The sequence below is a fragment of the Pinus tabuliformis genome, chromosome 4_1 (genome assembly GCF_031772625.1).
Source record: "Pinus tabuliformis cultivar Carrire ecotype Pingquan chromosome 4_1, CPIR1, whole genome shotgun sequence".
NCBI lineage: Eukaryota > Viridiplantae > Streptophyta > Pinopsida > Pinales > Pinaceae > Pinus > Pinus tabuliformis.
In genome coordinates, this window is record NC_142303.1 from 862,235,859 (window position 1) to 862,307,947 (window position 72,089).

The 72,089-nt window shown below is 39.4% G+C and overlaps 1 protein-coding gene across 1 annotated transcript; it reads left to right on the forward strand.

The window, feature by feature from the left end:
* The first annotated feature begins 32,037 nt into the window (after positions 1 to 32,037).
* On the forward strand, positions 32,038 to 35,466 carry LOC149178928 (uncharacterized). Its single transcript, XM_089422289.1, has 2 exons — positions 32,038 to 33,063; positions 33,163 to 35,466. Exons 1-2 carry the CDS (start codon positions 32,038 to 32,040, stop codon positions 35,464 to 35,466), a joined length of 3,330 nt encoding a protein of 1,109 aa, XP_089278415.1.
* The last annotated feature ends 36,623 nt before the right edge of the window (positions 35,467 to 72,089 follow it).

Consider the following 72,089-nt stretch of genomic DNA (forward strand, 5'->3'; position numbering starts at 1 on the left):
GCTCATCCTGTAAGGTTCCTTTGATACCCGAGTTTCCCTTGACACCAACTCAATAGAAAATTCTACTTCCCTATGAGGAGGAAAATATGAAATCTTTGCAGGAAATACATCCTAAAACTTTTGTAGAATTGGGTACGTTCTCAAAACATCTACATTCTCAACTACCTTACCTTTTTCACTAGAAATTCTCACTGCAAATAACACACACCCTTTCCTGCAACTACTCTTGGCATGCATATATGCCACCATTCTAACTAATGTTGCTTTCTTCTTACCTCACAAGACTCTTTGTTCCCCATTTTCATCCAATCCCTCAATGGATTTGTCATAACAATCCACCTTGGTTCTATGAAGGTACAACCAATCCATGTCCAACAACATATTGTATGATTCCAATGGTAATACATTCAAATGTGTTGAGGTAGTCATACCATTCAAATCAAATGCACAAGCTCTTACGCAATGATGAACTCACTTCTTTATACCTGTAACCAACTGCACTACCCAAGAATCTACATGCACTTCTTTATTCAAACCATGCTTATCAACTAGTTCAGTAGTAGCATAACTATAACTAGATCCAGGGTCAATCAAAATAGAAACAACTTGATCACAAAGCTTACTGTCGATATTAATGATAGATTCCTGATGGTATGCCTATCTATTGTCCAGCACTACAGAGATAGGAGGAATTCTTTGTCCAACATACCCAATAGTCCATGCCTCCTATGCATTATAGGTCTATGGTCTACCACCCTGATGTTGTGGACAATCTCTCCTACAATTCTCTCCACAAGTCCAACAGCCTATGGGTTCCTTATTCTACTCCTCAGATAAAAGTCTTGTCCTCTGTTCGATGCATTGAACTTCTTAGATGGAGTTTCATTCTCGTTATTACCTATACCTTGAGGTCTTTCTCACTTCTTATCCCATTTTTGTTTGTTCTTTGCATTACCTTTCCAATCTAGTTAGTTTCAAATCTATGCTTTGATTGGTCGTAACAATGCTTTAGCTTCTGGATGGCCTCCTCCAATGAGCTAGGCTCATCAAAATCAATCATGTCTTTGAATGCTATCAGAAACCCACTGATGAATCTATGAATCTTGGCCTTATCATCCTTAAGGAAAGGCACATACCTCAGTAGCTCTAAGAATCTAGTAGTGTACTCCTCATCAGTCATGGATCCCATCTTCAACTCGTAGAATTCTTTTACCCTATCATCATAATACTTCTATGATAGGTACTTATTCCTGAATAGTCTCTCGAATTCACTCCAAGTCAAATCCTTCTCGTAAATATCTCTGATGTTATTTACATCTTCCCACCAGATATCTACTTTACCTTTAAGAGTGAATGTAGTTATTCTAGCCTTCATGTTTTGTGAGTAAACGTGTAATCTGAAGAACTTATTAATTCCAAGAAACCATACTTATGAATCTCGTGACTTCTTCATCTCTCCATCAAATTTATGTGGATTTTCTTTCTTAAACCTGTTCGGAAAATATCCCTTGTCACTCCTCCTATAAGGATCATAAAAATGTTGATCATAATTCTTGTCAGAATCAGAACTAGAATAGTAACTGTGTCCATCGCCTCTCCTATCCAGAGTGTCCAAGAACCTGCCATCTCTGATCGTGTTATCTCTATCTGACCTGTACCCACCAGGAGACCTATTTCCATATGCCCCATTAGTTCTATCCTCCTGCTCATGGCTGATCCGAAGTGGTCCCTGTCACTACAATTCTAAGAAAATATCAAGTATCACTGCATTTCCCTGTGCTTATTTCTCATGTGCCTATATGATTCTATCATTGTTTGCCTTACAAATCCTTATGTATGACTTTAATATTCTCACTATGTCTGCCAAATCAGAAGAGTTCCCAAGACCACGCTGCTCATATGATCCATAGGCAGAGTCTCGAGAACTCTAGTCTACCATCTTGCTAGTCATATTTGATATTCTTCATGCAAGGTATATCATGTCAGCTAAACCAAATCATAATAAACCAATGTACCTTATCATAATTTGGGGAGGATACCTCATCTGCAGGATCAAAAAATTAGTGTAATACATGTATAACATAATAATGACAACATATAGAAATATAACACATAAGTGTATAAGCATATAACCATTATTCTAGCTAGAGTCTAGTTATCAATGCATGACCATATCAACTACACATACCATGACCTCATGCATGACAACAACCACCACATCACTGTACACTTGACCACATGTGAATACTAACATGCATAAACAATGCATAATCAACCATACACTCATGACGACACACTCCAAAACAACACCATCAAATTCCCATGGAGACCTCACTGCAACCATAACCCATACCATACAAATGTAACAAGCACATGGTCTTACAACACAAGAAACACATATGCAACCAACATGAATGCATGACGAACACACAACCCATCTAGTTCGAGGGGTGAACCATGCTCTCATACCACTTTGTAACACCCTCCTCCCACATCTACCAAGAAAAAGGGCCAACCAGAGTAAACATGTGACAAGAAGTTACTATGATATGATTTGACTCCCTATGTGTCAGCTAAGGAAGTGGAATCGACGAAAACACACCACATAGGACTTCAACATTAGCAAAAGAACTCTCAGGAGCCATCCCAACCACCCATGTAACCAACCCCTGAGACCAACTAAAGTTCTAGTGGATCAAACCCCTGGACATTCCCTTGATATGAACAAGGTTGCATCTAGGAGGCTCCAGATGCTCTCGCAAAAAGGGCAGGGAGCATTTGGGGACTTTTTTCCCCAGTATCGTTCCCAGGACTCTTGGATTTGTGCCACTTTTTCAGGCCCACAACCCAGGTCAGTTCCCAACACTCAATGACACCTTCGGAAATGAAATTTCACAACGAAACAAAGATATATTTTCAAAAACATCAACAAGGACTAGATTTAACCCCTACTAGCCATGACAAGAATTTCGTCAAGCATGTCACAAAAATGAAAGCTATATGTCTTAACAACATAATTGAGCATAGGGGTCTCATACTTATCTGAGAATCGCTATGAAGCATCGATGCCTCAACCCATTAGCTGTCATTTCATCTATTAGGCAATAGACAAATTGTTCATTCCTTTACAAGTAAAAACTTGATGAGAGCCATACATAGCCACTGTCATAATACATGTTCATATACAAGCATAATAACAACAAAAATACGAAGGAAGCACTAGCCATATAATTCACATATAAACCAATATAATACTTATGAAATAACAAGGAGAAATAACCTCATATTAATGATGCAAATGCCAACCAGGTTTGGGACTTCCACGAACCAACCGACCATAAAATAGGTTGAAAAAAATCTTTCTTTCAGCCAGTAACCCCCATGACATATTCCAAGAATGAATGTAGGATCACATAAAACACATCAATCAAAACCATCCAGGGATTCCATAGGCCAAACCACCTCTACCCTCAACCAGTGATTTCACCTCATGGTTGGACATCACTAACCATCACCAGATTGGTCTCTACCCAAACTTTATAGGGCTCTAGAGCATTTGTTCTAACCAAGGCTGCAGGACTAGTAACTCAACCCACAACTGTTGTTGGGCTCGAGAGAGTTTGTCCAACCAAGGCTCCAGGACTAGTAACTCAACCCAAGTTATTACAGTGCTCCAAAGCATTTGTCCAACCAAGGCTCCAGGAACTAGTAACTCAACCCAAGCTAAAGGAAACATGAAAACTAGCTATAAAAATAAAGAAATGAACCAACAACACCATCGTTATCTAGGAAATGGAAAGGTATAAAAATCCACTGTCAATCCAGGAAATGGAAAGGAAGACAAATCTACTACCAATCTAGGAAATCCTCCATGCCAATAACAAATCATAACCAAGAAAGCACATGCATATTCCATGCATGCTAAAACTTGTGAGGAAAACATACATGCAACTCAATACCTGCAAGAAAAACCCATTGTAGCTGATGATCCCGATGTCCTGTTGCACTTTCCTACTCTTCCTTTACTGTCTTAATCCAAAACTCCAATTATGCCAGACTCCTCCAATAGTGCACTCGGAAAACTTTAAGTATCCAAGAGTATGAGAGAGAGAGAATAAGAAAGAGCTCCAAAATTGAACTAACAAAAGATTGTGAATTGATCCTTAGAAGCCTTTTTATTAATAAGGCCTTTCTTTCTTCGTTTTCCATTATTTTCCTTTATTTTACTCCTCACATGCAACCTATGACATTTCACCTCTATTTTCTCCTAATTTCCATTATTTTCATAAATAAATGTCCTAAAGTTCCACTTTTCCTTTCCAAAGCCTTTGCCAATTTCCTTAACCATTAATTAATCACCAGTGATCTCCGTCACTATGCATTTTGCATACATTAAAACTTGGAATACGTGTCCCATGACCTTGGTAATTATTTTTCCTTTATTAACTTTGACATGGATTTTTGAACAAGGTTGTTACAAATCTACTCCAACAACTAGTTTTTCACACTCTCTTGATTTTTACGTTGCTGGGCCAAATTGTGATTAGGTACAAGGTAGTCACATTACACAGGTATAGGACCAGGAAGCTAGTGATGCTTTCAGTATTTCCTCTCTTTTTTAGAAACCTCCATCTCAAAACAATGCACCTCCATTCTTGGATGATTCTCATCTTGGTAGAAAATAGAATCCAATCAATTCTTCCAATCAATCAGTAGCCTTGGGCAACAACCATTCCAATGATGATGAATTTATTGATGCATGAAATCACGAATGGACAGGTGCATCAACTATTCTTTCGGTTTCTCATGAATTTTTACTTTCGATCCAAAATCTGATTCATCCAAAGAAGATGCGCTTATCGAAACTTCCTCTTCATCTCATTATCCCTTGTGATCTACCATTTGCAATGCATCTAATTACATTGGAGGTACTCCATTATATTCAAGTCCATCATTTTATGAATTAACCTTTCAATTGGTAGAATTTGGTGAGACTATCCATGATGAAAATGAAAAAAATCAAATCTTTCAGTACTCTTCCCAACCCTCATCATCTCTTCACTTGCATGAAGACAAGTCTTCAAATCAGCTTGCTCATGAAATTTCCTCGATTGATGTATCTTTGAATTTGCGATGAGAACAATTTTTCGACTTGAGTAATCTAGTTGTGCAAGTTGAAAAATCTAGTCAAATCAGTGACAAAAATGGCTGCCATCCAGTGATTGGATTTATTGAAACCAGTGGTAGAGGTTACCTCAAACCATGCATGATTTGGTTCAATCATTAAGATGTGGTTTTACAATCTTGGAAATTTCTGGGACCTTCCAGGGAGTCGAGGCACTTCAACTTCCCTTGATGGTTATGTTCTCGCAACTCTGGTAAGCCCCCTGAACTAAGCCAGATATGGTTTCTCCCACACAATCCTTCTCTCTGCATGGTTTCACTCGATGTAAATTTCTTTTCGAACAATGTTTAGTATTTCGGGTATGATCTTTCAATTTTTGAATATTTTACTTCTAACTGGATTCTGGAATCTTTTTCAACTTATTCATCTTCATGCAAATCTATTGCATCAAACTCGGGTCTGGAATGTGTATCGCTCATAGAGTCAAGGAATTGTGAAGCTGATCATTTCAAAGAATATCTTTGGCTGAAGAAATCATGCCTATCAGATTCATCTCTTATTAGTCAGCTCCCCATTTTTCTTGCGAATTTTATATTACAAATCTTCATCCTCTTGAGTAATAATGAATGTATGATTCATCATGTGAATCAAGTTCTTCTTCTTTCATGATGTCATAACTAGTCTCATGTATTTGTTGTGATGGCATTCCTTTTAAATTCTTTTCATGATTACGATCCTTGCACAATTTGTCACCAGTTATAGGAAAACAGTTTGTCACATTTGGCTTGCGAGGAACTCAGTTCAATTGTTCAGAGCATTCACAAAACTGTTCAAATTTATTTATATTCGTTTATTACAAACTAGGAATATGATGCTTTAATCATCTCATCTGATAATTATTTTCTCTTTGATGACTATCATTCACGTTATCATTTTCCCACAAGTATATCCAATGATAGTTGTTTTACATTCATCGATCCTCATCTTTTAACATCTCACTGTACAGATTTTTGTCGAGCGGTTGAGGCACTTCAGTATCTACTCATGGTTATCTCAATTCCTCACTATCTCAACATGACTGTTGAATATGATTAGATCTATTTTCCCTCATAATATTCTCATTACAATCTCGTGCCTCTAATTGAAAAACAATCTTTTCAAATATTTCACGGTTTTCAAGAAGATCATCCTGAATTTTATGATCGAATTGCTAAATGGTTAGAGCAACCTTACTTGGAAAGCTCCATTGCAATAAATAGGTTTTGGCCTTTTCTCGTGCTTGCTAACCAGGATGACATAGAATAAGTTTCATTTGCAAGAAGTATTTGAGGTTTGTATTATTATACTTTCCGTCAAAGAGGAAAGAGTGTGATTTGGATGAAAGTTGCGGTTGAGACACATCTTTTTTCCGATAGGAAATACCTTCTAATTTTTGTGAAAATTATTCAAGCTCTCATCCTTTCTCTTGCACATTGCTTTGTATCTTTTTTATTTTTCCATATCTTTGTGGATGCATTTTGGGAACAACTACAATAGATTCACTGGAAATTTCATTATACATGACCCTAACCTTGTAGCTGTTAGGTTAGGAGTAGAGTTAGTTGCATCCTAGTTTTCCCTATCTTGTATTCATCTCATGTTTTTCTCTTCAATATCTATTGTATTTTTATTTTTTTCTTGCATTATGCTTTGGTTTATTTTCTTTTTCTTAGCTTTTGGTTTTTTCCCCTTGTTGTGTGTTGTCTTTCCTTTTTTTTATTTATTTTTTATCTGCTTGTATTTCTCTTTCCTATTTTCATCATGTGAATCAGTATTGTGCCTGGACATGTTGTGACTTCTTAGTATGTGTGTGGCTGAACTATAAAGAGTCTTGTGACACTTAAATATTTGTCTAACCTTATTTGCATCTTCCTTGTGTTGGTTATATCTCTTGGCCAATCAATTTCTAACAAAAAAATATGATCGGTACGTAAGGAGAGTTTTTGTCCAACCATGAACCCATGTCTATTCCAGAAACCTCATGCCTACACTTGGTCTTTATGTTTTGGTGTATTCATGCATATCCAACTAGTATAAGAAGAGAAGGGGAAAAATCTAAATGAGAAAACCTAAATCAGAGGTCTCTATATGATTTTGTGAATGAACAACCTCTTCTACTCTCAATAAGCTGGGATCCCTCTTCTGCCCCAATATAAATAAGTGTTGATGCACAGTTCTCTTTAAAATAAATAAGTAAAGGCAAAAGAAGAGAAAGGCTTCTTGCATAGAGAGGTGAAGCAAGCAACTCATCCGGGGAACTATCTAGGTTCGCTGGCAACAAAGCAATGTTTGTGTTCATGCATGACACTGCTAGGGAACTATCCAAGCCTACTAGCAATAGAGAAACACCAGAGATAAAAAATTATACTCTCAAAATGTTAAGCTCGTGAGCTACTCTACCCTTCCCAACTAGAAACATTGTGATAAATTTGAATCTTATGCTATGTTCAACGAAGAAGGTATAAGGGGGGCAGTGTCTATTCATGGGGTAAGTGGGAATACCAAAGTAATATGCATGATGAATCAATACTCCTTGAAGTACCGTGAACCTCCATAGAAGAAGTTAATTGAGATAGAGAATTTGGAGTTTAACCAGTGTGTCACCAAATGTTGTAGTTGCTGAAGCACCCTCAAAAATTTTGGCTTACACTGAATTTCAGATCCTTCCTTGGTCTTGTACATTGTTTTCGCAACATTTGAATTTATTTCATGAGATTTCCTCTAGTGTTTTGTTCCCTTTTCCATGTTGGGTAAATTGTTATCTTTTGGCATGTTTGGTTGTCGCGCAACCTGTACAAGCCTATTCTGATGGTTTTAAAGGTTTTTCTTTGTGTATATGAGTTGTTCTAACTATGTAAACATTTGTCACACTTATTCACAAATTTTTGAGCACTGCCACACAAGTGTCATCACAGTCGTCCCAAAGTCTATCTTAAGTGTTGTGCTTATCGTACCTTATCATAAAGTTTTCCCATGAAGGGAAATGATTTGTTCATGTGTTTAGATGATCTATATTGTTGTGTTGGAAAAGTATTCTAAGTGTGAGATCACATTCAAGGTTCATCAGGGTTCATCACGTATCTCACCGATCCCACACTTAGCCACATTTAGAAAGACATACCGACTGAGCAACCTATCCTCATCAAGCCTCTCCTGGGTTGCACACTGTGTATTCTCAGTCCTGTAGTTGTGACCTTGTTGCTTGGAACTGTGTAATGTGCAATTGATGTCTCGTAGGTTCTTTTCACTGCGCACACTCTGTGACCAAGCCTTAACCTTGACCTCGATAATTTCACAGTCATGTCCCCTAGCCCAGCTTAAACTGCACACTTCACATCCTCAAACCTCAAGCTCATTTCCTGAGCCCTTGAAATGTGCAGCTACACAATGGTAAACCATCGTTGACTCCCAAAACTGTGCAATTTGATCTCCTATTGTCCATTCCCTTATCTTGCTCCACTGCCTCTAGAAATTGCATAAGCTTGTCCTTCATACCTAACTAAGATGTGCACTCAGCAGACTCAGAGCTCAAGATTTTCCCTTGGATGCTTGAACTACACACTGCATAGTCACTGAGTCCCGCTTTCTAGCCTGTCACTTGTTCTGGGCTCAATTAGTGGATCAGAATGCATCATATTAGACTAGGGGGTTTTGATATTGATGTCATCTCATCATGAGTGAATTGCAGGAACATGCACCCTACCATGTCATGGAAAGATGATGGAGAAGGATAAGAATGAGGGAAGCATTCTTAAAGACTCTCTTGTAGCTGAACTTATAGGTTGATCGATTAAGGGAAAGCGAAGGGACACTAGTTTGTGACCACTATCCAACACTGTAGATCATTGAAGATCTTGCATCACCAAGCCATGTAGAGGTGAAGAGAAAGAATCTTCAAATAAGAAATCCATCACATAGCAGCAATAGTGACTTGACATTTCCATATCATCAGGTAGTCCATATTAGTAGTGTCATGTCTTGTCATGAGTGGTCATATGCCACATCACTATTGTGGATCATGTATATTCTATTCAAAATGTGTTGTAAATTCGAAGTCCAAAGGACACACAAGGAATGTAAAGAGTCATGTAAGTCAAATAGTCATGATAGTTGTCAAAGAGTCACCCTTCATTATATATACTCCCTCATTGTATGAGCAAAGGAATTGTCACCTTCGCTCCTCTGACAATGCATTAGAGAGACATATCAGTTATTTTGAGGAGCAAGGAGTATCTCCAATGCTCCACTTTTGGAGCTAGTGATGTTCATTGTATACATGTGTCTTGGAACTTTTACTTAATAACAGAAGACTTCAAGGCCAACATATTCTTCATGCATGGATTATGGATATTTTTAAGACTATAATGTGAATTTTTGTAATTCATGTTTGCTTTCATATATGCTAAAGTAGTCAAACTATTTTTATTATTTTGTTACTTATCTTATTGATAATGTGTTGTGATTTCTATTATCATTATTGCATGCTCATGGACTATTCTGCTGCATATTATATGTATCTTCTTCGTTATATTGGGTTCAATGACCATCGCATCTCTGTGGACTATTCTGCTTGATGTTGCTTGGACCCTTCTTGTTCATGCGTGTCTCTACTAGGGTGGTACTACTACCTCTTTCTTAGAGTCTCACTTCTCCTCCCCTCCGCAGTGAAAGAACTTTGACACACATATGATCAAACACTCACTAGGAACACCCCCCTTGCTTTTCGAAGGTGCATTTTCGCTCCTCTCTCTTGCTGACAGTTAGAGCCAAGGAATATCTTGAAGATATATGGAAACCACATTGATATACTAGATGGGGATCCTACTCCGAATGGTGTGAGTTATAATTGGGAATTCACATCGGGGAGACCCCTTGGTTGACAGATTTCTACCATTGTTAACACCTTCAAATATTAGATTTTTCTAGGTTGTTTTGTATGTTATTCATTTTATTTTATATGTTTGAAATTTTACTCTTGAGTGTGAAGAGAAATGAAAAAAAAATAATTATTGTGTATCCAATCATACATCTTTTAAAAAAAAAAAAATCCACACTAAAATTTATTGTAGTCTTTGAGTTTACAAAGTGTCAACCGTTGGTTTTAACCTCTGCATGAAAATTCACTAGAATATGTCTCTCATGTGTCTATAACAACTCAATTTAGATACAATTACAATTGAGTTTTATTTAGGCTATTGAATGAAAGCATTAAAAATAAAATTAAACTAGGGATAATTAATATCCTGAACTTTTGCAAAGATGTATGTATACATTCTTATGGGTTTTACAGTATAAAGAAGATCTTATTAGGTTTTATGTTCTAACAATAGATCTTCAATAAATTGTCTTAACTACCAAGCCTATATATATCAAACCAACTTCGATCCATCTTAACTTCAGATATATTAATCATCGAGAGGGATCAAATCTCTTGAGGTGCAAACCATTCCTCATGTTTGGAACTCAAAAAAGAGGTTTACACCATGATAGATCAAATATCTCGAGTTGCAAACCTTTCCTCAAGTTTTGAACTAGACAAAGAGGTTTGGACCATGAGATATTGGATCCTTCTCAATGCTTGATAAATACAGATTTAAGATGGATCTAGGCTGGTATTTAAAAATTTATGTGAAACAGAGGAGTCTACAATGTGTAATTAAAATCATAAATTATATTTTGGGTACCTAGTTAATTGTGCAAAGAGGTGATCTCCAACCCATAAACATTTTATAATGTTCGTAACTAAGTTTAAATAAAAATAACTATAAAGTAGAATAATAAAATAAAATTATAAGTTACTATTATTATTTTTATTAATTTTTGTTGGGTAGTTAATGTAAATTAATTTTTTTTTTTCCATTTAAGTTTAGTTACAAGAATGAAATGAGTAACTCTTCAAAAGAAGAACGACAACATCTTACTCTTTGAACTCTACAGCTAGGGTTTCAATATTCTTGCGCGCTTCATATCATGGTAGAGGTGGGAGGGGGCTTCGAGGTTCCCTCCTTTTGGTACACTGTAGCAGGCAAGAACAAGGAGCTTGAAATCTCATTATTTACTAGGCTTGCTACCTACAATGCCTTCCACTCTTCCAGAACTGCTAAATCTATGAGAGAGGAAAAGAAAACAAATGGGAAATATGTAGAATACAAGTCAACAAATGGAAGCATCACAAAAGAAGCTTCGACCACACAAGAAAGAAGAGAAGAAGAGCCCGAAAATACCCATTTGAACAAGCCCCAAAGAACCAAGTCAACAACCAATAACAACTGCAACCCTAAAGCAAAAAAAATATTGGTCCTTGAAATCTAGGACCCATATGTGGCAATCTACATAGATTACATGCAGTCATATGCAAATTCATGGGAATCTAGCCCACTGAAAAATCTTTGAACTGGTGGATTCAAATAAAATGGAAACCAAAAGGAGATATCAGGCTACAAATGGGATCAAAAGGATTCTTCATGGTCATTTTTGAACTCCTTGAAGATAGATACCGAATTTTTGAAGGAGGCCCATACTTCTCCAACTTGTCTAGGCTCTACATGAGATACTAGAAGGAAACTTTCACCCCAGAAAAGGAAGATTTCACTAGACCCCCGTTCTAGGTTAGTCTCTACTCAATGCCAACTTACTATTGGTCACCATCAATACTCAAAGGAATTGGGGATGAGCTAGGGGAGTACATAAAAATGTCAAAGGGAACAGAAAATTGATGCTAGATCTCTTATGCAAGAACTTGTGTCTACATGGATGTCTCAGGTGCCATATCGGAGGCAATAGAGCTAGTTTTCAGAGATGAGGTTTGGCTCCAAAATATTGACTATGTGAATATACCATTTAGATGCAAAAATTGCCATGAACACAAACACCTATTCAAAGAATGCCCCCAGAACAAGGCTCAACAAATCAATGCTCAAGCTCAAAAGAAATCAAATGAGCAAGGTTTCATGAAAGTAGAACCAATAAATAGGCACAACAAGAAGGCACAAGGAAAACAAGGTGAACACCAAGTAACGAGGAAAAACAAATATGAATCCTTATGGGAAGACCAAGAAGACCTAACCTGAGATGGAAAGAATGAAGAAGAAACTATGGGGGAATCCAAAACTCAGCAAATCAGACGCAATTGGAGAATCATTCAGAGCATTTTCAAATAGAGGAAGGCTATATACCAGAAGACACTGATATGGAACCAGCAATGATAGAAACTTCCCCTGAAGAAAATGCAATAGAGGAAGCCCTTGAACAAGTTGATCTCATCTACATAGCGGAAAAATGGAAAAAAATGGTTTGGAAGCTATACCTATAGAGAATATATAGAGAATAGAAGGAGCATACCTTCTACAAGAAGAACCAAAATAGGGCGCACTCCAAAAATTAGCAGATGACCGAGGGAAAAAAGGAATACTAGAAAACATGATAGTAGATTAGTACAACCCCAAAGGACCTAAAATAAAAAGAGGAAGGAAAACCACAAGTCAGATCCTACGGAACTCGGAGAAAGACTTATCAATGAGGGAAAGGTGAAATATCTAACTCTTACTCCACATCCTTACCAATGAATTGTGTTTCATGGAATACAAGAGGCCTAAATGGTCCAGGAAAAAAAGAGTCTTAAAAAATACACTCATTATAGAAAAACTTGACATTGTTCTCATTCAAGAGACTAATATTGTTGTGTAGAACCTCAACATCCTTCTGAATTTTTTTTTCAAAAATTATAGCTACATAGCTAATCCCGCAATGGGCACTGCTAGCAGGCTTTTGATACAATGGAAAATCTCATTTTATGAGCTATCTTCATCTATATCAACGAGGCACTCCATCACCATTTTTCTAAATATCATTGGTTCCAATGTTAGGATATGTGTTACAAATACTTATGCTCCTCATAGGACAACTGAGAGAATCCAAATGCTTCAAGTTGTCAGGAAAATCCTAGAGACCATACCGCTGCCATTCAAAATTATTGTAGGAGATTTTAACATGGTCCTAAATTTTGAGGAAAAAAAGGGGGATTCGCAAGTTGGATAAATACTCAAAAGTATTCCAAGCAACAATTGACAAGCTAAGTCTTATAGATATCCCCACGACCAACAACACCTTCTCCTGGAACAACAGAAGGGGTGGAGTGAGACAAATTTCGTCTAGACTTGATCGTTTCTTACTCTCAGAAGCCATTTACATGACCTCCTGGGAAATAGAGGCTCACATCCTCTCCCAAATGGGTTCATACCACTCGCCAATATCTTTGAAAGTTCAAATTTCCTCTAGCCCCAAAAACCGTCCCTTTCGATTTGAATTGTTCTGGCTTGAGCACCCATACTTTATTGAAAATATGAACGATTGGTGGAAAGTCCTAATGCCCTAATCAAGCACCAAAATGTATCAATTCCATAAAAAACTAAAGCTCATCAAAATCAAAATTAAATTCTGGAATAAAGAGGTCGTTGGCAACATCTTTAAATCCAAAAAAGATCTGGAACAGAGCATGGAAAAGCTCCAACAAAGAATCATCAACAATGGAATCAATGAAAAAATGAAGCAAGAAGAAATAAGCCTCCACAAGAATTGGGAAGAAAGAGTCATACATGAGGAAAAATTATGGCAACAAAAGTCTCAAATCAATTCGCTCAAGTTTGGAGAATGTAATTCCTCGTTCCATCATTCCATGATTCAACATAGGCAACACAACAGAATCCTAGGCCTTAAATCCAAAGAAGGGAGTATGGTTCATAACCATGAGGATATAGCGAATGAAGTAAATGAGTACTTCAAAAATCTATTACAAGATCCTAGGGTTGATAGATCTAGAGAAATAAGGGAAATCACTAACAACATCCCTGCAATCCTCAATCAGGACCATAACAGAATGCTTCTGAGGAAAGTTACGATGCAAGAAGTAGAGGAGGTTGTAATGTCCATGCCCAATGGGAAAGCCCTTGGACCTAATGGTTTCACAATTGACTTCTATAAAGCCTATTGGCCCTTCTTAAAAGAGGATGTTCATGCTCTGGTGGAAGACTCCAGAGTCAACAAATCTATTCTGAAAGCCCTCAATGCTACTTTCCTCACTCTCATTCCAAAAGAAGAAGGTGTTGAAACTTTTGATAGGTTCCATCCTATAGAACTCTATAATGTAATCTACAATATCATCTCAAAGGTCCTTGCCAACAGGATCAAGTCTATCCTTCCCCTCCTTATATCCTCAAACCAGTCGGGATATGTGGAGGGTAGACAAATAATGGACATCATAATCCTCTCCCATGAACTGATTCACTCACTTAAAATTAAAAAGAAACCTGGCATGATGATGTAGCTCGACATGTCAAAGGCATTTGAAAAAATAAGTTGGGACTACATGAATGAAGTACTAAAGTCTTTTGGTTTCAATCAGGATTGCATTAAATAGATTATAGCCATGGTCTCAGGGGCCTTCTCCATTCTTCTTAATGACTCCCCATCCAAGACTTTATGCCCCTCTAGAGGCATAAGACAGGGATACCCCCTGTCGCCCTTCCTCTTTGTTATCATGGCTGAAGGTTTCAAGAGATCCCTAAACAAAGCCAATCTTAACAACTCCCTTGTTGGCCTCAATCTTCATGAAAATTCCCCCCCAACCCATCAAAAATTTGTAGATGATACCCTCCTAATGGGCATACCTAATGTTAAGGAAGCTACCTATTTTAAAGATATTCTTAATAGGTTTTCGGAGGCCTCGAGAACCTCCATCAACCTCGAGAAATCCAAACAATTCTTCCTCAATATTCCTATCGCCATTCAAATAAGTATCACCCGAACATTGGGCTTTCAAAGATGTTCTCTCCCCTCAAGATATCTTGGAGTCCCTCTAACTGATAAACCATTCAAAATATCCAACTGGGAGGACCTTCTCAACAAACTTGGAAAAATACTTGCCAATTAGACTTTTCGCTCCCTTAACTTGGTAGGGAGGCTGGTCCTAGTCAAATCAGTGCTACAAGCCATGCCTTTGTATATGTTCTCTACTCTAGCTACCCCCAAATCAATCACCAATACCATTAGATCCATATAAAGAATTTTTTTATGGAGAGGCACATACACTAAAAAAGATTGGGCTCCAGTAGCCTGGGAAAAGGTGTGCAAACCAGAAAAGGTTGGAGGGCTAAGTTTGAGGGACACATATACTCTTGAAAAAACCCTAGGGGCCAAAAACTGGTGGCATTGCATAGAGAACCCACATACGCCTTGGGGCTTCATCTAGAGAGAAAAATATGTGCCAAATCACTCAAATGGCGATGTCATCAGGCTCACCCATGACATCAAAGGATCGACGATTTGGAATCAAGCTTGGGAGAATAAGGCTGTCATACAAAAGAAAATTTTTTGGGAGATAAGAGATGGAGAAAAAGTGTTTTTTGGGAAGATACCTGGTAGAAACTACCTGACCTAAATAGGGAATAGTTCACCCAAATTCACAATGCAATGAAATAAAAAGGAAAGCACAGGGTGACCCATTACTGGAAGCCCAACAACGGAAGGGAAAAATGGCAAGAATGGTTGGAAGACAAAGAATGAGAACCTTTGCCCATTGGTTTTGATTGGAGCACTTTTACCAACACCATTGAAGAAAGAAAAATTCAATTTGACAAAGGGGGAAATAAGATCAGATGGGGAAAAAATCCATAGTCCATTTTAATATCAAGGAAGCCTATGGCTATATGGCAAACCATGATCAAATACAACCTCATCAAAAATAGAAAAATCTGAGGGGAAGAAAATTGTGGCCTGAAATTGTCCTTTTACTGTGGCTAACCATGTAGAGGAAGATGCTAACCTGGGAAAATTTAATCAGAAGAGGATTCAACACACCCTGAAGATGCCCTCTCTATGAAAGGAAAGAAGAAACAACAAACCACCTCTTGAACGAATGTGAATATTCCAACAATCTTTGGGAGTGGGCGGAGGTGGTTTTCAGAGATTATGACAGGGACAGGGCTTCCATCCTCAATACTCTACAAAAGTAAAGAACCTACTTCTCCTGACACCCTATGGCTGACAGGGCCTAGAATATTATCCCAGGTACCATATGCTAGGTTGTTTGGAAAGAATGAAATGCTCGCATTTTCAAAGAATAAAAAAATCTAGAAGAGAACATCCTTGCCTTCATTAAATAGATAATCTAGGAATCTGTAGCCATTTCTAAACTACAGATCTTCAGTGAACCTCCTCGCCCTGTTGATCTGAGGATCCTTAATCTCCTCGGGCTACATCCCCCTGTCAGAATAATATAACTGTAGCGCCAATAAACTAGGAAGTGCCCTACTATTGACACCTTCCTAACAAATATATCCTCAAATTGAATTGTGATGGAGCTGCCAAAAGAAATCTTGGAGCTACAGGTTTTGGTGGTGTCTTCAAAAAATCACAAGGGGAGATAATATAGCTATACATGGGAAACCTGGGCGTAACTACCAACAATGATGCTGAACTCCAAGCTCTACACCATGGTCTGGACATTGCCAAAGCTCGGGGATTCTAACTACTCACAGTGGAAGGAGACTCAACTCTCGCCACTCAGGCCTGTAGGAAGCTTCAGTAAGGAACGAATGTCACCAAGGTAATGGAAAACTGGCGGCTCAACAAAACCTTGCACTGCATCAGCCGACATGTTGGAGAGCTAACTGGGCTCCACTTCTAGGTCGTAAAAAGCAAGGCAAAGAGCCTGGCTAACAGAGTGGCCAATGAGGGAATAGTTAGCAGCACAAGAATCCACTCGCTTTCATGGAGCGAATTGGAGGATAGACCTCTCTACTAAGATTGTGAAACAACAAACAACATTGACACAAGGAGTACGAGTCTCTCTCAATAATGAGATCGCCTATCAATCTCCATAAAAGGAATGGTACAAACCCTACATTCCCTCATTATGATTTCCTCAGACTGTAGTTGTCCCAACTCACCACATGAAGTAGGCATTAACCAAATTGCAACCTTCACTCAGATCTGCTACCATCTGGACCCTTCGACCAATACTGATACATTCTCTATCATGATTGTGTTGTACCACCTACTAGTTGCAATCAATGGCTCTTTCATGCTTTCCCACTCCACCTTGGCCACCTACTCCACCTATGAATACCCGATACATCTCTCTCTTCCCTAATGTTCTTTTCACCCTCGCGCTATCGCTCTCATCCCCTTTGCCCCAAATTCACCTCCAGATCCCCTTTCCCTCCAAAGCATGGCCTTTCGTCGCAAATCTATCCCTATTCCCTAGCACTGTCGTGTCCCCAATAACAGTAGGTGGGACAACCCTAGAAGGCAGCCTAGCACTAGAGCAGAGGCGTCAGCGAGAGGGGCAACTCTTAATTACACTGTCTCTTTCAAACCTAAAACCCAAGATCGTATCCATAACCTAGAGCTTGAGGTGCATAACATAAGATGACAAGTGACCACAGAAGCAGTTGATGCTAAATTTGAATCGATCCCCGACCTGGGACTCACCCGTGCCAAGGAGAATTTATACAGCCACCCCATTGAACTTTCTTGGCAGCTCAAGACCATTCTTAGGCTTGCATTATAGTAACAGTCGGAAAATACAAAAGTTGTGGAGGAGAAGTTAGATATATTTGGAGGATGAGTCCTTAGATGATGCTGCTTAATGGTAAATTCTCTGATGCTTTCTCCAAGTTTTTGGAAGGTCCTCTTTATCTACAACACCCTCAACATCAGTGCCACTCCCGGTGTATTGATTCCTCTAGAAATTCTCAGTTCTTGCCCTATCATATCAATGGGCTTTTTTGATAAATTTTGCAGCTCTGTTAACCTCCATCTATCCTCTCAGCTCATAAGCAAGAGTTATTTTGTTTACTAATGTAAAATAAATTTCACGAACTATAAGAGAGGCCTTTTTTGTAATTATTGTAAAAGGAAAGACTGGCTCTGGTGTTTAAGCATCCTGGTCGTGCCACCCCACTCTGATTGTAAATACTATCTTTTGAATTAATAGACACCATATTACTTACAAAAAAAAATGTAAATTATTATTTTTATTAAATTTTGTTGGGTAGTTAAGGTAGATTTGACTTGGTCAAGTTATTGGTAGAATTCATTGTATTCATGTGAAATCTAGTCTTAAAGGGGAAATTAAACCAACTTATATACATCCAAATTAAGATTGATCTAGTTTTATTTATAAAAATAATTGATTTTGGGTACAAATAAAATCTGTAATTAGCAACAATATTTCATATTATGTATCTTATGTTAGAGTATTTTATTTTTAATCTTATGTTCAAAATTAAAGGTGTTTATTTTTATTTTTTTTAATATATAAAAGAGTTGATAATTAATCTAGGTTAGTTTAGATTCAAATTCTTCCTTATAAAAGTTTATTTGCTATTTGCTATTTTTTATTTGAAGCCATTTTCCATTTTCCATTTTTTATTTTACTAAGATTTTATTTTTTATTCGATAATTTTGGTGGTAATTTTATAAATGAATGTGAAAATGTAAACATAGATTTATAGACGTTGTGTAGTTAATATTTGAAATTGGATTCATTCTTGTAAAGGAGACAATGAAAATATACCAACATCTTTCACTTATAGCCATATAATAAAGATTTAGATTAAAAAAAATATACCAACTTTCAATAAAAGAAAAATATATCGACATAATTATTGTAAATCCCAATCATTACAATTATTAATTTTCCAAATTAAAACTAGATATTATTATCATTAAGTGTTATTAAGTGATCTCATTAAAATTATGAGAAATTATTTTAAATTAATATAATTTGTCATAGATGATGACGTTAAGGGATTAACATGGTATAAAAGAACATAATTAAAAAGAATTAGACTACATGCCATGCCCAAGAAGATCATTTTAGATTGGGATGCACAGTTCATTTCAAATTTTTGGAAAACATTGTTGGTTGGTTTTGGAACCCAACTAGATTTTAGTACATCATATCATGTTTACAAAGGATTTTTCGGCGAAGATCACATGAGACATCATTTGTCGACGTGTTTCGAACCAACCAGTGTGGTTCATCGTCAGGAGAGATGGTCAAACTAAAGGGTTAACAGGATTCTCAAATACATGTTGAGGATGTATGCCATGCATCAACCAAAGAGGAGGGAAGAATTCATGCCATTAGTTAATTTTTCAAACAACAACCGGCACCAAGATTCATTAAAGATGAGTCCATTCGAGGCATTGTATGATAGGAAATCCAAAAATTCCATTATTTGGGATGACTTAGTGAACAAATTGGTTCTTGGACCTGATATGCTAAACAAAATGGAGGAACAATTAATTAATATTAGGAATAAATTGAAAGTGACCTAGGATAGGAAAACGAGCTATGTAGACCAACAAAGAATACACATGGAATTCCAAGTAGGATATCATTTGTATCTCCACATTAGACCAATAAAGAGCTCACTGAGAGTGGGATATTGTACCAAGTTAGCACCCATATTTTGTTAACCATTTCATATTTTGTAAAGAGTGGGATTGGTTGCTTATAGACTAACCATACCACTCACAATGAAAGAATATGATGTATTTCACATATCTTTTCTTAAGAAGTATGTAGATGACACTCCATGGTTTATTGGTTGGTGATACAGGTGGAGCACAAGGGAGAATTCCAACCAGAACCACTATGTATCCTAGCCCTGATACAAAACATGCTCTAAAATCAAGTAATAGAATAGGTCAAGGTGAAATGGAAGCACTATGGACATGATGAAGCAACCTAGGAATACATAGAACAAATGAGCGTACTTCACCCATTTTTGTTTAATGAATAAGTAGATGTAAGGCATATGATTATAGAACTCAATTTATTTTTTTTGCTAGTTACAAAAGACTGAGGATGGCATTGACTTAAGGAGGTGGGGTTTGTAACATCCCCACCTCTCCATATTTTTCTAAAACTAATTATGACTATGTATATCAACATGGAAGCCATGAATTCTTAAGTGAAATTCCTGTGAACACCACAAATTTTCAAAACATTAAATTTTGACTCTAACTTGAAGGAAGGAATGCATAGATCCATAGTTTGAGGGGGTGGTGAGCTTGATTTCCTTGAAAGGTCAAGAAACTAGAATAATTCAATATTGAAGTTAGCATAATTAAATTTAGAATTTATTTGTAGGCCAAGTGAATCCACACCTAGGAAATGGCTCTGATGATGTGAACGTCCTGCCCGCAAGAATTCTGATAACCCTAATCGCTGCATTCCTCTGACCCTCTGAGCTCGCGCCGCTGGGCTCCTTCTGACTGCCTTCCATGGCTTCGCCTGTAGGAGGGGTGGGATCCTCCCCCCCTCCTTTCACAACTCCAGCCTCTGACAATGACCAGCCTGCAATTCCTCTGACCCCTTCTGGCGCTTTCCCTGAAACTGATCAGGGAGGACAAAGGACGAATGGCGAAGCGATTCCCTCAGCACCAAGCGATGCGGCTGACAAAGAAAAAGATGCGCAACAAAAAGCCTCTTCATCACAGCCAAAGGCGACCTCGGCTACCTGCATCCCGAAGGCTGCAGAACGAATCAAAGTTGATCTTCCAAGTCATCGCATTAACGGTGAGATCCAGTTCATGCAGGATCATGCGCTAATAGGAAAGTTTCTTGGATTTTGGCCTACTGAAAAGGCGCTGCAGGGATGGATAGCTTCAAAATGGAAGCCCAAAGGACAGGTTACCCTGCAGCTTGGACCGAAAGGCTTCTTCACAGCCATTTTCCACTGTGTGGAGGACAAATCTCGCATATTCGAAGGAGGCCCGTATTTCTTTAACTCTTCAGGGCTTTATCTCACGGATTGGAAGCCTAGGTTCAACCCTGACAAAGAAGATTTCAGTTGGGCTCCAGTCTGGATACGTATGTATTCCCTCCCAGTGGAATATTGGAAAGAAGACATGCTAGCAGATATTGGCAACAAACTAGGGACCTTCATCAAAGTTGCTGAGGAAACAAAAACCCACAAATATACCTTGTATGCTAGGATCTGTGTTCAGATGCACCTGACCAAAGCTCTAGCCGACTCAGTAAGTCTCTTTCACGATGACTTTTAATGGACCTAGCCTTTAGATTACGAGCATATCCCCTTTCGCTGTCGTAAATGCCATGAACATGGCCATCTCTTCCGAGATTGTCCTCTGAAATCGCAGTCCGAATCTTCAACAAATGAATCCAATAAAGACTCAAAAGGATTCACTAAAGTTCCAAACCGCCGTAGGCATGCCAAGAAAAACCAGGCAGTCCCTGACAGCTCCATCAAATCAGATACCTAGAACAGATTCATTTTTCTTTCTTCCCCTGATCCTTAGGATAAACCAAGCTCTGAACCTCAGGAGAACACCTCCTTGCCCTCATCCTCCCATACTCCCTCTACCCCCAAGCAGTCCTCTGTTCCAGTCACTTCTCGCCCCTCAACCAATCCTCTTTCGGATAATAAAATGGTTTCTGACCTCGGCCCTTTCCCCTCTTCCCAGGGGAAATCTGTTCTAGAATTCAACCAGCAACCCTTGGCCATGGATCTAGATGCAGCTCTTGCTCTCAGTCTACAGGATGCCGCAGATGTGGAAGACCAAAGTTTCCCTATCATCATGGAGGAAGATCCGGAGCATGTCAGCCTAGATGGTCTAGATATCTTCAAACTAGAAACGGCTTGCAAACAGAAAGAATATAACTCAATAATGTTGTTGAGAAAAATATCCAATTCGGAATGTCCCTATCCCACTCTAAGAGGTGATAGTGCCTTAGCAACAAACAAAGAAACTTATTTGAGTGTTCTTCTTTATGAAATGTAAATGAGGAGAAAGGATCTAACTAACCTGTGTCTTTCGCTAGTTAGTCGATCCAATCACTCCTCTCTTCAGTAGTTCCCAGCTCCCAGCTCTCTCACCGGCCCAGCTTCACCGAATCCCTGCAAAATCACAAGAGAGAGAAACTACACGAAGATATGGATATACATTCATAAAAAGCTCAGGATCAGATTAAGCTAAACATGCAAATATAACAAAACATCATTGATACACAGCATGTAGGAGAAACTCAAATAGTTTATTGATATGATAATAAAGTCCAAGAGGAGATACAACCAAGTGAGTCCCGATCCAGCATCTACCTCCCAGCAAAAGAATCCCTTCCTCTCCTCCAACAAAGCATAAATCACCCAATGTACTAATCTCAATCTCAAACCAACAGCAATTCTCTGCAAAGTAGAAAATTCCAGCCTCTTGAACCTCTGGGTGAGAGATCCATATATAGATGTAAGCAGAGAGGATGAGTCAGCTTATGTTTTGACTTGTGGCTTCTCTCTGTCAATTCTTGCTTCCACTTGGAGGTTGAGAACCTCTTACTCATCACTAGTCGAATTCATTGAGGCAACTGTCATTGAGGAAGATTCTGGAAGCTTCCAGGGTCTTTCTCAATGACACTTGCCTCAATGAATTCGACTAGTGATGAGTAAGAGGTTCTCAACCTCCAAGTGGAAGCAAGAACTGACAGAGAGAAGCCACAAGTCAAAACATAAGCTGACTCATCCTCTCTGCTTACATCTATATATGGATCTCTCACCCAGAGGTTCAAGAGGCTGGAATTTTGTACTTTACAGAGAATTTCTCTTGGTTTGAGATTGAGATTAGTACATTGGGTGATTTATGCTTTGTTGGAGGAGAGGAAGGGATTCTTTTGCTGGGAGGTAGATGCTGGATCGGGACTCACTTGGTTGTATCTCCTCTTGGACTTTATTATCATATCAATAAACTATTTGAGTTTCTCCTACATGCTGTGTATCAATGATGTTTTGTTATATTTGCATGTTTAGCTTAATCTGATCCTGAGCTTTTTATGAATGTATATCCGTATCTTCGTGTAGTTTCTCTCTCTTGTGATTTTGTAGGGATTCGGTGAAGCTGGGCTGGTGAGAGAGCTGGGAGCTGGGAACTACTGAAGAGAGGAGTGATTGGATCGACAAACTAGCGAAAGACACAGGTTAGTTAGATCCTTTCTCCTCATTTACATTTCATAAAGAAGAACACTCAAATAAGTTTCTTTGTTTGTTGCTAAGGCACTATCACCTCTTAGAGTGGGATAGGGACATTCCGAATTGGATACTTTTCCCAACAACAAATTTGCAACTCCACTGGGGAGAGTATCTTGTTAGTTTATTTGTGTTTCTATTGCTATTCATTTCATAAACTCAAGAGTGTCGAATCAAACTGCATTTGCTATTTACAAATGCAAAGTAGAGATCAGCTACTCTAGTCCTCTCACTGGGCCTGTTTATGATCTGAGAAGCTGATCCAAAAGTGCTCTAACAGCCCTTTGTGATAGATCTTAGTCCTCCTATAAATCATCCTTCTAATTGTACCTAATTGATAGCTTTTATCCGGCCAAAAATTGTAGATCAAACTACAAACCGTAACCCAGAAACCAGAAACAACTCTCGTTTCTGCTTCAGCGCAGACTCTGTGAAGAGGTTCTGCATTTCAACGCAAGTCCCGTGAAGGATACCTGCGCTGAATGTCAAATCCTCTGTGTTGGGAGTGCGCTGATCAGTCTTTGCCTTGTGCAGCTGTGGTTCCCTGCTTCCTTTTGCTCAGTTTTATCTCTGTTTTTTGCAGCCTGTTATCAGTCAGTGTACCTATCTCAAACCCCTTTTCTTTGCCTCAATTCTGCCTCAGTTGTATAAAGAAACTGTATTTGTTCTTTGTGTATTTGTTACATCATTTGCAGTTTCCCATTACAAAAGTAAACTAGTCATACTGTCGCCCTTAGATCTAGACCTGTCGTAAGTGTCGTTTTGATCTTAGGAGTGAGTTTGTTTGCTGTCCACAGTTGATTGAGCTTTTACTTTTCTCTTTTGGTTTGAATTTATGCATTTCTAGTGTCGAAACAAGTAAATCATAAAGTGTCGTAATCGTCTTTTTGATTTCGAAAAAGGAACTTGTTTATGTTTTCACTTGAAATCGAATTCAAATTTGTACAACAGCTTTCTTTTTAGGCATCAATATTAAGAAAGTGAAAACAAATACATGCATATGTGCATTTGCATTTTGACAGTTTGTATGTTGATTTAGGGAAAAGTGCATTACTGGGTGCTCTATGATCTTTGAGAAAAGTTTGTGTCTTTCTTTTCCCCTTGTAACTAGGATTTTCATTGTTGAAAAGATATAAAATCTTGCTTATCATCTTTAGACTGCATTTAGGAATTGTATCATACATCTCGTGGTGATCCAAAAAGGCAAACTTCTAAGAAAGATCAACCTAAAATAAATTGAATGAACTTAACAACGCTTTGTAACTTAATGCACAACATAGAGGTCTAGGCTAGAGACGTGTTTCAGCGTCGTAAAACCTAGTGACTGTCGATCTCCCTGATGGTTGGGTGATTCCTCCTGAGAGACAATAGCGCCAGTACGGATTGTGCTCCCACTTACCGTCGAGTATATATTGGGAAACCCCTATAGGCATAAAACCTTTATCCTTAGGAAGCCGTGTCGGCCGCCCTACTGATCGCAATGCACTGAACATAGCATTCGCGAAGATTGACCGCCCGTACCTTAAAAAGTATTCTGCGGTTTTGCGAAAAGTTTGGCACACCCTCTACCTAGAACTCCAGAGCAGTTCCTTTTGGCCTTTTTCAGACTCTATAACGGAAAAAGTCCATCTGAGCATTTGTCACTTCGGGCTCGTTAAAACATCGAAGGCGACTAGAGTCATCTTTAGCTTTTTCTCGACTCTTTAAAATTGAAAAAAGCAAGTTGTGTCTAAGCGTCGTTAAAATTTATTTTAAATGGAACAATCACCCCTTTTTCCTGCGTTGATCTTTAGGTTGAGAAAATGGAGCCCACCAACCAAGGAATTCCCCTTGGTGGAAATCCTAGTCCCTTCTCCTCTTGGGGAGATGTTGGTGCACCCCATATGGCCACATTGCCGCTTCCAGGACTGACAATTGGTTTGCCGGTCTGGCTCTTCTCAACCAATGTCGTTCAGAACACCACTATTCTTGAACAGTCAAATCAACAGTTAGACCAGTCCAGAGTTGCCCACCAGCCTTCTACTTCCTCTAATTCTTCCTCTCCTCCTTCCTCTTCGCTTGACAGAACTGGTAAAACAAAAAACCAAGTTCCTAAGGAGAAGAAGGAAAAGAAGAAGAAAGAGAAGAAGAAGAAGGAGCCAAAAGCGATTTGGGGCAAACAAGTGTCGTCTGAAAAAAATCCACACACAGCACTGACTAGGCCTAAATCGCCATGTGTCATATGCAAGGGAGACCACTTCCACCGAGATTGTCCCTGCATCCCTCGGATACTAAGGGACTGGTCTCCCCGTTTGCACAATCCGGTGGCATCAACCTCTGATAGCCATGTTGAATGCATACCGTCAACTAGCAAAAGTGAAGTCCTTGGACAAAAAGGGAGAGCTAGATCCCCCTGTAGACTGTGCGAAGGTAACCATGCCATCCACCGTTGTCCCTTCTTAGATGAAGAGAAAATATTTTTGGACGATCGTCCGGTTTCACCGTTACGACTTCCTCCTGGATATAAAAAACTCTTGCCGAGTCCTTCGTTAGTTGAAAATCCAGCTGGCCCGCTCAAGTGGTCAGCTGAAGCGCCGGTCATTGAAGATGAACCAGCTGAATCCATACCCGATGAAAGTCAAAAGGTCGAGGTGGTAGTTGACCCGGTCTTACCTTCAGAGGTTTTGTCTTCGAAAGATACAGTCACTGAAGAGGATAAAGATGACACCATCCAAATTCTCTTCATCAACACAGACTCCGACGAACACGGGGGCAATCCCCCCATTCCTTTATCGCAGGAAGGAAGTTCGTCAGAGCCATACCCGACCGTCTACTCGGTCCCACCACCAAGCAACCTGGTTGTCTCCTTCGACTAGAACCAACTAGGCAGACCCCGTTTGCCAGCAAGCATACCATTCAAAATTATCGTCCAAATATACAGAATGGTCATGGCTGGCACCATCATTGACGAGGGGGCATCTGTGAGTATCCTTTCCTCTATTGCTTGGAAAGCACTTGGTTCGCCAGCGCTTTTTCCTGAAATGAGAAATCTGACAGGCTTCGATAAAGGAACCAGTCGACCTTTAGGGATCCTCCCCAATGTGCCTATCACATTGAAAGGGAAGACTGTTCAAATGAACGTGATGGTCGTTCAAGGACCCTTGGATTATAACCTACTCCTTGGATGAGACTATATATATTGCATGGGAGCCATCGTCTCCTCACTCTTTAGAGTAATGTGTTTTCCGCACGAAGGAAGAGTGGTCAAGCTCGTAGACCAGCTTTCATTTCCCGGATCACGCATCGCAAATAGTCACATACCGTCCCTAAATGATCTCTTCATGCAATAAATTTCTCAACCTATGGTCCGTCCTCTCGATGAGCGTGAGTAATTCGGAGGGATATGACTGGAACCCAGGGGGCATGTGTCCTGGTCTGCCTCGGAAGGAAAACTTTGGGTATAGGGTAGGTTTCCGCGGGAGAATATGACTAGTCTGAACCCCGTCCGTCTTGGAAGAGGGGTTATTCTAGAATAAGATTCTTTTGTCAAAGTTATGTGTTTGGCGCTCGTTGTCACTCACCTTTGTCTATCTCAGTAGACATTGCCGAGGAAGTGTTTTGTTTGCTGCGCAGATGAGACAATCTTTGGTAACTTGAAAGAGGTAGGCCTTTCCTGGTAGAACAAATGTTTTATCTGCAAATTGAGGGGTAACCTTGAAATCGTACTTTATACCTGGGGGCATGCAAACCTTTTGGAGTGCAAGCAAAGAGCAGTTATTTATCTGTTTTGGGGTTAGCCATTTCCTAACTTGCATAAAGAAAGGATTCCGGAGCAAAGCTTTGTAAGGCGCAAGCTCCATAAAAAATGGAATCTTACATGAGACATTCTTATCATATGACTGGATTAATCGAGCAGTTTTAGCACATAGTTCATGCTCGTTAAAAAATAAACATAAGACCGAGCAGTGTTTTTCCGCGTTTAAGCTCGTTAAAAAATGAACTACCCTCCGGTAAATAACCACCATGAATGTAACATTATCAGCCGTTAAAGCCTTGGTCGTGTTTGCACCATCACCTCCACTTTTCCATTGGCCGATCATTCACCTCCATATTGATTGTTTACCCATTTTGAGGAACAGCTGCGAAGAGTGATTTCACTAGCCATCCTTGTGACACTGCCGTGATTGGAAAATTCCAACCCTTACCTGGAATCAACTGCTACCTGTTTTATCACTCGTTCCTCAAAAGACGAGTCTTCTTTAAGCTCTTTTCATCTGACTCGTAAAATATGAAAATATTGCCAAGTTTTGGCCTTCCAACTCGTTAAAGCAACCGGAAGTGCTATCCCTCCTCTAGATTTTAATCTTTTTGGACCTGAGGGATTATTGCACAAAAAGATCGAGCGCTTGATTTGTTCGACTCGTTAAAACTATCGAAAATTCATCCCTTCTGTATTATTTTATACTTTTTCGGAGTTAAGGGATTAGATGACGAAAAAGGAATTTCGGAGTTAACTTTACGTACCTTTTCAGACTCTCTAAAAATGAAAAGGGCCGAGTTATCTTTGTCGTTAGACTCGTTAAAAACATTAATAGCGACAAACTTGTCTTTAGACGAGAACGAGTTTCACTATCGCTAGGCTCGTTAAAACATAGCGATGGGTTTTCCCGAAGGGCAAATTATAGAACAAGCATATGTTATCCTCCTCAAGCTTGACAAAAATAAAGAGGTACTGGTCAGCAATGACTGGGGAAAATTGGGAAGAAACTCAAAGAACTTTTATTGGTAGCAAGTCGCTCTTGAACATGACACTTCCACTCTGTGCCTGAGTCGGGTTGGGTTGTTTCATTCACCGGTCACATCGCCATGGTCTTGCCATACCATCCACCTTTGGGGTAAATGCTACCGATCCATCACACAAGTGTCGCCAATATGTTCAAGAGAAGTCATCCAGAGAAGTCAACCATGTCCCATCCACTACCATACATTATCCTTCATTCTTTCATGACCGCCACCCTGAACCATATATCATCAGATCGTTTTCACCTCCATCAAAATCATTTGCTCCGTTCCGTGTCACTGATGTGGGATACATTAAGGCCCTCCTTTGACGGATCGCTTCTTGTCAACATCAGCTCATTATCCAAGAAGTTGATCTAGGAACACCCCCTTCAGTACTTTGAAGCTTGCATGCCTCAATGGCAAGTTTCTCACTTCCGGCGACAGGTATACATCAATGACCTTCGACCGAAAGATTTTGCGTGGTGTTCGATGCCAAGTCCTTTATTCACACCACATGAATTGTACTGCAGTACCTTGAGGGTCATTATCATTATCGGTGATTCCTCTCGCGCTTGTTAACAGTTTACATCATTGACTGGTAATCAAGCGATGTCTTTCCATGTTCGACTTCAGAACATTTCTCACATGGATCGACTTGTACTTAGAGTAAAGATCGGACGAGATTGAAGACCCCGGATCTAGTTTCATCCATTCGGGCTGCGATATATATTCAGAAAAATAAAGACATTGACATGTACAGCATTACAGCACAGATAATCATCCTACCAAAAGGATGATGATTTCATCAAAATCATCAGTCTACCATCAGACGATCGTCTGTTCTATGTACAGAAAAATGAATTTATAAAGCTGAGCATGGGAATGCCCGCCTCAGCTAGATCATGAAAACAATATGAAAAGTAATGTATTGTATTGTATCTTATTACAGGTCTCCTCCCAGCATTGGAAGAACTTCGGATCCTCCTAATAAAGCATTTCACCCGATAAACGGCCTCATACTTTAGGGGGCAACTGTTATAGACATTTTTGTGCCTTACAGCATTGAGCATGAAATGTCCATAATCCAAGGGATCCAAAGTCCCTAAATGAGTTGTTCCTACCCCTAAAGGAACAAGGTCAACCAATGACAGCTTCTCCCAGATGTTCTCCACCAAAAACAACTCAGAAACAGTCAATTCAGGATCAATTCAGAGGCTCCACTAGCTGTCTGCATTGAAATGCAGAGGTTACACTGGCTAGGTGCACTGCAACGTAGGTGGAAGCACTACCAAGGTGCGCTGAGCGGGAAGTGACAAATGGCAAGCTCATTCAACGAGGTGGAAAGACCCTGGAAGCTTCCAGAATCTTCCTCAATGACACTTGCCTCAATGAATTCAACTAGTGATGAGTAAGAGGTTCTCAACCTCCAAGTGGAAGCAAGAACTGACAGAGAGAAGCCACAAGTCAAAACATAAGCTGACTCATCCTCTCTGCTTACATCTATATATGGATCTCTCACCCAGAGGTTCATGAGGCTGGAATTTTGTACTTTGCAGAGAATTGCTGTTGGTTTGAGATTGAGATTAGTACATTGGGTGATTTATGCTTTGTTGGAGGAGAGGAAGGGATTCTTTTGCTGGGAGGTAGATGCTGGATCAGGACTCACTTGGTTGTATCTCCTCTTGGACTTTATTATCATATCAATAAACTATTTGAGTTTCTCCTACATGCTGTGTATCAATGATGTTTTGTTATATTTGCGTGTTTAGCTTAATCTGATCCTGAGCTTTTTATGAATGTATATCCGTATCTTCGTGTAGTTTCTCTCTCTTGTGATTTTGAAGGGATTCAGTGAAGCTGGGCCGGTGAGAGAGCTAGGAGCTGGGAACTACTGAAGAGAGGAGTGATTGGATCGACAAACTAGCGAAAGACACAAGTTAGTTAGATCCTTTCTCCTCATTTACATTTCATAAAGAAGAACACTCAAATAAGTTTCTTTGTTTGTTGCTAAGGCACTATCACCTCTTAGAGTGGGATAGGGACATTCTGAATCGGATACTTTTCCCAACAACAAATTGGCGACTCCACTGGGGAAAAGTATACTTTTCCCCAGCGGATTCGCCAATTTGTTGTTGGGAAAAGTATCTGATTCGGAATGTCCCTATCCCACTCTAAGAGGTGATAGTGCCTTAGCAACAAACAAAGAAACTTATTTGAGTGTTCTTCTTTATGAAATGTAAATGAGGAGAAAGGATCTAACTAACCTGTGTCTTTCTCTAGTTTGTCGATCCAATCACTCCTCTCTTCAGTAGTTCCCAGCTCCCAGCTCTCTCACTGGCCCAGCTTCATCGAATCCCTACAAAATCACAAGAGAGAGAAACTACAGGGAGATACGGATATACAGTCATAAAAAGCTCAGGATCAGATTAAGCTAAACATGCAAATATAACAAAACATCATTGATACACAGCATGTAGGAGAAACTCAAATAGTTTATTGATATGATAATAAAGTCCAAGAGGAGATACAACCAAGTGAGTCCCGATCCAGCATCTACCTCCCAACAAAAGAATCCATTCCTCTCCTCCAGCAAAGCATAAATGACCCAATGTACTAATCTCAATCTCAAACCAACAGCAATTCTCTGCAAAGTACAAAATTCCAGCCTCCTGAACCTCTGGGTGAGAGATCCATATATAGATGTAAGCAGAGAGGATGAGTCAGCTTATGTTTTGACTTGTGGCTTCTCTCTGTCAGTTCTTGCTTCCACTTGGAGGTTGAGAACCTCTTACTCATCACTAGTCGAATCCATTGAGGCAAGTGTCATTGAGGAAGATTCTGGAAGCTTCCAGGGTCTTTCCACCTCGTTGAATGAGCTTGCCATTTGTCACTTCCCGCTCAGCGCACCCTGGTAGTGCTTCCACCTGCATTGCAGTGCACCTAGCCAGTGTAACCTCTGAATTGATCCTGAATTGATTGTTTCTGAGTTGTTTTTGGTGGAGAACTTCTGGGAGAAGCTGTCATTGGTTGACCTTGTTCCTTTAGGGGTAGGAACAACTCATTTAGGGACTTTGTATCCCTTGGATTATGGACATTTCATGCTCAATGCTGTAAGGCACAAAAATGTCTATAACAAATACCCCCTTGGCAAATCGACAGGCTTGAAGGAGTCTTAACCAAAGCGCAGCACAACAAAAGTCTTGGTATACAAGCAGGAAGCCCTTGGGACAAAAAAACAATTCCCAAAGAAACTAAGAAAAGGGGGCACAAGACAGACCTTCAAAGGACTATCATAGTAGGAGAAATACTTATGGAATCAGGGCGATTCCCTAAGTTAACAAAGTTCTATAAACCCAAACCCCATTGTCCATGAAGCTCATCTCCTGGAATGTGAGAGGACTCAATAGCCCATCAAAACACCGTATGATAAAAAACCTGATTCAACAAGAAAAACCGTCAATAGTTTTTCTTCAAGAAACAAAAAGCAACAACACTGCTATAGAAAGAATTCGCAACAAGATCTGGGCAGGTAGCGGCTCAGTTTCAGTCGATGCCTCTGGGGCTTCAGGCGGATTAGCCATTTTGTGGAATCCGCAGATTCTTACTCTATATGACTTTCATGCCACCCATCACCTCATCCAAGCGTCCTTCCATCTCATTGGCACTAACATCCATGGGCATCTCTCAAATGTGTATTTTCCGCAGACTCTTCAGCAAAAACTAGATCTTTTGGAAACTCTTACTACTCTCAATGAAAACAGGCAGTTCCCCCTCTGGATCAGTGGCAGCGACTTCAACATCATAAAATCAATGGAGGAGAAAAAAGGAGGTAGAATCAGGTTAGAAGGTGACAGCAATGGCCTCAGAGAATTCATTCATAACAATCAACTCATGGATATTCCAACCTCCAATTGAGTCTTTAGTTGGACCAATAAGCGCAGGGGCATACATCATATAGCCTCTAGGCTCGATAGGTTCCTCATTTTGGATAATGCAATACATCTGGGAGGGGACTTCCATGCTTCTATCATACCCCAAGGAGGATCCGATCATTGGCCAATAATGTTACAATGGTCTCGGCTGGGCACTCGCAACAATAGACCTTTCCGATTTGAAGCCTTCTGGCTCACAAATCCTAACTTCAAGATAGTGGTAAGTGAAGCATGGCAATCTTTCATCCCGCCAGAGGGTGCCAAAATGTTTCAATTCCAACAAAAATTGAAAAACTTAAAACAAGTCCTCAAAGTCTGGAATCGTACACAATTTGGCAACATCCAGGAGAATCGCAAGAGGCTAGAACAGCAAATGAATGTGCTTCAACAAACTCTCATCCTGGAAGGTAGGACAGATGAGCAGACACATCAGGAGCAGATCCTCTGGAATCAAATTGAAGCCCGCAGGCAACAAGAGGAAATTCTCTGGCGTCAAAAATCCAGAATTAGGTGGCTCAAGGAGGGGGAGAAGAATACTAAATTCTTCCATAAAACTTCCATCCAAAGGCGAATGTACAACAACATCACATTCATAAACAATCAACAAGGGGCAAGATTAGAAGCACACGAAGATATGGAGAAGGAGTTCAAAGATTACTTTCAGGATATTCTCAGGGAGCCCACAGGTAACATAGATCAGGCAATTAGAGCTATCACACAGCACATTCCAAGAATCATAACGGAGGACCACAACAACAAACTGCTCCAGTCCACTTCACTCAGGGAGGTTGAAGAAGCAATGGCCCAACTTAAAGACGGCAAGGCACCTGGGCCTGACGGTTTCACGGCCAATTTCTTTCATGAGTTTTGGGAGCTCATCAAGACAGAGGTATGGGAACTAGTGGAGGAATCAAGAATTATGCACTGGATTCTTCCTTCCCTCAATGCAACCTTCTTAGTGTTGGTACCTAAAGGTGAAGAACCAAATAAGCCTGATAAATACCGACCAATAGCGCTATGCAATGTCATCTATAAGCTCATCTCAAAAGTAATAGCGAACAGGCTCAAACCTCTCCTTCCTCTTCTCATTTCTCCAGAGCAGACGGGTTATGTAGAAGGGCGGCAGATCATGGACGGTATAATTCTATCGAATGAGGTTATTCACTCTCTAAAGCTTCTCAAAAAACCAGGTATGATTCTAAAGCTGGATCTCTCTAAAGCCTTTGATAAACTCAGTTGGAATTACATTCACAAGATGTTATTAGCTTTTGGCTTCAATTCAACATGGACCAGATGGATCATGAATCTTATTTCCTCTCCTAGCATCTCTGTCTTGCTGAATGGTTCCCCATCTTCGCCCTTCCGCCCCTCCCGTGGTATCAGGCAGGGGGATCCCCTTTCCCCATTCCTCTTTGTCCTAATGGCAGAAGGGCTCAGTAGACTGCTCAAATCCGCTGTCTCCACCCAGGCTTTAAAAGGAATTTCCCTCCATGGTCTTAATCCTCTTTCCCATCAACAGTTTGTAGACGACACAATGTTATTTGGTCATCCATCCTCTCAAGAGGCCTCTGTTTTCAAATCCCTGCTCTCCCTCTTCTCTGACGCCTCTGGCACCTCTATCAATGCTTCTAAATCTCAGCTCTTCTTTTTCAACACTCCCCCTTCTACTCAAAGGAATATTGCTCGAATTCTGGGGTTCACTATTGCCAAGCTTCCATCAAAGTACCTGGGGGCTCCTCTAGCTGATTCTGCCATCAAGCATGCTTCTTGGAGGACTCTCCTAGACAAATTAGAATCAAGGCTTTCGTCTTGGACTTTTCGCTCTCTAAACATGGCTGGCAGACTTGTCTTGATCAAATCGGTTCTCCAGGCAATGCCTTTGTATCTTTTTTCCATCATGGCAGCACCAAAATGGGTCCTTAAAGCAATCCGCAACCTTCAGCGCAACTTCCTATGGGGCTCCTCTGGCCTGAACAGAAAATGGGCTCTTGTCAACTGGAAAGAAGTTTGCAAAATCAAATCTGAAGGTGGCCTAGGCTTAAGGGATCCTCTCCAAAGTAACAATACAATGGGAGCTCGAATATGGTGGAATTGGATCTCCAAGCCACATTCACCATGGGCAAGACTCTGGCAAGCAAAATATGCCCCGGGCAGTCAATGGAATGATCTTATCAGAATCAGCACAACAACCCAAGGGTCTCTAATATGGAATGCCGCAAAGCTCCACAGCGCTTTCATTCAAGAGCATAGTTTTTGGGAAATTCACTCAGGCACAACTGCAAGGTTCTGGGAGGATTCATGGCAACAACTCCCGAAACTGGCAACTTTATTCCAAAAGCCACTATGGCAAACTCACATGCAGCAGGCGAACCTCACATTTGTTCATCAATTCTGGCAACAGCCCACGCACCATGACTTCCAAATCTGGAAACCCGCTAGCCTCTGGCAGACTGATTGGCAAGGAGAAACGCACACTGACATAGATCAAGAACTCAATTACAGAAGAATTCGATACTCCAACCAGCAGGACAAACTAAGATGGGGACATATGCCCAAAGGAACATTCACCACCAAAGAAGCATACCAATTGCGCTACTCAGCTATCCAGACAGACAAGGACCAAATATGGGAAAAGGTCTGGCAACCAGGAGTATGGCCTAAAGTCTCCACTTTTTTATGGCTTTTAAGTAAAAGGCACATACTCACTTGGGACAACCTGCAAAAGCGTGGATTCATTGGCCCATCAAGATGCCCAAATTGCAATCTCCACTCTGAAACCATCAGACACTTAACAGAAACATGTCTGCTAGCTACGCAACTTTGGGAGAGAATTGAAAAATGCAACAGGAGATCGGAAGCTCGGATGGAGGATGTTACAGAAACCATAAGGAAATGGACTAAGAACCCTTTTAAAAGCCAGCTTCTTAACTCTCTTTGGAGTCTAATACCAGGCTTTCTTTATTGGATTCTCTGGAAGGAAAGAAACTACAGAATCTTCAACAACACTTGCCGGCCAATAGAAGCTTTGTGGCTCCTCCTAAAACAAAATCTTCAAGAAACTCTAGCCATCAGAACCTGGTATGATACATATCTGCCAGAATCTCCACAGGAATGTATCATTCTGAAAGCCTGGAATCTGGACCTCTCCTTTTTAGCCCATGTTAAGGCCCGTCCTCCAACAAGCACCGCCTCTCCGCTATCCTGCTCCCCTCCTGCAATTAACTCTTACAAGCTGAATTTTGATGGGGCAGCCAAAGGTAATCCTGGGTCGACGGGATTTGGAGGAATTTTCAAAAGCCATACGGGAGCAATATTGCATATCTATTATGGATCGATTGGCAAAGACACTAACAATGCAGCTGAGTTGGAAGGACTTTGGAAAGGGATCTGCATTGCAGAACAGAAGCACTTCTTCCCTCTAGAGGTCGAAGGAGACTCATCTATCCTTATAGCCGCAGCCAACAGAATGCAAGCAGGTACTATAGCAGTCAAAATAGCATCCAGCTGGAGATTGATCAGTAGATTGGAATCACTGGAGGAAAAGATAAGAAATCCCTAAAGCATAACCTTCCAGCATGTTAGAAGAATAGCAAATCAAGTCGCAGACAGATTGGCCAACCACGGCGCAACTCAGCAACTTCCCTACTTCTCAGGATCTCTTGAAATGGCAGATGATGAACAACTCAAACAGGATTGCACTTCTTTGGTGCAGAAAGATATCTCTCTCCCGGATGCGGGTGTTTAAATGGCATGATGGTACGAAGGTGGCGTTTCACATGGGCAGGTGTTAGCCCATGCACGCCACGAGGTACCTTGCAGAACGAGTGAGCTGGTCTCACGCAAGGTTTTTAATGCGGTTCTTTTACTCCTCCATCCGCCTCCTGGTAAATTGTGCAATGGCGCTTCAAAATCTTGGTGCTCTCGCAGCCTCCTCGCATTCCTCTACGGTCTCTTGGCATTCCTCTGCGGCCTCTTCACATTCCTCTGTAGCCTCTTCGCACTCCTCTGCGGTGCTGTTGGTAACTCAGGGTCATTCACTCTCAGTGCCCAATTCCGTCTCTGTTTCAGGCTCGAGAGTGTTTCATAGGCAATGCACTGAAGTTCAAAGGGCTCACGTTCTGGTTAGTCATTCCCCTCCGTGTATTTGTGTGCTTGTTAATCCTCTGTACATTGCAATGCCGAGAGAGCGTCCTAGAATGGGAAGCAGACGTGGAGGCTCCCGTGGACGTGCCACCACTCAGAGGTCTGCCCCCATCTCCTCCTCTTCCGCAGTCGAGTTGGCACCTGAGCAAAACCGTCATCATGTTACTAGAGCTGGAAGAGGCAGAGGTCATGGGCGTGGTAGGGTGGTTGAATGTAAGCATGCGACGCATCCAACAGTCAATTATCGTATCCCCTACACTCTTGCCAATTCCACTTTCTTAGTTTCTGTTACTATAGAAAATTGTGAAAATCTCAGCAGCCAGGCAGCAGCACATCCAACAATTCCGCCAGAACAAGGGATAGCGCCTCTAATTGATACCCAACGCCCGGTCATGGGAAGCTCCTCCTTGGCGAATCAAGCTGCCCCTGCAGGTCCAAGTGAGCCTACTCAGGGAGTCCCAACCGGCTCGGTGGTCCTTCGCTCAGACTCGGAAGACTCTTTGCAATTTGGATGCAGGGTAGTGGAGGAACCCTACACTACGGATGATGACTGATCTTGTATGACGTTCTGCTCTCGGTAGCCTAAGATGTAGGTGCATTACTCTGTTTTTGAAACTCGCAATTCTGCCTGTGTCAAGTCATAGTATGTGTCTATATGTCTCTGTGTCGACTGTTTCGGTCTGTATGTCTGAAAGTCCTAGTTTAGCGTTGTACAACAGCGCAATGGTTGTTTGTCTCAGCTTGTCCCTGTTTCGCAATGTTTCGAGTCTGAGGAGAAGACGCAACAGAAGGAAGTCCACCAATTTTGGAATGTGTTCATCTGGGCTAATTGTCAATCTCATGGCAAGATTTTCAAGGCTACGGCCTTGCTGTAACTTTTTGAATCTTTTTGTATAATAATAGAAGTAGACAGATTGAGAAAAAAAAAAAGTGAAGCCACACCTTAACAAATTTTATATATGGTGTGATTGGAGAAGAGATGATTGGGTGTCGATTAGTTATGTGATTCGACTATGGCATTGGAAGCATAAGGTGGTGCCCATGTCCCTCGATGGAAAGGGGACATTTCACCATAAACCCCTCAATTTGTGAAATTTCCATTGCCCTCTAGGGTTATTATCCTGGTTTATTATGTTTCTTTGCTATCAAACTTTGGACATTGACATTTTCTAGTTGGGATAAGCTTTGCAAAGAAGGCTTGATGTCGACGAGTTAATGACCAAATGCATTAAGAGGAGGTATGTATAACCTTGAGTATCTGAAAATTTCCATCGGTTGTCAAGTATCAAACCTCAGATCTTAGAACTTTAATGGAAGGAGGCAAGGGAAATTCCTTATGATGAAGCCCTGAGATAATGCGGGTTGGCAGGATCCACATAAGGCATCAAGCATCATGGAGTGTAGGCTGATGTATTGGACCTTAGACCATGGCTTTGTAATTGAGATTAGGGTGGAGAGGAAACATGATGTCAAGATGACATGGCCTAGGTGATGTGGCCTAAGATGATGTTTCCATGGTTACATGACATGGGGTTATGTGTCCAAGGTGACCTAGCATGGGGTGATGTGGCCAAGGTGATGTGGCATGGGATGACATGGTTGAGTTGATATGGCATGGTGTGACATGGCCGAGGTGACGTGGCTAAGGTGATGAGGCTTAGGGAAGACATTAACCTCTAAAAAATCCCAATGGTTTTTCCCGACACTTAAGGCAAGTTATAATTCTCCCCAAATGGGGTGAAATGACTCTTATTGGCCAATGTACATGGACACTTGTATCACCGTTTTACTTATGAAGTTTTTTTTTAATCCATGCAAGTTAATAAAGCGAAATCACTATGTAGTTGATATTAAAAATTGAGGTCAATTGAGGGCCCCCCTCATGGTGGATGTTTAACAAGTGGAGGGCTATTTTTTGGATTAACACCAATCTATCCATATTTGATGGAAGGTTGATGTTAATTGTGAGGGCTCCCTTCTGCAAATTCAAAACCACAATTAGGGGGTTTCGTGCTACCTGCTATATGGTTGAGGCAGTTCCAAACCTGAGTGTGTTGCACAATAGGGAAAGTGACCTGATAGACAAGTAAGTGGTCGCAGTGCCACATGGGCAAGGAAATGGTTATGTGTGTACCATGTGGATATCGATGGACCAACATAGACCTATCTTATTAGAAAAAATTGATTGGGATTTTTTTTATTTTATTTGCAAGTCAGATTGAATTAAATTTTATATCATTGGAAAGTTGTCGATAAGTTGATCACAATCATGGAATCAGAATGAATTTCTGAAAAGTTTGAAAAGTGAGTTTTTTGGTAACCACATCTTCATAATGTATCTTGGAGGTTGGAATAAAATGAAAAAGAAACCCCTCCCAGAAACCAAGAAAATCCAAGGGGATTGGAGGGACAGTTACACAAATATCATAAGAAAACATCTTTCCCACAATCACACCCATATTTGTAGGAATGTGTGAAGTAACATAGGAGAAGAATATGGTATTGAAATAATCTCTAGTCATATTTGTAGGGATCTTCGTGCTTACAACTTCCTTTACTAAAATCGTGACAACCTATGCCAAAGTAATGGAAAAATCGAGGGGTCTCTGCATTAAGCCTTCTCCCTAAGATTTTATCACATGAGCACACATCCATAATGGGAGAACATATATTTTCATCATATTGCACCACATGTATTATAAGGATAATAGTGGCATTAAATTATTAAATTGTATTGTTGAGAATAGCAACAAGAAATGCTAAAAATAGCATTCAGAATATTCCAATTTTGATTTGTCCTTGAATTAGAATTGTGAATTAAAATTTGAATTTAGTCTCACCAGCTGCTTGGAAAATAATTAGTTAACTCATCTTGAGTTAATTAGTTGGAGAAATTCAAGCTAGAAGTCTTTGTGAAGTCATGCAACAGTTATCCCTTAAATTAAGCAGATTATCCCTTAATTAAGGAGATAAGGACGAGTTGTATTTGAGTTGTAATTAGTTAGCTCAGTTAATTGAGTTAAGTCCAGTTGAATTAGTTCCAAACAGTTTGAGGAACTAATTGTGAGTTCAGTCAGTTAATGCATGCATGCATGCAACTAGTGTACTCTAGATAACTAAGGATTCTCTCATAAATAACTCATGCATGTCAGTTCAGACAAAGACCTAGTTGAGATTAAAGACAGGGACATTGTACTATCAGTTAGAGGAATTTTCCTATAAAGGAAACTCATCCATGTAGAAGGAATAAGGTTCCTTTAGGATTGCGCAGTTTTAAAGGGTGTGAGATCAGTGTTACACTTGGTAACAGTAGGATCGCCTAGGAGAAACATCACAAGGAAATAGGAGCTTGGAGGGTAGAGGAGAAGGCTTGTGAGAAGCTTTGTTTGCCTGCGAGCATCCAGTGAGGGATTATACTAAGAACTGGATAGCTATGATAGCTAAAGATGTGTGTAATCCTGAGATATTTCCACTTGTATGATAATACAGATAGCGGGGTTTTTAGTTGAGGCTTTCCCCAAAGTATTCTTTTGTGTTTCATGTGTATTGATTATTCTTCTCTGTTATATGTGTTCTGCTTGATCTTTCTCAAATTGATTAAGCTTCTGCAAGTTGATTGTAGAAGTAGATTAAGTATTTTTCTTTAGTTATATTGCATAATCAGGTTAATCTACAGTCTTAATTTCTACATGGTATCAGAGCAAAGGTGATCAAAGCTGTGAATAGTATACTGAGAAGGGAAATTCAAAGTTTGAAGTTCTTAGTTGCAGGTGCAAAATCAAATTCTTATCACACCTTAGAGTTCACCAATGGTGTATAATGGTTTGAGACTCAAGTATGCTCTAGATGGTAGCTCAAATTACATAGCATGGAAAGATCATATGGAAGCGGTATTAGAAGACAATGGTTTGAAGGATTTCATTGATCAAGAAATCTCCAAGCCAGTTGCAGCTAATGTAGAAGAATTGGCTGAATGGAAGAAGTGTGTGGCGAGGGTGAGACGGATCATACTTAAAGGAGTTTGGGACCATATTCTCTCGAGTCTCCGTGGGAAGGAGGCTCCATTTTCAATGTGGAAGACATTGAAGGACCTCTATCAGAACAGTAGTGACTAGAGGAAACTGGTGCTCAAGGATCAACTTCGGAAAATCAAGATGGAGAAGGACGATACTATTTCCACATATCTGAAAAAGCTCACCACCTATAGAGATAAGCTTGGTAGTGTAGGAATAACTACAGCTGATGATGATATGGTGAGTCTTTCTCTCCTCGGTCTTCCAAAGAGCTGGAATAGCTACCAAGACTCTGTGAATGGAAGAGAGAAATTGCCAGATTGGGAACTACTGTGGTCGGATCTCATGCAGGAGGAGATCAGGGGGAGCACACAAGATGGTTCTTCATCCAAGGATGATGATGAACAAAATCTGGCCTTAGCAAGTAAGGCAAGGAAAGGGAAGGGGAAAGCGTCCCATTGCGAATCAAATTCTTCTCATGGAGGGAAGAAGGTTGGCAAGTCTAAAGTGAGATGCTTTAATTGTCATGATATGGGTCATTATGCGACTAATTGCCCATCGAAGAAGTCCAAGAAGGGATCCTCAGATGGATCAGAAGGTGTGGCATTAGCCTCTCACTTCAAAATGGATTTTACTCTCATCGCATGCATGGTGTCATCAATGATGGGTTGTGGTTGGTATCTTGATAATGGAGCCTCATTCCACATGATTGGCGATAAAAGTTTATTCAATACCTTGGAGGAGAAAAACCTCAAGATGCGCATAGAGATTGGTGACGATGAAAGGTACAATGTTTCAGGAGTGGGCACAGTTGCTTTTCAAAGGGAGCATGGATCTCTCATAACCTTGACAGATGTGAAGTATGTGCCTGGACTGAAGAAGAACTTGGTATCGATCATGATGTTGGAGGACAAAGGCTACGATGTTGTCTTCAGTAAGGGAAAGGTTTTCCTTAGACACATCACCACGGGATAGGTGAAACAGATCGGTTCACAGGTACAAAACCTATATGCTCTTGAGGTTCAAGATGCATGCAAAGCCTTGAGGAGAAAGGAAAATGTTAGAGACTTGGTGGTTGAGAGGGAGAGTAAATTACCTCTCAACATGCAGCCCCAGAAGAAGTCTCAGACAATTGTGGAGGAGCCACAATTGGAGATGCTGAGAGGAGACCGAGTGGAGGCATCCACTCATGTAGAGACCTCCAGTAGGGGGAAATTTTCAGCCAAGTCAGCAGAGTGATCACATGCATCCATACCTCCAAGTGTGAGGTGGGATGATGTGAAGTGATAGTCCTAAGAAGGCTAAAATTGGGTAGGGTTCATTGAGAGGTTTTATCTCATGGATCGTACCTTGCTACAGGAGCCCAAAGTACGGAGTAGTGGGAGGAATCAGTGGGATTGATGCCGTCAGAGATCAAAGTGACAGAGGCTAGAGTAGTCAAATACTGAAGAGCACAGAGAAGGATTGACAACAGTGCAGAAAGGTTGAGTCACCAGAAGTGCAAAGTTTTCAGTAGACAGAGGCAATAGTAGTCAGAGACATTGATGACAAAGGCATCATTCTGATTTAGGTTGGATGTTTCTTCTTTTTTTGTTTTGTTTTTGGAGTTGTGTTATGAAACCAGCTCAAGAAAATATAGAAAAGATAGATCAACGCCTTAGAATTCAGCCCCTTCGAAGGGGCAACCTCCTTTACATTACATAAATGAACAATTCTTGGATGATACAAATTAAAAGACCTCCTTTCTATATATAGGAGTCTAAGGGGTCATAACATAATCAGAGCCGACCTAACAATAATAATGTAAGGGCACAATAATAACAATAGTGGGCTTCTATGTGGCACAATAGTAACAACATGGGCACTACATGGGTACACCAATATAATAAGTGGGTTGTACTAATAACAATAAGGGGTTACACTAGTAGTATAGGGGCCTAACATGCCCCTCTCCTTCGAAAAGCGTTGTCCTCAACGCTTGAGTAGTTCTTGATGCTCCTGTATAAAATTCTTGTCCTCCCATGTGGAATCTTCAGCGGGTAAGTTCTTCCACTTGATGAGATACTCTAAAATTGATCGATTTTGTAGCTATCGGGTTCTTGTTTCTGTGACTGCTCCAGGTTCCAATTTGATTTTTCCTTCCTCTTCAATTTCTGGCAATATTGTTTGAATAGGGATCTTTTGCAACTTTTGAATAAGTGGCCATACTTCTTCGTCCTTCTTCCATTCATCCCTTGCTTTGTTTATCCAATCTGGTTGGATAATAGAAATAACACAAAACAATGCTTCCACATCCTCATCCTTGAAGAGTCTTCCCATTCAGTAAGGTCGCCATTTTTTAAGTGCATGTATTATTGCCAACATTTCCTTCTCATAAATCTTGAGATGTAGCAGTAAAAATACCCAACCTACATCAAAACATTTTTCACTACGATGTTCATCTACCTGTTGTTTCATTTGATTTTGCACCGAACTGGCATTATCCCTTAAAAGTTGGAGAACTTGTTGTTGATGCTCGATGTGATCTTTCTTCCTTTTTCTTCTTGATATGTCCTTCTATCTCTAGAGTTTGAGGAGTGGTAATTTCTTTCAATCCTTTACAAGATATGGTTGGATTCATTTCTTGATGCTCGATGTGATCTTTCACTTCTTGAACATTTTTCTTCTTGATATGTCCTTCTATCTTGATAGTTTGAGGAGTGGTAATTTCGACCAATGAATTACAAGATATGGTTGGATTCATTTCTTCTTTCTCAATGTGATCTTTCACTTCTTGCACCTTTTTATTCTTGATATGTCCTTCTATCTTGAGAGTTTGAGGAGTGGTAATTCTTGCCATTGCTTTACAAGATATGGTATGATTCATTTCTTCTTTCTCTGGGGTGGGGTCCTGGCGTATATCCTCTTTTTTTGATGTTTCTTGATCCTTTTCTTCGTCCTCTTCATATTCTATTGAAAATAATTTTTGACAGCACACTTATGACCTTTAGTGCATTTTCTATCACAATTGTAACAAAGCCCTTTTTCTCTTTTTTCTTCCAATTGTTGTGGTGTAACCCTTGTAGGTTGTGGAAGGCTGGGAGAAACAACACTTCCATCTTTATAGTTGTGAGGGGTATACTTCCTGTTTTCCATAATTTTGCTTTCCACTATGTCACAAAGCCCTTTTACTCCTTCCAATTGTTGTGGTGTTGCTCTAAAGAAGGTGTTGCTCTTTGTATCCTCATAATGTGCTATCATTTCCTCCGTGAAAATTGACCATGTAACAAGTTGTTTACGAGAACAAAGCCCTTCATACCATAAAAATTGATCCGGTTCTAAATATGAAGATGCAATAAATACCTTTTATAACAGTGGTACACATGTAGATCAAAATATTGCTCCATCTGAAGTATTCAATTTACCAGATCCTTGCCATCAAACTTCCTCATCTTGCTTTTTCTTGATTTTAGGAGCTCGATCTTGAAATGATTGTAACTTTGTACTTTCGGATCTTTAAGTTCTGAAATTGTGAGATGTAGTAGCTCTCTGCATCCTCTTTCCAATGCCACCAGTCTGATCCAAATTGGATTCTCCAAGAAAGAGTTATGCACAATCTCCCAAGATGACCTGATTATAGACCTTTCCAGAAGAGAGAACTTGTATGAAGTGCCACGTGTCACTGTTTCGACCTTTGGCTCTAAAAAATATACAGAAAAAACTACAGTCCGTTCTCTTTTTGTACTTTCTTACGAAATTTCAATCCAATGCTCAAAGAGAAAGTTATGATGATTCTCCCTAGGTCACCTGTTTGGAATGTAATCTAGGAGTCTACAAAAAGACCAACTTACTCAGATCATATCTTCGCAAATATAGTGCGAACAGCTCTAAAATTCGGACTCGAGATTCAGCGCGATTTCTTCACAAATGGGTTTTTTGTTTAGCTTCTGAAACGTCACAGAAAAAAAGTTATAGTGAAAATTCCACGATGACCTATTTGGAGCAGCAAAACCCTAGAATCCAAAGCTCTGATACCAAATATTATGAAACCAGCTCAAGAAAAGATAGAAAAGATAGATCAACACCTTAGAATTCAGACTCCTTGAGGGGGAAACCTCCTTTACATTACATAAATGAACAATTCTTGGATGATACAAATGAAAAGACCTCCTTTCTATATATAGGAGTCTAAGGGGTCATAACATAATCAGAGCCGACCTAACAATAATAATGTAAGGGCATAATAATAACGATAGTGGGCTTCTATGTGGCACAATAGTAACAATATGGGCACTACATGGGTACATCAATATAATAAGTGGGTTGTACTAATAAAAATAAGGGGTTACACTAGTAGTATAGGGGCCTAACAAGTTGCTGGAGCAACAACACTAGAGAGAAGTGTTGCATGCAGAACATTCTAAAGTTTCAAGATCGGGATCGAGTTGAATTCCTTTATTGTTGAGAGGGACTGTTGAAAATAACAACAAGAAATGCTAAAAATAGAAATGCTAAAAATAGCATTCAGAATATTCCAATTTTGATTTGTCCTTGAATTAGAATTGTGAATTAAAATTCGAATTTAGTCTCACCAGCTACTTGCAAAATAATTAATTAATTCATCTTGAGTTAATTAGTTGGAGAAATTCAAGCTAGAAGTGTTTGTGAAGTCATGCAATAGTTATCCCCTAAATTAATGAGATTATCCCTTAATTAAGGAGATAAGGATGAGTTGTATTTGAGTTGTAATTAGTTAGCTTAGTTAACTAAGTTAAGTCCAGTTAAATTAGTTCCAAACAGTTTGAGGAACTAATTGTGAGTTCAGTCAGTTAATGCATGCATGCATGTAACTAGTGTACTCCAGATAACTGAGGATTCTCTCATAAATAACTCATGCATGTCAGTTCAGACAAAGACCCAGTTGAGATTAAAGACAGGGACATTGCACTATCAGTTGGAGGAATTTTCCTATAAAGGAAACTCATCCATGTAGAAGGAATAAGGTTTGTTGAGGTTTGCGTAGTTTTAGAGGGTGTGAGATCAGTGTGAGTGATCAGTGTTACACTTGGTAACAGTAGGATCACCTAGGAGAAACAGTGCAAGGAAATAGGAGCTTGGAGGGCAGAGGAGAGGACACAACATAATTGTTGTATCAAAGACATGATTTTATAGAACTAGTAGATGACTCTAAAGAAAATATTTAGGGGGCTCTATAGAGGTCAAGGGGCTAACTATAGAAGTATTTTGATAAGTAATTTTCAATGAATACAAAAGAAGAAGTAGGTCCAATAAGAAATGGTTTCTCCTTATCATTCATAGGGTGGGTTTAGTTGGATCTTGATCAATGTTAAGAAAAAATTTAGGGATTGAGAAACCATAGCATAAGTGTCATTTATATAATACACTCCACTTTCTTATCACATACTTATTTCCTAACCCTTAAAACTTATAGAACAAAAAATATAAACATGATATTATTTGGTTAAATTTCACTAAATGGAAAGTAATCATAGATGGACTCAAAAGAAAAGTAAGTTTCATATTCGACAATCAAAATGAAACATCTTATAAAGGGCCATATAATATTTTAAAAGCTCAATAAATAAAGTTGATCCATATTTATGAAGGAAATAAAATGAAATACAAATTATTAAAAAAAGACATAGGGATACATCAAAACTTGACTTCAATTAAATAAGGGAAATGTCAAACACTATATACAAGTAAAAATAAAGAAAAATAGCTCGAATGGTGATAGGTTTTATCTTAAAAGAGATGTGATGGTTTATGAGCTCCAGTATTGTAGCAAGGATGTTGCAACTCCTAGGACCACCAACTTTACTTCATCAACCCGAGGTTTGTACAGTGTTGTATACACAGTGGATGCAATGGTCTAATCTTGTCACTTTTCAACTGGGGCGATAGACCACTAGGGTTTTTCAAACCAATATTCTATTGACTAGAAGGAGTCTGACTACCAAATAGCAAAGGAAAAACTATTCTTAATGAAAAAAGGAAATGATGCCTACTCTAGGAAATGAAAGTGTTGAATTGGAAAACGCTACATAGTGACATGAAATCATCTAGCTAATCACATACACATATTGCTTGCAAAGGAGACCTAACTTAACCTTGCATCTAACATCTAGTTATCTGGACTAAATAAGCATGGAAATTATCATAAAAATACTATGACTGTTGCATGTATGTACTAATTAGAAATTTAAGAAAATCCTTTTTGATTTTCAATTTTATGAATGTGAATGATAATTTAACCAATTTCATCCTTGGCAGGGGAGACAGGTATGGGAAAATAGGCCTAGAATGGTGTTGAGGGTATGGAATTGAACTAGAGGCCTAACCTAAGCTCAGATGACCATTTTTGCTCAATTCGGGCTTAAAACAGGATGCTACAGGGTTTCATGTAGTACTACAGAATGTCCTAGTTCTACTACAGGATGCCCTATTTTAATACAGGAAATAGGTTGAAAGCTTATGAGGAGGTAGGAAAGGTAGAATTAAGTGTGTGAAAGCTTTCTAATTGGGCAATAAGACACAAAGGAGGTGCACACTACCCAGGGCTCAGCCCAAGTCTTCAATATGGTTGGACTTGCTCAAGGCAAATGTCCACTTTTCTACAAAACAGAAATTTGGATTAAGTGTTGGTGGACTTTGGAAGCATAGGTGGAGAGACTTGGATGAGGTTGGTGAGATGAGGTCTCGGTGCAAACCATAAACTCCTACAACAACATACATTCTTTTCTTCATTTATGCACAACCTCATTTATATATGGAAAATATGAGATGAATTTAGGAAAAACAGAGTTATTAATAGGTAATAGCTAAGTCTATGAATGGAAGTGCTTCTAAACCATAGCAAACACAAGAAACCAAAATGAAAATTGCAGGTACTTCTAAGGAATTGAGAAATAATGAGCTATGCAAAAATAAATCCTAATTTATGCAATGATCAAATAATAAATATGTTTTTAGGCAGTGAGAATGGAACCCTCACACCATGATCCCATAAGGGAGATCAGGCAGAGGCCACTACCACAAGATTTTGTGAGATATTTAATTTCACTATTGTACCACTCATCTATATGTCCACAAATGGAAGCAAACTAAGTAATCATCCAAATACTTGCAGATTAAACAAAACAGAAATCACTTCAACAACTAACTATGAATGTAATTTACATATACAAAAATATGAACCTCTACTACTAGGGTTGGGCCCTCACCCAAGAGCCTTAGCCCTGTGAGTAAAATTAGAGTTGGATCAAGGGAATGCTTCTCATTCTCATCAAAATGTAAAAAATACACAAGAGTAATCAGTCACAATGTCTTAGCTCGAAAAGGCCTCTTAGCTACAACAAAAAAATATTGAATACTGATGAGGCCCTAGGCCTTCTTATTTATACATCTGAAGCTACCAACAACTTCCTTAAAATTAGGGAGGCTTGCCTCCCAAACTCAATATTAAATTGTCTTCAACTATCACTGGCTTGGCTACCAATGATCTCGGTGGGCTTGGATGCTCGTAACTTTGAGCTGATGAGATCTGGTGGAGGAATCTTCAAGTGATTGAGGAGTTGAGGGAATCCAATCTCCTAAAATACCTCTTTCTTGTCTACTTCGAGTTCCTACGCTTAAATTAGCCAAAATTTCTCCAATTCCCAAAATTAATGCACATAAGGCCACATGACATAACATGTCATCTTTACCCTTCTCATTAAGAAAAATATAATAAAATATGTAAAGAAATGTGAGAAAAGTTGATTTTAATAAGTTGGATAGTGGCATTAAGGTCCATATAATTTACGTATTGATGACCCTCATCATCACCCCCCTATTGAAAGTGTTTCTCATCCTCTGAGCAACTTAATCTATGCCCATGTCTTTCATTTCTCTTGTGGCCTCTCTAACATACTAGGCTTATGTTGATGTATTCTCCTCTTGTGGATAAAATCCTACATGCTTCTCTATTTCCTCCCATTGCTTTCTTTCCTCTTCCTCCTTTCTTCCTTATAGCATACCCAAGAGCAATGGTGGGCTGAGTTTCAAAACAATCTAGTTGATTTTGAGTCTCTGTAGTATGTTGTTATACAATGGGGTCTTTTCTAGTGCATCTCTCATTCTTTCAGGGGAATGATACTCCCTGATCTTTAGGTTGTATGGTAGGTTGCCCCATCTCCTCTGACATGCTTGTTGGATTTCATCCCCTAGCAATCTCAAGGTGTATTCAAAATGAGTGACTCCTTGCTCTTGGGTAGCTAGGTATCTTAGTGCAAGATGGGGATCATCAGCTATGATGTTGTGGATGCTAAGGATAGCCATGGAATTGATATGTTCTACTCTAATGTAAAGGGGATCTTTTTATTCTCTTTCCAACACCCTCTTTACTTCCTTAGCCCTGCCCTCCTCATGACTCACCCATCATGCAAAGGCCATTAGTTGTAAGTCCCCTAGCTTTGCATTGGGGTTCCACACATTCAAGTATGTTAAGGCCAAGTTGTGTAAGTAGAATTCAAATACCTTGGCCTTAGCCTCTAGGGTGATTTTGTCACAGAGCTCAATGAAGTGCTTATAGTCTTAGAAAGGCATAGTCCCTCATCATGCTAGGGTCTTTATCTAAAATTGCATCCATTGATCTTTTAGGTTCAAGGCATATGACTTTGGTGGAATCTTGCATTGGAGTGCCTCCACAGAGAGGATTTCGATAGTGGCCAATTGGCTCTCTTTTTTTGGTACCTACCTCCTGAGCCATGATTTTTCAACCTCTAGTTGAGATTTCATAACTCTTTCCTTGTCCCTCATCCTACTCAACTCTTTTCCGATCTCTAGTAGTTTCTCTTCCATATGGCCGACATCCTCTACATTCTTTGATTTAGCAATTTGCATCCAGCGATGTGTCCTTTCTCTCTCCTTCTCAAGCTCAAAGAAAAGAGGGATGGAATTTTTTTTTGGCATTACTTTGCCTCCCTCAATGGATCTGTAATAGGAGCTGAGATTGGGTTGTTGGTTAGGTTCTTGCAGCTCTTTGGATTCTCCCTTTAATTTCTTTGGAGCATTTTCCTCCTCCTATACTTATGTTGTTGCTTCCTTGCCTTTCCTGTAAGACTATTTGTGTTTCCTGTAAGAGGCTTCTCCCTTTCTAAAATGGGGCTAGAGGTTATTTTATTTTCCTTTTTGAGGTTGAACTGGTGACAGGCCTCCTAACATAGGTGATTGGCGACTTTGGGGAAGCCTGTTTTGATGTGCCCTCTTCACCTTTCATTTCCTGAGAGACTAGTTTTTCTTGTCCTTTTGGTGAGTCTTAAATGATGATAGGAGTCTTGGTAGGTGTTTTTTCTCTCCCCTGTTTGATCCTAGTGCTCCTCCTTTCTTTGAAATATAAGGGAGTCTGCTTCTACCTTTTTTATATTGACTTTATGGGTGTGCTCAGGGCAGTCAAGGAAACAACTACCTCCTTCTCTGTGGGTTTAAGAGACACTCTTGGAGATTCCTCCCCTTCCTTGGTATGTTTTTCAAGACTTGCCTCATCATTTTGTTCTTCTCCACTGTTCTCTTCTCCTTCCTCTTCTTCCTCTATTTTATTTGTCTTTGCCTAGTCTTCTTCCTCTGGTTCTTCATATTCTTCTTCAGGTTCCTCCTCTTCTTCTTTAGGTTCTTCCTCTTCTTCTTCCTCATCACCACTAGAGGTTGGGTCCCTCTCATATTCAATTGCTTCAATTACAACCTCCTTATTCATGTCCCTAAATGTGGACCATAGAATAGGGACTCTTAATTGGCTTAAGGCATCTTCTAGTATGATCTTAATTTGTCCATGACGTGCCAACTGCTGATGTTTTCCTTCCTATACCTTTATGCTCATGTCTATTATTGATTGCAACAAGAGGTAGGGAACATTAAGTCTTCTGTTAAGGGGTAACTCTTCTCCAAATCTCAGCTCATGGAGAATTATAAACACGTAACTATAGACAATATTGAGCCCTTCCTTCCCACGAAATATACTTGAGAATGTGATAGCTTACTTCATCCCAAGGATAGGGAGGGCACTCCCTTCTAATCCCATTTTTGTCCTCAATTGGATCTTCATCTCTCAAGACAAATTTCTTCTTAGCATAAGTGCTTCTAGCTTTATACTCCTTTCTCCATTGCATTTCTGGAGGAAGTGTAGTGGTTATTGTAAAGACTTCAGGGTTAATTGTTACTGAAAATCCTCTTACCATAGAAGTAGCACTGAATCTAGCTAGAGGGGTGAGTGACATGGAAAATTCTCAAGCTACATCATCATCACATCCTCTAAGCAACTCGAAGAATCCTAACCATTGATGCCTTCTATTGAAAATGCAACAAGATGATGGAGCTTAGTGGAAAGGAGTCGCCTTTGCTAAGTGGGCCGGCAGGCTATTTTTGGTGCAAAGTCTATTTTTAGACTATGTCTATTTTTAGACATATGGATCATGGTCTATGAGTTGCAGGATGCTATTTGTGGATGATTGGTCATGTTGGTAAAAATAGATGGACTTCTATTTTTAGACATATGGGCGGAGTCTTTTTTTAGACTGCCAGGCTAAAAGTAGAACAGTTGAATATTATTAGCTCTTAATAATATTTGGACTATAAACATTATCTTATCCTCTTGGAGCACTTCAGTTTGAGCTACGGATGTGGCACATGCAGCTTCCAGAAGGAAATACGCTCTTATTATGGGTAATTTGAGCTATTGCATGATGGACTTCTGTTAGAACTCAAGTGATTGAGTTTGGTGGAGTTGATTGAGGAGTTGATGGAGTTGTGTTTAGTTTGACTTGGTTGAACTAGTTGTATTTATTCTAACTGCAGAATACACTAGTGATGAGTGATTTGAATTAATTATTAATTAATTCACTAATTATTAAATCATAAAGAAACTAAAGAATACATCAGTTAACTTAGTGCATGGACAGTTTAGTGGAGACAGGTGTTAGAGGTGAGTGAAAGGGCAAGACAGCTGTCAGTTGTGACTATAGTTGTGAATGAGATTTGCACAATCAATGGATTGAGTATTGCCAATGAGGATTGCATGGTTTAGAAAAGGGAAATACAAGTTTGGGTCAGCCATTCTCATCTATTCTCATGCAGGAATACGCAGTGGAGGCAGGAAAGCAGTGCAAGAGATTTGAACTTGTGATTGATTCAAATCTGAGCTAGTTTGTGTGTAACAGGTGGAGATAGTACTGAGTACTTGTGAGGAGTATTGTACTATGTATTGTTACATGTTCTCAGTCAATATAATATACAGATAGTTGGGGGTTTTCTGCTGTATGATTTCCCTGTGATATACTGTGTTGATATGTGTGATTGATGCTTCAATGTGCACATGCGATTGTTTCTGAATACTGCAAATTGATGATCAATAGTAGAGGAGGTTATGTATTATGCATGAATTCCGCAATAGTGTATAATCAGGATAATCTCTGTGAATAAGTATCATATTATTCAAAATTTCTACATGGTATCAGAGCTGGCGAATTTTTAGAAAAAAGTTCTACATGATTTCAGAGCAGAGTTGATCATTAAATCTATTATTCAGAAAGTGTTTACATTTTATTTCTTTAGGCAGAGTCTGTAATCGGGCCAGGTACTCTGGATTCATCATTATTTCGGAAGGTGAGATATCCGGTAAAAGACCATATAGTCAATCTCTATACGAGAAATACTTTATTCTCACGAATTTTAGATCAGAAGCGATTGAGTTTTGAGCTGGTGGAATTCGAATTTGCTGCAGTGTTTTCTTGGTGTCAAAGTTGAAATGTCTTTCAACGGATTGCGATTGGAGTATTGTCTTGAACGCGGCTTGAATTATATTGCATGGAAAGACAGGATGGAGGCAGTGTTAGATGACAATGGGTTAAAGGAGTTCATAGAGGCTGAGGTCCCAAAGCCTACTGATGCTGCTCATGTTAAGGCTTGGCAAAAGAAGACAACAAAATGTCAAAGGATTTTATTGGAGGGCATGAAGGATCACATTGCGTCCAGCCTCCATGGAAAGGCTTCTCCATACTTGATGTGGAAAGCGTTGACAGATTTATTCCAAAGCAAGAGCAACTAGAGGAAGTTGGTGGTCAAGGATAAACTTAGAAACATTAAGTGTGAGAATGGAGACAGTATGCCCAAGTATCTCACGAAGTTCACCCAATGCTAGGATGAGCTGGGAAGTGTGGGGGTGACTGTCGATGATGAGGACATGGTGAGCTTGGCTCTCCTTGGTCTTTCGAAGAGTTGTCATTCCTATCAGGACTCTGTCAATGGTCGGGAGAAATTGCCAGGATGGGAGAGACTTTGGTCGGATCTTGTGCAAGAGGATATCAGGTGGAATACCAGGGATGGATCTTCATCAAAGGCATCTGATGAAGAAAATTGCGCTTTGGCTGCCAAAGCAAAGAAGGGGAAGGAGAAGGGTTCTCTTTCTGAATCTAGTTCTTCCAATGATGCGAAGAAGGTTGACAAATTGAAAGTACGATGCTTTCGTTGTCATGAAGTGGGCCATTATGCTGCAAATTGTGCACAGAGGAAATCCAAGAAGGGATCCAGGGAAGGATCTGATGGGGAGGCACTTGCTTCATAGTTTGAGTTAGATTTCACACTCTTCACATGCATGGTTTCATCCATGGTGGGAAGTGGTTGGTTTCTTGACAGTGGAGCTTCTTTCCACATGACCGGTGACAAGAGTTTATTCAGTACTTTGGAGGAGAAAGATCTCCAGATACTCATAGTGATGGGTAATGATGAGAAGTATAGTGTCTCAGGTGTAGGCATGGTTATTTTTCAGAGGGAGCATGGAGCTCGTCTTACCTTGACCAATGTCAAGTATGTACCAGGACTGAAGAGAAACTTGGTGTCGATCGCGATGCTGGAAGACAGAGGCAATGATGTAGTCTTTAGTAAGGGAAAGGTTTTCCTTGGACACATCATCACTAGATAGGTGAAGCAGATTGGTTCATGGGTCAAGAACCTGCATGCTCTTGAGGTTCAAGATGCATGCAAAGCCTTGAGAAGTGAGGCAACTGATGGAGACATGGTGGTTGAGAGGGAGCGTATATTACCTCTCAACATGCAGAGCCAAAAGAAGTCTCAGACAATTGTGGAGGAGCCACGATTGGTGCAGCAGCTTCAGGAGGTTGTGGAGAAGCCACAACAAGGGAAGCTGAGAGGAGATTGAGTAGAGACATCTACTCATGCAGAGACCTCCAGTAGGGGGAAACTTTGAGCCAGGTGGGCTGAGGGATCACATGCAGCCATACCTCCATGTAGGAGGTGGGGTGATGTGGATGATCGTCCCAAGGAGGAGGGGCAGGACCGTTGAGGTACCCGACCTCTTGGATGAGACCTTGCTACGGGAGCCCCGATGTGGAGTAGTAGGAACTGACTGATTGGGTAGAGACAGATGTGGATGGAGCGGCAGAGAGAGCGACAGTGTAGGGAATCCCAGGACAATGCATAGCTAGCAGGCTGCAGCAATGCGAGAGGCACAAGTGTTTTGCACAGTGCTAGGTGGCACAGAGAAGTGTGCAATGGTATGAAATGCATGGAGATGTTGCAGTAGCACAGATGTCAGAGAGGGAACACTTGTTAGCAGCAGGAAGAGCTTCAGCATCAGAGTATGTTCCTAGCCCAACAGAGTGGTCAGTTGGGAGTGTTTTTGTTCCAAGTGTTGTTGGAGCAAGTGGACCGGGCAAATGTGTTGCATGCAGAACATTCCAGAGTTGTAGGATAGGGGTTGCAGATAATCCATATCTTGTTGAGAGGGAGTGTTGAAAATTCAACAAGATGATGGAGCTTAGTGGAAAGGAGTCGCCTTCACTAAGTGGGCCCGCAGGCTATTTTTGGTGCAAAGTCTATTTTTAGACTATGTCTATTTTTAGACATATGGATCATGGTCTATGAGTTGCAGGATGCTATTTGTGGATGATTGGTCATGTTGGTAAAAATAGATGGACTTCTATTTTTATACATATGGGTGGAGTCTATTTTTAGACTGCCAGGCTAAAAATAGAACAGTCGAATATTATTAGCTCTTAATAATATTTGGACTATAAACATTATCTTATCCTCTTGGAGCACTTTAGTTCGAGCTACGGATGTGGCACATGTAGCTGCCAGAAGGAAATATGCTTTTCTTATGGGTCAACTGAGCTATTGCATGATGGACTTCAGTTAGAACTCAAGTGATCGAGTTTGGTGGAGTTGATTGAGGAGTTGATGGAGTTGTGTTCAGTTTGACTTGGTTGAACTAGTTATATTTAGTCTAACTATAGAATACACTAGTGATGAGTGATGTGAATTAATTATTAATTAATTCACTAATTATTAACTCATAAAGCAACTAAAGAATACATTAGTTAACTCAGTGCATGGACAGTTCAGTGGAGACAGGTGTTAGAGGTGAGTGAAAGGGCAAGACAGCTGTCAGTTGTGACTATAGTTATGCATGAGATTTGCACAATCAATGGATTGAGTATTTCCAATGAGGATTGTGTGGTTTAGCCAAGGAAAATACGAGTTTGGATCAGCCATTCTCATCTATTCTCATGCAGGATTGTGCAGTGGAGGCAGGCAAGCAGCGGAGGAGATTTGAACCTGTGATTGATTTAGATCTGAGCTAGTTTGTGTGTAACAGGTGGAGATAGTACTGAGTACTTGTGAGGAGTATTGTACTATGTATTGTTACATTTTCTCAACCAATATAATATACAGATAGTTGGGGGTTTTCAGCTGTATGCTTTCCCCGTGATATACTATGTTGATATGTGTTATTGATGCTTCAATGTGCACATGTGATTGTTTTTGAATACCGCAAATTGATGATCAATAGTAGAGGAGGTTATGTATTATGCATGCATTCTGCAATAGTGTATAATCAGGATAATCTCTGTGAATAAGTGTCATATTATTCAAAATTTCTACACCTTCTAAATATCTCTATCAGAGGGGGATGGAGGTGTATTATGAATGTCCCTTTGGGCTCCCCTCTGCCATTTTCTCCTCTCTCACAAGCTGATTGTAGGTAGTTTGGTGGCTTAGCTCTAGAGATTTCCAAGGTGACTATGGGCTTATAATTTAGGAGGGTGATGACTACAATTCTCTCTTTATCCCCAAAAAATTTCTCGACACAATTCTCTTTATCCGAGGTACACTGCAAATACTAGAAGAAAATTAAGATTTCTTTTTCTTTTTCTCTTTCCTAGCTACTAAGTCAAAACACAGAGGATATGGGCCACCTACCTTTCAATGTGGTGCCCTTGGTGAGGAGAATTTCTAAATAGTTGGGCCCTAGGCACCCCCTTGTAGAGTTTTTTGACAATTCCCATTGTTTCCTATAGTTCTCTGTATTTCTTATAGGTGTTCCCTATAGGATGGCCGAAACTAGTTTTCTTATTCGATGGTTCTTCCAGGTGGTCCCAATTCTCTAAACTTGAAATGAACTATTTGTGCATGAAAGGTAGCGAAAATGTCTATTTATGGTTGATTCCATGGAGCATTGTGCTAGCTATTAGTCTACGTGATTTCCCCTTTTGGACTGTTGGGCCACCGTTAGTTATCATGCAACCTTCCCTCATAATCATCACCCACTCCCATACAACTTAACTTGACCACCTTTTCGACTTATTTGCTTTGATGTGACCTTTCCACATGGCCTGCTGACTAGGAGTTTACTTTTTGTTTTCGAGCTAAGGGTGGCCAAGTTAATTGGCCACCTTCAGCTTATAAAATCAAATTTTCCATATTCCAACACTTTTATCATATTCGTACTAAAGAAAGAGTGTGGATGTGGTGCCATACCTGTGCCTTCCCTCACTTGGTCAATGCATGTTGGAGGGTGGCTCTGCTATGCTTCTTCTTGTTCAGGTACATGTTTTCCTTGGCTCTTGTTTTGTTGATTTCACCTAGCTAATATGTTTGTCTTCTTTGTTGTGGTGTGCAGGTGCTTGGCCTCTTATGTTGTTGCTGAGCTTTGGATAGGTGCCATAGTGCCTACAGGGGTGATGATACTCTTTCTCTACATGGATGCTGAAGGAGGAGGCATGGAGATTGTTGTTGTCATAACACAGGCTACTACAAGGTTTCCTGTTGTACTATAGGAAATCTTGTAGTTTCCTCTTTCTTAATTCTTTTGTTTTTTTTCTTGGAGGAGGAATAGATGGTAAGGTAGGAGTGGAAGGGGTGACAATGGGGGAGATAGAATGGTAGGTGAGGGAGGCCACTAATGGTATGGCCCTTCGAGTTTTCCATGTCTTTATATATATATATATATATAGATATATATATATATATATATATATATATATATATATATATATATAGAGAGAGAGAGAGAGAGAGAGAGAGAGAGAGAGAGAGAGAGAGAGAGATCTTTCTTTCTTTTTGAGTGGTTTTTTTTTATGGACATAAAGGGTGGCATGGTAATGAGTTGGTGTTAGGTGAGGTGTGGGGAGGTCAATGGTCTCCTCTTTCAACCCAGAACGTGCCTGCATCATCATTTCTCAACAAAAATTACATTCCTATAGAGTTTCAAGACATCTTGTAGTGCTACAAGAAACTCCTATAGTAACTATAGGAAATCCTGTGGAAGTCACAAAATTGCCTATAAACTGGTTTTGTATGTTGGGAAATGATGATGGATGATGGAGATATGGTAGGCATGGAAGATATGAAGTGAATGAAAGAATAATGGGGTGTTTCTTGGCTTTCTTCCTTCTGAACATGGTGTCCTTTATTTCTTTGAAAACCTACAAAAATCATAGAATTTTATTAGTGGGCAGGTTTGAGGTCCTTGCCATAGCATTTTTGTTTCTTTTCTATTTTTCTTGAAAGACACATAGGTCACCTCAAAGGTGGTTTTCAACCTGTTTTCCTACCCTATGCACCTTAAGGGAGGTTTTCACCCAAGGATGTTTTATTTTCCTTTTTTCACTTTTGGGTTGCCTCAAGGAGGTTTTCAACCCAAAATTTGGCCTCAGGTGCCTCATGGAGGTTTTTACCTAGGTCCCTTATCGTTTTTTTTCTCTTTTTTCATTTTTTTTCAAAAATAAAATAATCTTCAAGAATTTGGTGAGTTGGAAGCTGAGACACTTCCAATCACATTTACTTCCTTACTGATAGTACTGATAAACTCTTCCTTTGACATAGGTATTTTTTAGGCTTTCAATTTGTACCCATTGACAAGCAAGGGGACACCTTCTTCATCAATGGTTATTATCTGAACAACCCCATTGTCATGGCACTTTTCTATCACATATGGGCCCAACCATCTAGTAATCAATTTGACTTTGAAATACTTGAACCTGGAGTCATATAGAAGATCCCAATCACCCTCTTGAAAAACTCTGTCTTTGATGTTTTTGTCATGCCAAAACTTTATTTGTACTTGAGTCACCTCTGTGTGTATGAGGGTTTGCATCCTGAATTCATCTAACCCATTGAGCTGGAGTAGCCTCTCTTGTTGTTCCCTTGTAACATCTAAATGCAAATGTATTGCCATTCTCAAAGTGCTGTACTCAAACTCAATGGAGAGCAGAGCTTTCTTCCCATAGACCAAATCATAAGGGGTAAAACTAGTGGTTGTCTTCCAAGTTGTATTATATACCCAGGTGGCCTCCACTAGTCTATCAGCCCAATGTTTCCTGCTGCTGCCCACCACCTTTGTGAGAATGATTTCCAATGCTCTATTGGTAACCTCTACTTTTGCATTGGCCTGAGGATGGTAAGAAGTTGACTTCCTGTGCTTGATCTTATGATGGCTCAACAAATTCTCAATTAGGTATGAGGTGAATTGACCTCCTTGATTAGTCACTAACTCTCTAGGGTACCCAAACTTGTAAAACACATTCTCCCTTAAGAACTCAACCACTTTCTCTTATGTTTCTACCTTGACAACCTTGGTTTCAACCCACTTTGTCAAGTAATCAGTGCACACAATTATGTACCTTTTTTCCCTGATGGTGGATCAATGGACCCAATGAAATCCATGCCCCACTTGTCAAATGACTCAAGAGTGTAACACCCTCATCCCACATCTGCCCCAGCAACTGGCCAGCTGGGGTAAACATGCGACAAGAGGCCACTATGATAAGATTCAACCTCCTTGGTGACTTTAAGTAAGTGGAATCATTGGAACATCATGTAAAATCATCCAACATCATTTACATAACCTTCAAGAGACAAGTGAGGCACTTAGACTGCCTGTCCCTGGGTCCTACTACTGTTGGAGAAACTTAGGGAAGGGCAATGCTCCCTAAACAATGCCTAGGAGAGCTACTCTAAGGACTAATGCTCCCCAAACACTGGCAAGGTTCTTTATAACGCTTCCTAGACACTTTCCAAGTGATTTAGTCTCAAAGTAATGCTATGTTTATCCAGCATTCCAGGATTTGAGCCACCTTTTTTGGCCCAAAGCCTGGGACACTTCCCAGAATGGAATGATCACTTAGAATTAGGAAGGATGCAAAGAAACACAGATGAAAAAGCAATAAGATGAACAAGATCATAACCATACCCCTACTAGCCATGACAGATATTTCCTCAAACATATCATCAACACGTAACCTACAAGTGTAAATAACAAAATTAAGTGTAGGGATCTCATACTTATCTGAAAATATCTATGAACCATTGTTCCCTCATGCCATTTACTGAATTATCCTCCATTAATTCATAAACACATTATCGATTCATATACAAGTAAAAGCATGTTGAGAGCCATACATAACTACTGTCATGAAATGTGCATATAACCAACATAATAGGAACATAAATACAATAAACATATCAACCATCAAATCAATAAATACATCAGTAGATTTGCACATGAAAATCAAGGGAATAGATTTATCATTAATGAATGTAATGAACCAACCAGAGATGGGACTACCACGTTCCACCTGGCCATAGAATGGCTCAGCGAAATCTCTCTTCAGCCATTCACCCCCGTGCCATATTCCAGGCATGAATGTGGGATCTCATAGAACACATCAATCAAAACTCATCCAAAGCTTCTAGAGGCCATCCACCTCAACCCATCAAACCGTGATTCCACCTCATGGTCAGACATCACCAAAAACATCATCATATTGGTCTCCATCCAAGCCTTCAAGTGCTTCCAGATAGTTTGTCCAACCAAGGCTTCCAGAACTAGTAACTCAACCCACAACTTATACAGGCCTTCTAGACTATTTGTCCAACCAAGGCTTCCATGACTAGTAACTCAACCCACTGAGGGCTTCCAGAGAGTTTGTCCAACCAGGGCTTCCATAAATAGTAACTCAACCCAAGATGTTAGAGGGCTTCCAAAGCATTTTTTCAACCAGGGCTTCCAGGATTAATAACTCAACCCAAGCTAAGGAAACATGAGAACCAACCAAAACAAAGAAACGAATGTAAACCCACAATCAACATGGCTATCTAGGAAATGACAAGGCTAGGAAATCCACTGTCAATCTCGGACATCCTCCATGCCCATGACAGATCTTAACCAAGAAACTACATGCATGTGCCAGGCATGCCAAAACTAGTGAAGAAATTATACATGCAACTCGGTACCTGCAAGCAAATATGATGTCGCTGCTGATGCTGATGCCCTCTTGCGCTTCCCTAATCTTCCTTTTCCTTCTTTCTCCAAGAATACAAGTATGCAAAACCCTCCAAGAGTGCTCCAAGAAAACTCTAAGTAAGCAAGAGTATGAGAGAGAGAGAGAATAATGAGAGAGCTCCAACATTGAACTGACAAAATTTTACCAACTGTTCCTCAAAAGCCTTTTTATGAATGAGGCTCTTATTTTCTTCATTTTCCATTATTTTCCTTCATTTTACTCCTCACATGTAACCTCTGATCTTTCACCTCCTTTTTCTCCTAATTTCCATTATTTTCATAAATAAATGTGCCAAAATTCCATTTTAATGCCTTAGCCATTGCCTTTGCTAATTTCTTTAGCCATAAACAATCAAATGAACACCTGTTAGGATGTCTTGCTAAAGATTCATCTTTGAATAAGTGTACTAGTCATCCATGGTTAATTTTTTTAACATTTATTACATGGAATTTTCACTAGGGTTGTTACAAAGAGTCACTTGAGGTTGAAGCCTGGGAATATGTTTCCCCATTCTTTGGCATTGGTCACATCGACTGGTATATCTTCTTGCATCTTGGTGGAGAGTGGGCCAGTAGTAGCTAGCTTATAGTACCTTGAAGGTTGTGCTCTTGGTTGCAAAGTGACCTCGACAAGGCCCATCATGATAGGGAACAAGCATGTCAAAAGCTTCCTCCTCCTTGATACATCTTCTCAGAAATTGATCTGGGCCTAGCTTGAACAAATTTTCCCCAATCTAAGTGAATGGTGCACTTCCTTTTATAATTCTTCTCTTTTCCTTAGAGGAAAAATTTGCAGGGAATTGTGCAGCTAATAATTAGTTGGCTGTGTCAGCAAACCATGGAGAGAGAACTAAAATAGTGAATAAATGCTCATCTGGAAGCTGATCATCAACCATTCCTTCCTCACCTGCAGGCAAATTTAGTCTAGAAAAAATATCTGCAACTACATTTTCTCTTGTTGAATTGAGGCTTCTGTGATCATATCAAGTTTACGATAGATTTTTTGTCGTAAATCACATGGTATTTCATTTGTCAATGCATTTTGAACCAGCCAGTGTGGTTCATCATCAGGACAAGTTGAGGAGCAGATCAAGCTATGCATGTTAAATAGACAGAGCAAACCTCCAACAGCTATAATTCAAGATCAGGCAATGGCTATAACGGCTAAATTTGACTGGGGAGTAGTTAGATGGACTAGGACCGGGGGGATAAAAATAAGTTAATTTAATTTATCAAATCGAAAGTTATATTATCATAAAAAGTCAAAGGGGCATATGAATTTTAATTATAAATATCTATATATATATATATATATATATATATATATATATATATATATATATATATATATATATATATATATATATATATATCTATATATATATATATATATATATATATATATATATATATATATATATATATATATATATATATATATATATATATATATAATATAAAAGTCAGGTGTTAGGATCATATTTTAATAAAAATAATTATTTATCTAATTAACCTAGAGGTTGACCTATTCAATCAATTATCGAGATTTAATCCAATGTTTATATGAATTTACATAAAGGTTTTAACTACTTTACAATGAAATTTTATTCAGATAATAGTTGTTCTAAAAGGAATTGAAAATAATATTTTAAATATCCAGAAATAATTAATCGTATATCTAAATGTTAAATTAACTTATTATTATATAATGGTACAGGTAATAAAAACTATCTATTAGTTAAAATTATTAGGATATGGTATAATAAGAACAAGCCAAAAAATGAGGGAGGGAAGAAAAGAAAGCGACTAGGACGAGAGTGCTGGGACCCAACAACTACTAATTTTCCAACCATCTTCTCTATTGAGATTGCTCGACTTTTTTTCAATCTCAAGGGCTTCCCTAAATTTTCGATGATGGAATTGCAAAACCCTAGCAATCAAACTAGCCTCCTCAATACAAACATGATGTTTGGCTTTTTCCACATGTTCTACTAAGGCGGAAGATTTGGTTCTTCTATGCTTAAGGTCAGCTGCGTGCTCACTAATCCTTTGATTAATGGAGCGACCAGTCTCACCAATGTAGGGGGTCCTATAGGAACAAGGGAAAATATATACCCCTTTCATATCTCTAGGGTCGATAGGATCCTTCATCGATCTAAGGGACTTATGAATTGTGTTAAAGGGCCTAAAGGTTGTGAGGACATTATGTTTCTTAAGAATTCTTACAATCTTGTCAGTAGTTCCCTAAACAAATGGGAGATGGATTCCAGGAATTTGATCCTTTGGTTCTCTTTTAGTAAGAGAATCCCTAGCAGCTTTGAGGAAAGCTTTCTGACCTATGTATTTACTATAACCATTCTCAACAAAGACGTCAAGGAGATGGGATTTTTCTTTCTCAAAGCTCTTTTTATCTGATATCTTTAGGGCATGAGCAGCAAGGGTATTAAGAACACCCATCTTCTGAGCCAGGAAATGGTGGGAACTAGCATGAAGATACTGCTCCATATGTGTTTTCTTTTGAAACACCTGGTGGGGGAGGGAACCATCATTATTCTTAGAAATAAGAATATTAAGGAAAGGGAGGCAACCATGGAATAATAGGCTTATTTTCTCTACTAGGCTTATCAATGATAGTTAGATCAAACTGTTGTAACAAAAGAAACCATCTAATAATTCTGACATTCACATCAGGCTTGTTCATTAAATATTTAATAGCATCATGGTTAGTATGTAGAAAGGTTTGGTAACCAGTGACCTAATTTCTATATTTATTCAAGGAATGGACAACATCTAGGAGCTCCTTTTCAGTCACGATATATTTCAGTTCAACCTTAGACAAATTTTTGCTGATGAAGTAAATAGCATAAGGTAACTTGTCATATATTTGGGCTAGATCTGTTCCTATAGATTTTTCAAAGGAATCAACATGGATGTGCAAAGGAAGAGCCCAATTTGGGCCTCATAGTATAGATGTAGTAGTCAAATTGTCCTTTAGGGTTTCTAGGGCCTCTTGGCAGGTTTCTGACCATAAAAATTCGGAGTCCTTGGCTAATAGTCCAAACAAAGGTGAGGCTACTTTGCTGAAGTCCTTTATGAATTTCCTATAGTATCTAACTTAACCAAAGAAACTCCTGACATCCCTCTTCTTCTAACAAGTAGGGACCCTCTCTATGATAGCAAGCTTATTTGGGTCCACTTGTAGTCCTTCTTGGGATATTGAGTCACCTAGAAGAATCCCTGCACTCATCAAGAAACCACATTTTTCTTCATAAGGACTAACAGATAAGTTCATTTCAATGCATTTTTTTAATACTTTTCCCAAGTTAGAGAGAGCCTGTAGGAAATCACACCCATAGGGGGTGATATCATCCATATAAATTTCTATAGAGCCATGGACTAGCTTTGCAAAGATGCTCAGGACTGACGTCTAAAAAGTGGCAGGGGCATTGCATAATCCAAAAGGGAGGACCCTATAAGAAAAGGTACCCCAAGGACAAGTGAATGTGGTTTTACCTTGGTCTTCTAGGCTAATCTGGATCTAATTGTAACCACTGAATCCATCTAGGAAAGAGAATAATTTCTTTCCTGCCAAACCATCTAATACTTGGTCAATGAAAGGTAGAGGGAAATGATCATTTTTTGTGGCTTTGTTTATCTCTTTGTAGTCCACAAAGATCCTCCATTTCACATTCTTCTTTGGAACCAGAACTAGAGGAGACACCCACTCACTATCTAAGATGGGGTAAATGAACCCTACATCTAACAAATTTTGCAGTTCTTCTTTAACTATATATTTTAGGGATGGGTTCATTCTCCTCTAAGGTTGGTGCACTAGCTTGCAACCTTCCTTGATGTAAATGTGGTGAGTACACACCGAAGGATGCACTCACTTCATTTCCTTATAACTCTAGGGAAAGGCATCCAGATGCTTTCTTAGCATGTCACGTAACTCCTCTTACTAATGTGAAGAGAAAGAGAGGGGTTGATTTTCAATGTTCTTTCTAGACCACATTCTATCATCTTAACATGAATATGACTTGAACCATATAGGCACAAATCAGTCCAAGTTTTATCTTCAACTTTATTCACTAACTCCTCAAGAGACATGGTATTGGTGGGTTCATTCTAGAGGATTTTCTCAATCAGTTCATCTTCATCAGGTTTTCCCCCTCCTATAGAATCATCTAGGGTATAGATTGGGGAAGAGTAGACTTCATCTTCCTCCTCCACTTCTATCCATAAAGGTAAGTCATGCTCTAGAGATGGTTGAGCAGGGGGGTACAAGACCAATTGTTTGGAAAAATGCCCGTTTCTAATGGTCATATTCCCATTCCTACAACTTATGTAAGTATCAATAGTGGCTAACCATGGCCTTCCAAGGATGAGTGGATAACCATTAAACTTGGTCTTAGGTTGGAGAACTAAGAATTCAATAGGGTATTCCCAGGAATCAATGGAGACCATCACATCCTGAAAAACTCCCTCAGGAGCTACCATGGATCTGTCTGTAAGATGCGAAACTGTTTTGGTCTGCCTTAATGATACTTGGAGATTTAGTTTAAGCATATTCTCCTTAGTCATCAGATTGATGGAAGCCCTAAGCTCAATCAAGGTATGGGGAACAATGATACCATCAATGTGCACATCTACCATAGGAATTTCAAGATGTATATACTTCAGGAAAATCACTCACCCCAACATTAAGTAAGACAATTGTCCAATTCCATTAATGATATGGGTGTCTTTCTTTCATGTCCCAGGATGTTTGAAGCATTTCTCCTTCATTAACTTGTTGTAGATGGGGACATCCTTGATATCTTGGACGAGCCGGAATTTAAGACATAAGTTTTTCAATTCACCTAGAAGTCTAGTCTCTTCTGGGGTATGTTAGATAGGATGGAATAATTTCTCAGGAAAAGGAGGTGGATTGGCTTGAGGAACACTCCCCCCCTTTTCCTCTTCAAGCTCCTCTAGTGGAGATGGAGGATGATTATCTCGAAGCACTCTTCCAGACCTGAGGTTGATTTCTTGAATTTCCATAACATAGGCAGAGTAAGATGTTTCCCCACTATAGACCTGTTGTGCCTGTTTGTTGTTCAGGTTGGGATTTGGTTTAGCATGCATATGAGGTTGCTTAGGTGGAGCAAGGTGAAGGAAATGTGGTTGAGATGGAGGTGGAAGCAGTAAATATGTAGATTTCTTATATGGGCACCTCCACCCCTAGGATGGTGTATTCCATTGAGGTTGTGGAGGAGTATATGGCTGAAACGATTGATTGGTAGGTTGGGAATGGTATTGAGGTGAAAAACACCAGGGAGAAGGTGTGGACCATGAAGGATGAGCAAGAGGGCACCAAGGGGGAATTGATGCATTTTGGTTAGGGTTGTAATATGAATATGACACCCCTTGCATGCCTTGCTAGTATGGTCAGGTTCCTTGAGGCCTTCTTTGGTTGATATAGTAGAGTTGTTCAGTCACCCCTTCAGTTCCTTGATACCAAGTAGATCTCTATAAGGCTAAATTGACATTCACTTCTAGGGTGCCTTCTAGTGCATCTAGGAAAAATTACAGCTAAGGCTCATTCTCCTTCCTCCCGCTTCCTCTTGATCTTCATGGTGTCCATTTGTAGAGCAAGGGTATGCATCATTTCACTCTTGAAGTCTTCCAACATATTCCTGATTTCACTTTTGATGGATGTGTTGGATGAGGATGAAGTGGCCATAACTTGACTAGCCCTACACTTCTTTCTAGCTGCCCTAGAATGATTTTTGAAAATTTTCTTGATATCATCATATGGCAACTGATAAATGTCCCCTCCTGACAGCATGTTTAAGGTTTCTACGAGATCTTCCCTGATCCCTTTAAGAAGGACTAGATTGAGTGATTCAATATCGAGGGTGCATGTGGACCTTTTGTAGCTAAGTTGGAACCTTTCCTCACAATCTTCCAAAGGCTCATCCTGTGCCAAGGTCATTCTAAAGATTTCCTCTTTAGTATATTTGGACCTGCAATAATCCATGTACTTATTATTGAAGTATTGTTGCATTTGAGCCCAGGTAGTGATGTTGTCCCCAGTGAAACCCATGAACCAGTGCAAGGCTGTATCTTTGAGGGTGGATGGGAATAATTTCAACTTCTGGTCATTGGAGGTATAATCATAAGTTCTGCATTTGACGGTGAACTAAAAAAAAAGGGTATCTGGGTCCTCTGAGGTTAATCCATGGAAGTGAGGAAGGGAAGAGGGGCTTATGTTTGTCATCCTAGCATCTCCATTAGTTTCTCTAATAAGAAAAGCATCCTCATCTCTACTTTCAGCTCCTCTGTTTTCAATCCCATTTCTATTTTCAGCCATGGTGTAGGTTGGTGGAATAGTTTCTTCTTATTCTTCCTGAACATGCACTTCAAAGATCTCTGCTTTTTCTCCTAATGATTCCTCTAGCTCATATCCACTGAAGAAGAGGGAAGGTTGGTTATTAGAAGCAGTGGGGGTATTGGGCAAAAAATTTCTTATGTTGTCTCTACTCCTATGAGGCATGAAAGGAATTTGTTTTGTTTTTTTTAGTTTTGTTTTGTTTTTTGTTTTTTGTTTTTATTTTTTATCTTTCAGAATTACTTGTAAAATGGAAAGAAAGCAGGATTTGCAACTATTTGTTGAATGGAACTAGAAGAATGGAAATAAATAAAATATTTGCAACTATTTTATGAATGGAACTAGTTGTAGAATGAAAAGAAAGAAAATATTGCAACTATCTATTGAATGAAAAATAAAAAAGAAAGAAGAAATCACATCTACTTAGACACCTCCCCGGCAACGACGCCAAAAATTGATGAGCTCTAGTATTGCAACAAGGATGTTGCAACTCCTAGGGCTACCATATTTACTTGATCAACTTGGGGTTCCTACAAACTTGGAGGTGATAGTGTTGTATACACTGTAGATGCAATGGTCTACTCTTTTTAGTTTTCAACTGGGGTGATAGACCACTAGGGTTTTTCAAACCAATATTCTATTAACTAGAGGGAGTCTGAATTCCAAATAGCAAAGGGAAAACTATTCTTAATACAGAAAAGAAATGTTGCCTACTCTAGGAAATGAAAGTGTTGAATTGGAAAATGCTAGAAAATGACCTGAAATTATCTATCTAAGCATCTACACATATTTATTGCAAAGGAGACCTAACTTATCCTTGTATCTAACATCTAGTTATATGGACTAAATAAGCATGGAAATTATTGTAAAACTACTTTGGCTGTTGCATGCATGTACTAACTAGGAATTGCAAAAAACCCTTTTTGATTTTCAATTTTATGAATGTAAATGCTAATTTAACAAATTTGATCCTTCGAAGGGGAGAAAGTATGCAGAAATAGGCCTAGAATGGTGTTGAGGGTATGGAAGTCAAGTGGAGGCCTAACCTAAGCTCATATGGCCACTTTTTCTCAATTCGGGCTTAAAATAGGTTGATACAGGATTTCCTGTAGTACTACAAGATGTCCTAGTTCTACTATAGGATGCCCTATTTTACTACAGGAAATAGGTCAAAAGCTTATAGGGAGGTAGGAAAGGTAGAATGAAGTGTGTAAAAGGTGTATCATGGGTGAATAAGGCACATAGGAGGTGCACACTACCCAAGGCTTAGCCTAAGTATTCAAGATGGTTGGACTTGCTCAAGGAAAATGTCCACTTTGCCACAAAACAGAAATTCGGATTAGGGTTTGGTGGACTTTGGTAGTGTAGGTGGAGAAGAATTGGATGAGGCTATTGAGATGAAGTCTCCTTGTAGATCAGAAATTACTACAACAACATACATTATTTTCTTCATTTATGCACAACTTCATTTATATATGGAAAAGATGAGCTGAATTATTTAGGAAAAATAGAGTTATTAATAGCTAATGGCTAAGTCTATGAATGGAAGTGGTTGTAAACCATAAAAAACTCAAGAAACCAAAATGAAAATTGTAGGTACTTCTAAGGAATTGAGAAACAATGATCTATGCAACAAGAAATCCTAAGTTATGCGGTGATCAAATAATAAATCCACTTTTGGATAGTGAGAATGGAATCCTCACACCATGATCCCATAGAGGAAATGAGGCAGAGACCACTACCACAAACTTTTGTGAGATATTTACCTTCATTATTGTACCAGTGATCTATTTGTCCACAAATGGAAGCAAACTAAGTAATAAACCAAGTACTTGCAAATTAAACAAACCAAAAATCACTTCAAAAACTAACTATGAATGTAATCTAACCATATATATACAAAAAGAGGAACCTTTGCTGCTAGGTTTGGGCCTTAACCCAAGAGCTTCAGCCCTCTGAGTCAACTCAATGCTGGATCAAGGAAATGCTTCTCATTCTTATGAAAATGTCAAAAATACATAAGAGTAATCAGTCACAATGCCTTAGCTTTGAAATGCCTCTTAGCTGCAATAAACAAAAATTGAATACTAATGAGGCCCTAGGCCTTCTTATTTATACAACTGAAGCTACCAACAACTTCCTTAAAATTAGAGAGTCTTGTCTCCCAAAATCAATATTAACTTGTCTTCAACTATCACTGGCTTGGCTGCTAATGATCTCCGTGGGCTTGGATGCTTGTAACTCTGAGCTGATGAGATATCGTGGAGGAAGCTTTGAGTGATTGAGGAGTTAAGGAGGGAGATCCAATCTCCTAAAATCTCTCTCGCTTGTCTACTTCGAGTTCATGCACTTAAATTAGCCAAAATTGCTCCAATTCCTTAAATTAATGCACATGAGGCCACATGACATGACATCTCATATTTACCCTTCTCACTAAGAAAAATATAATAAAATATGTAAAGAAATGTGATAAAAGTTGATTTTAATAAGCTGGAGAGTGGAATTAAGGTCCATATAATTTACATATTGATGAGCCTCATCAATGGCTATGCACCTTCCTAAACTATATTACAATGAGGATAAAAGGCCTTTTTTCCACAAAGAAATTATGAGAAAGCCTAGACATCAGAAATCGTAACCCTAGGAGACAAAGTGCCAAACGTTTTTGGGCCTAGACGGGGTAAGTTGGAACATTAACTTCCCTGGCTTGTAATTTTGGCATACAACATTCATTTGGCATGCAGGACATCTCAAAAGTGTATCTGAGGAGAACAAACTTTGATTTTCGACAAATTTTCATTAGAGGAAAATTCAACCTAAAAGTGGCCCCCTAAGGAAAATTAATAAAATAACAGGAAAATAATAAAATAAGAGTTATGAATTTTGGATGGAAAATAATAAAACTCCTTTTTTTACTTGTATTTTGGGCTTATATACTTATAGGTTTACTCATATTTCAAGTGTAGACATTCGTTGGATGCGGAATGAAATTCCGCATCCAACGAGTTTCTACACTTAAAAATTGAATAAACCGATAGGGAGATAAGCCATAAATACAATTTAAAAAAGTAGTTATTTTTTTTTAATTTTCCCTCCAAAATATTTACATGTACTTCTTTTTGAATCTAAAAGATTTTGATTGGTTGACATATTACGTACGTAAAAATTTCATGGGAAATTTTAGACTAGGACCTCAAAATGACTCTAAAAGTTCAAGACCTAAACATTGCTAAAAATAGAAATCCATCAAAATAGTAAAAATGTGATGCGATATAGTTGAATATGTGGGTGGAAACCAATATCCACATCGATGAATCCTCCACCTCTTAGCAAGAAATGGTCTCCATTGAGTTGAGTACTTCCATGAGATGGGGAAATTTCTACTGAACTTGGTCCCTAGTGAGCCACTTACCTTCGTACATGGCTAGCTTGTTTTGACAACCTGATGTATTTGGATCCTCTATTGGCAAGTGCTCTTCATATATATGTCCATGAACTGATCAATTTTTTCCTATTCAATGAAATTTGGGTTGAGTTCTATTAGTTTCATCTACTTTGTAATTTCGCATGTGTCCAACAATGGTGGAGAGTATGGTTGAAGGCAATCCACATTGAACACTAGGTGCATGCCAAAAAATGAGGGGATACTTAGCTCAAGCACAATGTCATACACAACGTTGTTGATGATGTAAGGTCCATAGTGGAGTGGTTAAATATTCTAATGGGCCTCTATAATGCATTCCTTCTGCAAATGCAACTGAACCTTGTCTCCCACTTGAAACTTGTGTTACACCTAGTGTTGTTTATACTTAGTATTGGCTTTATGAAATATATCATGAACCTTCTCGTGAATGTATTAAATTCATTTGATAAAATTGGTAGATTTTTTGGCTTCATATTGAACAGGTGAAAATTCAACCTATGTAGTTGCAAGAGACAGCGCAACATCAATAGGACATAGTGGTTGAAATCCTAGGCCCACCAAAAAGGTGTTATTGCTAGTTGAGCTATCAATATCTCTATTGTAGTTGTGATGAATGTAGGGGGGACTCTCATCCCATGTTATTTGACAATTGGTATTGTACATGCATGAAATGTGAATGATAAACTTGTTGATGACCTTTGTTTGGCCATTAATCTGGGGGTTGTTATAGACATATTTGGGCCCTACAACCCCAAGCATAAATGTCCATAAACTAAGGGCTCCTAAGTCCCTAAAGGTGTTGTTCCAACCCCTAAAAGAACAAGGTCAACTGATTACAGCTTCTCCCAGAAGTTCTCCATGAAAAACTACTCAAAACTGGTCAAAACTGGATCATTGCACTTGCTCCATGGCCAGAGTGCGATGCATTGCACCTTGTACACACGGGAAGTGCATTGCATTTCAAAAAGCCCTTCTATGGGGTGCGAGGGACGAGAAAAGACAAGTGGCGGAGATAGTTTGCGAGGTGGATGATCATGGAATCTTCCAGAAACTTCTCCTGGGACACTTGCCTCTCAGAATCGCCCAAGGATGAGTAAGAGATCAATGAGATCTCCAAGTGGCATCAAGAACTATCAGAGAGAAGACACTAATCAAAAACCCAGAGCTGAATCACACCTCTGCAAATATCTATATATAGATCTCTCATCCTAGAGATCCGGAGGTTGGAGGCTGGAATTTTGCATATTGTAAGGAATTGCTGTTGGTTTCTAGAGACAAACATCAGATTGTTGGGTGATCTATGCTTTGTTTGAGGTGAAGAGGGGCTTTTTTGCTGGGAGGTTGATGCTGGGTCGGAACAACTGGTTATAACTCCTCCTGGATCTTTTCTTGTTCATCAATAAAAGCTATTTGAGTTTTCCTCCATGCTTTTGTATCATTGATGCTTGTTACATTTGTATGGTCAACTTAAATCTGATCCTAAGTTGTTTATGAATATAGATCCATGTCTTTGTATAGTGCTATGCTTCTGTGATCTTACAGGTACTTTGTGAAGCTAGGCGTTCTAGTGAGCAGGTAGCTGGAGACTATCAAAGAAGAGAGGGATCGAATCAAAGGATTAACGCAAGACACAGGTTGGTTCTTTCTATTCCTCTCTATCTATAATTCATAAAGGAAATACAAAAGTATCTTTTCTCTGTTTGTTTCTAAGGTAGCTGTCACACCTTAGTAGGATAGAGCAGTTCTAAATAGACACTTTTCCCTGTAACAAAATGGCGACTCCACTGGGGATCTAATTAGTTTGTTTGTTTATCATTCTTTGTTGTTTGTTTCATAAACTTACAAGTAGCATTCGAACTGCATTTGCCATAACAAATGCAAAGTAGATAACTGCTACTTCAATCCATCTACTGGATCTGTTTATGATTTAAACAACTGATTCACAAACTATCTGATTGCCCTTGTGATAGCTCTTAGATCCTCCTTAGATCTACCCCTGATTGTTGCATTACTAATTACTTTTTACTCGGCCAAAAATCAAGAACTGAACTGCAAACTGTGACCCGGAACCCGCACAGAGTCTCGTTTCTGGCCAGCGTAGGTACTGTTCAGATATTTTGAATTTCAGCGCACTTCCCGAGTGGACAACCCGCGCTACATTTCAGATTCTCTGTGTTACAGGTGCGCTGATCAGACTAGCTCTGTGTAGCTGTGGCTTCTGTGATTCATTCTTTCCAGTTCTATTCCTGAATCTTGCTGCCTGTGATCAGTATATGTCTGTTTGAAACCCCTTTTCCTTGCTGTTATTCCGCCTCCTTTGTACAAAAGAACTGTAGATGTTTTTGTGTGTTTGTTGAGTCATTTACAGTTCTCCTTTGCAAAAGTAGCATAGTCGTACTGTCGTCCTTTGATTTGAATCTGTCACAAGTGTCGATTTCGATCGTAGGAAAAAGTTTGATTGCTGTTGATGGTCGATTATCCTGTTACTATTGCTTTTGGTCTGAATTTGTAATTTTCTAGTGTCAAGAACAAGTATTCAGTTCAAAATCGTAAGGTGTTGTAATCGTCTCCATTTTTGATTTCGAAAAGAAGCTTGTTGATATTTGTCGCTTGAAAA

Coding starts and splice junctions, on each gene's coding strand:
- LOC149178928 (XM_089422289.1), top strand. CDS start 32,038: ATGTTACAATGGTCTCGGCTGGGCACTCGCAACAATAGACCTTTCCGA. Junction 33,064..33,162: donor GTATAATTCTATCGAATGAG/GTTATTCACTCT, acceptor TACATTCACAAG/ATGTTATTAGCTTTTGGCTT.